General features: G+C 42.4%; 1 long non-coding RNA gene across 1 annotated transcript; it reads left to right on the top strand.

The window, feature by feature from the left end:
• Positions 1 to 25310: 25310 nt before the first annotated feature.
• On the top strand, positions 25311 to 27484 carry LOC125922658 (uncharacterized). The gene is made up of 2 exons (XR_007457728.1): positions 25311 to 25751; positions 27174 to 27484. It is a non-coding gene; the product is annotated as an uncharacterized LOC125922658 (long non-coding RNA).
• Positions 27485 to 72089: the final 44605 nt, after the last annotated feature.

Raw genomic sequence — 72089 nt, 5'->3', positions numbered from 1 at the left:
GAGGAGACAGAGGACATGGTTGGGCTTTTAGATGTAAAAAGGTCAAAGTGAGAAATCCCTAGATATGTTTAAAGGGGAAAAAATAAAGAAAGCTACAGAAGCCAATTTCTAAAGCGTGGTGAGCAGGAAGGAGAGTAATATGAGAAAAGTCGGACAGGTAGGCAGGGGCCAGATCATGTAAGGACTTAAAGACTGAGGTACAGAATGCAAATTGGTGCAGCCGCTCTGGAAAGCAGTGTGGAGGTTCCTCAGAAAATTAAAAATAGACCTACCCTATGACCCAGCAGTAGCACTGCTAGGAATTTATCCAAGGGATACAGGAGTACTGATGCATAGGGGCACTTGTACCCCAATGTTTATAGCAGCACTCTCAACAATAGCCAAATTATGGAAAGAGCCTAAATGTCCATCAACTGATGAATGGATAAAGAAATTGTGGTTTATATACACAATGGAATACTACGTGGCAATGAGAAAGAATGAAATATGGCCTTTTGTAGCAACGTGGATGGAACTGGAGAGTGTGATGCTAAGTGAAATAAGCCATACAGAGAAAGACAGATACCATATGGTTTCACTCTTATGTGGATCCTGAGAAACATAACAGAAACCCATGGGGGAGGGGAAGGAAAAAAAAAAAAAAGAGGTTAGAGTGGGAGAGAGCCAAAGCATAAGAGACTGAAAAACTGAGAACAAACTGAGGGTTGATGGGGGGTGGGAGGGAGGGTAGGGTGGGTGATGGGTATTGAGGAGGGCACCTTTTGGGATGAGCACTAGGTGTTGTATGGAAACCAATTTGACAGTAAATTTCATATATTAAATAAATAAATAAATAAATAAATAAATAAATAAATACTGAGGTACTTTCCCCCTAAATGCGATGGGAAGCCATTGTAAGGCTTAAGTGGGTAATGGCATGGCCTACACTGTTCTGAAAGGATTATTCTGGCAGCTCTGAAGGTCATAGTTGTATATACACATTGGCTGGAGTAGGGACAAGGGACAGGTCAGGAAGCATGGAAGCAGGGAGAGATGGCTGAGGTCGAACAGGAAGAGATTTTGGTGGTTTGGATTTAGGGTGTGGAGGTAGATAGGCATGGGTAGATTTGATTTATCTTTTGTAAATAGAGTTGACGGGACTTGTTGACGTAACGGACGAAGGAACTGAAAGAAAAGAAAAACAATCGAGGATAATTCCAAGTGTGTAGTTTGAAGAATGGTAGATACTGGTATCATTTACAGAGCCGGAGAAGACCAGGGAGAATAGAGGTTTAGGAGACTAAGAGGAATCAAAGAATTCTGGTGGACATGATACATTTGAGATCTCTTTAGCCAATGCAAATGAAGATGTGAAGTTAGTGGTTGGATATGTAAGAGAAGAAGATAAATCTGGGGCTTGGGAGAACAGAAATGGTATCTGGGGGCTGGTTGATGATCATTTAAGAAGAAAGAGAAGATAAAGAAGAGGAGAAGGGCCTTGGACAGAGACCTGGAACACACAAACATTTTTGGTCCCAGGTGGCAGAAAACAAGTTAAAACAGCTTGAGCAAATAAGGAAAAAAGGGAATTTATCAGAAAGATTCCAGAGATATTTTAAGCAATGGGAAATAAGAACTGGAAAGGAGCTTCCATGGATTCCAGACATCTCTTTTTTTCCCAGCTGATTCTTTGCTGGGCCCATTTGCTTTATTCTTTTCATCCCAAGGACAGCTCTTTAGGCTTCTCTCTGTGCATGGCCACCACATAGCTTTTACATTCAAATCTTCATTCAAGAGAACAATCTGGATTTATCGGTGGATTCTTTTTTTTTTTTAATTTTTTTTTTAACGTTTATTTATTTTTGAGACAGAGAGAGACAGAGCGTGAACAGGGGAGGGGCAGAGAGAGAGGAAGACACAGAATCTGAAACAGGCTCCAGGCTGTGAGCTGTCAGCACAGAGCCTGACTTGGGGCTCGAACTCACAGACCGTGAGATCATGACCTGAGCCGAAGTCGGCCGCTTAACCGACTGAGCCACCCAGGCACCCCTGGATTCTTATATCAAGTCCAAATTTACCAGACAGGATCTGATTGGCCCAACTTTGCTCACATGGGCACCATACTCCAATCAACTATGCCCAGGAGGGTCATGTGATAGAAACATGACTGCTAGGAGCTTAATCCTTTGGGTGAAGGCCACTTTTCACAGAAAGGAGGTTCCTGTCATTTGGGTATTTACTTCATCACCACCTGGGCCATACCTTCTTGCTTATTTCAACTTTGTACATGTGTCACTTGCAGTTCCAGTAGCTTCCCTCATACTCTGTGCTGATTCGTGCTTCTTATCATTACTTTAAGCTGTTGCCTCTGACAGAAATGCCAAGGCCTATCTTTCTTTGTCTGTTTGTCTTAGTCTGCTGAGGCTACCATAACAAAATGGCATAGACTGGGTGGCTTAAACTACAGAACTGTATCTCTCACAGTTCTAGAGGCTGGAAAATCCAAGGTCAGGGTGCTGGCATAGTTGGTTTCTGGTGAAGACTCTCTTCCTGGTTTTCAGACAGCCTCCTTCTCACTGAATCCTCATATTGTGGGGACAGAGAGTGAGAAAGCTCCGGTGTCTCTTCCTATAAGGGCACTAATCCCACTGTAAGGGCCCCACCCTCATGACCTCATGTAATCCTAACGATCCCAAATCCCCATCCACAAATATCATCACACTGGGGGTTAGGGTTTCAACATATGAATTTGGGGTGGGGGACATAATTCAGTCCATAGCACTGCCTAACTTTTCCCCGTTCAGATTCCCTGATACTTCCTCTAGGAAATCTTACTAGATTCTCCATGAGGCCAAGGGCTCAGCTACTGTTCTTTCAGATTGAAAGTGCCTGGGACACGTATGGATCTGAACATTTACATTATTATGTTCAAGCCCCTTGTTTACAACCTGCCTCTCCTCAGGCAGGATCTGTGTTGGATTTGTTACTAAGTTTCAAGCTTCTGGCACACAGTAGGCTTTTATATGGCTGGTAGAGCTTGAGAAAAAACTAGTTGAGGAGACAAGACAAAACCAATGGATAGATGATAATACAGTCTGACCAGTGCAATGGTAGGTTCAAGGTGCACAGAGGAAAGATTATTAATTCCAGCATCCGGGGAGGGGAAGATAATTTTGCAGGGGCTGTGACTTCAGAGCTGGAATTTGGAGGGTGTTTAGGAATTGGTCCGTAAGACATTGGTGTGAGTGTATGTGTGTGTGTGTGGGGGAGGGGATGCTGTGATGAGGATAGGAGAGCCATTTTAGTACTTCGTGTGGTATTAAAACCTAAAGAGGGATATGTCACTATCCCCGCCATTGAGAGGTGCATTTTAATTAGGTAGGTGGGAGTGAACTGAATCAAAAAGCAGGGCTGCTAGATCTAAGTGCGGAATTCTTTTCTATTTGCTGATAAGAGAGCCAGCCGGTAATGCCGCCAATGATTTGTAACAGAGAAACAAATGCATCTGTAAAACGTTCAGTGAGAGGACTCCCTCGGCCTCTTCCCCCTGCCTGTGTGAGAAGGCCTAGGAAGGCCTGGGCAGAGAAAGGGAGGATCGGCCAGAGAAGGGAGGACTAAAAAGAGAAGAATCTATGGACAGGAAATGCCTGTTCTTGTATTTTTTTTGACCATTGTGTGCCATCTGGTAATAGTACTTTATTTATAAAATACTGGTGGTGATAACATCCCTGACCAACATTGTTATAACTGGGCTTATGATTGATTTATACCACAGGCCATGTAGAGCACATCATACCTATTGTGGCACATAATCTTCAGAATACCTAACCGTATGTGGTGGGAATATCCTCATTTTCCACCTGAGGAAAATGAGGCACCGCTAAGGACAAAGGAATTGTAATTCTATTCACCACTGGGGCTGGGTGGCTTCTGCTTATCTTTCAGGGTCTCTGCTCTCAAGTGATTCCTCAGAGGGGCCTACTGTCACCACTTAGTAGTCTTAAGTCATTGCCTTCAGGGCTCTCTCAGAGCAACCTTTGCGCTAGGGCTTTGTATTAGTTCTCTATTGTTGTGTAACAAAGTGCCAGCAAACTTGCTTAGGGCAACACACATTTATTATCTCGTAGTTTCTGTAGGTCAGAGCCAGTTGCCCAACGGAGCCTACTATTTAGTAGGTGCTCAGTAAACGTGTGCTGAAGGAATGAAGGGTTTGTTCAGGGTCACACTGCTAGTCAGCAAGGCATCCTATCTTTCCACTATAGCCATTCCTGCCCCAGAGCATAAAAGGAAGAAGATGAAATATTGTGTAGGAAGGAACCATTTTGCTGCTTGATCAAAGTCATTGGAGACTCTGTGCTTACCAAGATTGTTAAGTTAAAATGTGAACTACTTGGCAGAACTTTGTTACCTGGAGTGTGGGGTGTTGACTTTGATATCCACTAACTGATGACTTTTCTTCAGCTTCATTTTCTGTTTGTCACCATCATAATTGAAAGAGCTCAAACAGTCCCTTCTAGGATTCGGAAAAAAAAATGGAGGGAAAATGCTATTGTTTTCATCCTCACATAAACTTTTAGCCTTGAAAGATATGAAAGCCAGTTAGAATTTGATAAAGAAATACCTACCATGGTCTAGTGGAAAATGTCAGATGGAGTAGACTTGACCGCTAGTTCTAACCATAGCTCTGTGAACTTAGGAAAAGTTCTTAACCTCTCTGGACCTTAATGTGCTCATTTAAAATTCATCCTACAAGGCAGGGTTGTCATGAGTTTTAAGGGAGGTTATGTGGGTGAAGTTGCTGATGTTTTCTAGGCTCTAAAAAAATGTTTACCTTCCTTTCTCATTGTAGACTGTGGAAGAGTAAAATAACTTTAAAATAATGAGACCGTGAGATGTGCAGAGAGAGCAGGAGCTATTAACTGCCACTTCCCAGTCCTGGGTTAAGGAGAAACGTGCCCTCCAGTTCTGCTTTAGGCATGGAGAGGAAAGGATGACCTGAGAAATATCTACCCTCCAAACACGGGGAGTGGGTTACCACTGAGAGGACAGCAGTCCTCCGTTTAGCCAAATTGTCATCGTTATTCTCTGAGGCATTCTGGAAGCAAGTAGGAAGATCACTCTGTAGCAGAGACCACGGGACCACAGCAGGCTGAACGAGGATGCCCCACTTTTTCTACTTCTTCTCTGTTGAACAGCTTGGAGGAGGGTGCCTGCCTGGCAGGATCAAGGTTGAAAGATGAGCTTCTGTTTTGTTCTCTTTGTTTTCTCTTTCTGTTTCAAGCAGGTAATTGAGACTTCACTTTCTCTTGCTCCCAGGGAAAAGTGCTTTGAAGTTGACTGAAGGAAGCATGTTATTTCGGCTTTGGCTTTCAGTGATCTCACCAGGGAGAGAAGTGAGTGCCTTTGGGAGCAGGGAGGCCGAAACTCTAAGAGGAGAGGAGGAGTTGGCCCAGGACTAGGAAGGGACAGGCGTTGGTGATTTTTGTAAACAGGGAGGACCCATGTCTTCACAGTCCCTGGAGGTGGCAGGACCCCAGAGGAGGGAGACCATGAGGGACACAAAGGTTAGATTTGAGGTCCCAGAGCTTCCAGGTCCAACCAATCTCAATGACCAAACCTGGCATGAGAAGCAGATGCTCTTGGTGTTCTGCCCGCATCTCCAGACCCCATCCCTTCTGTGTGTTCCTGTGGATTTTCAACTTCGAGTATGTATACCTCTTTGCCATAGATGTTCCTCAAACGTGCCAGGGAATTAACACCTGTGGGAGGATCTCTCTTCCAGTGACTCCAGGGAGCTGAAGTATAAATGCCTCAGCTCCCTCGCCCCTTAGGATAACTTTGAAGAATGTATTTCGTGATGTTTTCCATAATTTCCCCCATGGAATCAAGCTGCCGTTGCCCAATCATCTAATTGCTGTCTTTCCTTCCCTGCCTCACCTCCTCCCTCTCATATCAGTTGTGCCTGCACCTCCCAAACAAATTGCTTGCTCTCAAGTCCTTATCTCAAAGTCAGCTTCTGGAGAACCCCAAATAAAGCATCAAGGAAGCAATAGAGGGCCCCTCCCCTCATGGAACCATGGCAAAGACATTGAACGCATCAGCAGTGACCAGTATAGATCAGAGACCAGAGGAGTCTTCCTGAATTTTCTGCTGTGACACAGATCTCAGCACCTTTAAATGTCTCAGGGGTGAGTAGAGTATAGCAGAGGGGGTAAGCGTCCCACCTGAGTCACTGCCAGGAGAAGCTGTGAAAGACCAAAATGGGTGAAGATGATAAACCTACTTATCTTACTATCTGCTTATCTTTATCTTTGTTGTCTCTGACCTATTTTACAACTTTGTAAGTGGCAGGAAACTGATGCTAGGGAAAGGACTATTGTCTATAGGAATGCAAATTAGTCCTGTCTGGTGGGATGCAATTGCTTATTGCTATATGGACAGATCTGTTTTGTGTCCATTTGCAAATTCACTTCTGCATTCCTTACCTGCCTAAATAGGTGTGGTTCTTTGAACTCCTCTAACACTTTCCAGGTTCTCTCATTCTTTAGTGAGTCATATAAAATTTTTGACACACGTTCAGGTTATATTTGTATGAAAGTCATGATTGTACCTTTTAAAAAAGTTATCCTTTAGCATGACTAAGATGAAAGCTGCCCCCAGCCTGGTGAGATGGGGGCAGAGTCAGATTTAAGGAGGCCTCTGGCAGGATGCACAGGAGCTCAGTAACATTTGGTTGTTGCCTTCAGGGAGGGAAACTCTGTGATTCAGGAGTGAGGTGGAGGGGAAATTTTTGTTCCTTTTGAATTTGGAATTATTACATATTCAAATGAGTAAAAAGTATGAAGAAAAAGCTAAATAATTAAAATTAAATTGAATGAAAATGAAAATTTAAAAATTAAATTGATAAAAAACCTTACCAAGACCTAAAAAAAGTTTAGTGTCTCCAGTGGCCCCTCTGGGTCATGAATTTGGAGTAGAGGGAGAGTGGATAAGTCTTTACTTACATTGGCTGTTAAGGTTTCTTTTGTGGAAACTTTTTGGAGGTATTACAAGTGTTGAAAGAAAGAGAGAAAAAAAAGAGAGAGAGAGAGAGAGATTAATCCACATATCTGGACAAAGATAATCTCTGCCGTTGTGCATGTGTGTAGCCGATTGGAATTCTCCACAAATTCAGGTGTGCCCCAAACAGTTATGTTGGTTTTTCTAAATCATTTTTCCATGTTCATTTTTCTAAGAAGTAACACATCAAAATGGTGCAAAATTCAAAAAGCACACAAGTTATAAAGTGAAAAGGAAGGCATTTCAATATATAACAGTTTTTTATTTTAAAAAAAATCATGCAATTTTGTTTGATTCCTATTGTGACTGTGCTTGTTTTAGAATAACCATAATGTTCATCTCCTCATGTGGCTAGAAAAGTAGCTTCTCTGGGGAGTGCCACTGTGCCCACCTTGTATTCTCACCCTCCCTGGCCCAGAGCCCCACAGATCAGGGGCTCTGTCCCTCCTCCATCTGCTGAGCATGGTCTGACCTCTTCTCTGAATGTTTACTATTTTACCTTTGCAGGGAACTAAGTGAAGTAGTGACAGTCGTGTAGGCCTTGTGAGCTGAGTGGAAAGAAAAAAAAAAGTTTTAATTTTATTGCAGTTGAACCAAATAACAATAATTTTTTTTTTTTTGGTCAAGGTTTAATAGTTGAATAGCTTATGCAGTAGTAGGTCTACATCCATGTTCTGACGATAAAAACAAATCTAATTCTAGGTTCAACTAATTACTTGTCGAATGCTTTAGAAACGTAATGTGCTTATATAAATGCTTAACAACTGTAGTGTGGTGTTATTTTGGAGTTTGTTTTCTTATGGGTAGGGATTCCAATTATCCTTTTGACTAATTGGATAAAATAAAGTAATAACATTGATTTTTATTACAGGGTGTTAAATACCAGCTGAAAATGGCATGATACTTCAACTAAAATGGTGCACATAGGTTGGAGTTTTCTCAATTCTTATTGACATGGAAAGGCAGTTGAAGTGTTTACCAGATTCTGGGGCTTGAGTTTTAACCTAGAATACTCATAATTTGCCTTTGTTTCTAAGTTTTTTATCCAAATAGCTACACCTGAAATTGTAGAGTTCTCTTTAATTGCATCTATAGTTCTTACCTCTGGGTAACAGCATCAGTTTTAAGTGTTTTTGAAAAGTAATTTATTCATCGAAACAGATAACTAAAGTTATACCTGTAGTTAGGCTTCACACATACACATATATTTATTTCGTTTAACATTTTGTGTAAGTCTTCACAGATTCAGAAATTATAACAAACCTGTGTCTAAGTCCCCATTTATTTATCTGGAAAATTGGAATATTGCTAGCTGCCTCAAAGATTAGTTGAAAGGATGAGATGACATATCTATGTAATATGCTTAGAATATTGCCTGGCAAAAAATAAGTGCTTCATGAATGTGATAATAATAATAATAATTATTAGTGGTAGCAGTATAATTTTAGTTGTACTGGTTGAAAGATCAGGGCAGTGGAAGACTTTTAGAAGAAGCTGATACGGAAGTTGAATTTTTTTTAAAGTTTATTTATTTTAGAGAGAGAATAAGAGTGAGTTGGGGAGGGCCAGAGGGAGAGGGAGAGAATCCCAAGCAGGCTCCCCACTGCCAGCTCAGAGCCTGATGCGGGGCTTGAACTCAGGAATCGTGAGATCATGACCTGAGCTGAAATCAAGAGTCAAACTCTTAAACAACTGAGCCACCCAGACACCCTGGAAGCTAAATTTTGAAGCTGGAGAAAGAAGAGAAAAGGGGTAAATGAAGAAGAAAAAAGGCACAGAAGGGCAAAAACCAGCAGCAAGTTCCAGTGGTATATGTGGGGAATTGGAAAATGGAAGGAGCAGAGGCAGGTAAGACCAAGAATGGGCTCAGCTAATGCATTTGAAACTTATTCTAAAAATAAAAATTTATCCCAAAAACCAAGCCATTAGCAATAAATGAGATAATCAGGTATTCATTAGCAGTTATCCTAAAGAAGTAATAAAGCAGGTGCCCAAAGATATGCTTTCAAGAATGATTAAATAAAGTACTACTGATATATCAAAAATTTAGAAACCACCTAAACATTCAGCAATGGAGAATATTTATTAAATAGTTTGTGCCAGGGGCACCTGGGTGGCTCAGTTGGTTAAGCCTCTGACTCTTGGTTTCTGCTCAGGTCATGATCTCACAGGTTTGTGAGTTACAGCCTCGCATTGGCTCTGGGCTGGCAGCATGGAGTTTGCTTGGGATTCTCTCTCTCCTTCTCTCTCTCCCTCTGCCCCTCCCCTACTCGTGCTGTCTCTGTCTCTCTCAAATAAATAAATAAACTTAAAAAAAGCTGTGCCAACGTCACAACGATGTTTATGTGCTTTTATCTGTTAGCCTGGCAAGTTGTGCATATCCTGTAGAGTAAAAAAACCAAACAGGCTTTAAAATAGCTATGGTATTGTTTTATAAAAATACACATGTATAGAAGTGTTGGTATGCTGGGAAGAATCTGGAAGGATATACAAGGGAATGTTAACAGTAGTTATCGCTACGTTGTGGAATTCTGGGTGATTTAGAGGTTTCATGATTTTAATTTTTCTTATCTATTTTTCCCAGTCATTTTATAATGAATACGAATTAATGACTTGATTGAAATAGCAAAAGGGAAGGAAAGTGGTTATATTGTGTCGTACTAATGTTGTTCATAAATTAAGGGCAGAACTCTTTTGTGCAAGAGAGAACAATTTCATAAGTGGTGCTGGAGAAAGCAGATTGCAGGGAGTGGGAGGCGAGGAAACGCAGAGTCAGCATAACTGCCTGGAACTGAAGAAATGAAAGGAAACTCCATAGCATCTAGAGGAAGTTGTGGTTAAGGGAGGATTTTGAGAAAGTGAGGCAGAGCCCTGACCTGCGTACATTTATTCCCAGAACCCACTCGCTTCTCTCGTACATTTATTTATTATTCCCAGAACCCACTCGCTTTCCTTCCTTCCTTCCTTCCTTCCTTCCTTCCTTTTTCTTTCTTTCTTTCTTTCTTTCTTTCTTTCTTTCTTTCTTTCTTTCTCTTTCCTTCTTTCTTTCTAGTTTATTTATGTTGAGAGAGAGAGTGAGAACACGAGCAGGGGAGGGGTAGAGAAAGAGGGAGAGAGGGAGAGAATCCCAAGCAGGCTCTGAGCTGTCAGCATGGAGCCCCACATGGGGCTTGAACCCACAAACCGCGAGATCATGACATGAGCTGAAATCAAGTCGGATGCCCAACCGACTGAGCCACCCAGGTGCCCCATCGCCGTTTCCCTTTCTTGACAAATCTCCTTATCGAGACAGCACTCCTCAGGTGGTCTGCCACAGATTTTGCACTTTCTGGGAGACTGTCAAATTTTGGTCAAAGTGTCAATCCGTATTTTTGCTATAACTGCATATATCATGGGAAGGTCTATCAGGTAGGAGTGGCGGTGACATTTCCCCCCTAAACAAATCCCAGTCGTGTTACCTCTGAATTTTTTATATTGACTGCAACAGCATTGCAAACACTAGCCTTGAATCGAGAGAATGGTTTCTGTTTGTGTCACTTATGAGCTTTATTTTAACATTGGGCGAATCCTGAAACTAAAAGAAACTATGGTTTCAGTTACAGGGAAACGAGTGAGTACAAGTGAAAATGTCTATCGTGAAAGGTAGTATGAGGTTTAAAAGCCACCATGTACATGAAGGTGCTTAGGAAACACCAAATCTAATAACGTTTACAGAACACTGATACATATTAATTGATGTTAGTACATGTGCTCCATGGTAAAATTCAAGTGACCTCCAGGGGCAGTGATTGTATGTGGTCCACTGGGCATTACTGTTGCTAACCAGTATCTCCCCCTACCACACTATACAATAAGATTGCATGCATATGGCTTGTGTCTATTCATGTGTTTTGAAGTTTAAGTCATTGACTTGTCGATACGGGTCACAATTTATAGATCGATTTGACATTGAGTTCCAGGAACTGATTCAATGAGAGCTCGGGAGTGAATTTTACAGTGATTTTTCAGAAACAGTGAGGATTTTTTGTATCGCTGGCATGTGGTTTTTTATGAGCTAGACTTTTTTTATGTTTACCCTTAAGAAGGGGGTGTTAGTGAATGATGATGTGTAGATTGGTTGTGACCATTGAAGGGTTAATGCTCATGCGGTGCTTCATATCCTGGAAAATGCTGTTTATTCCGTTACAACACATGGTTCCAGTCACCACCATCCCCAGGAGTGGTAAAGTGGTAGCCCTTTCTGATGCTTTGGGGTGACAGAAAGCAGGGAACGCCGTTATGACTTAGTGATTTCGGCAAGGGATATTTTGAAGTGCTCTGAAAGCAAATTTCCAGGCTCTTGTTAGAAAATTAAGAGAAAGCTATGGAAAAGGCTCATTCCACAGTGCAGCAGCGTCTTTGGATAAGAGCCTTGACTTTTCCAGTGCTTTCATGTAATAAAACTACCACTTACATAAGCACTAACTATATGGCAAACACCATTTGAAATGCTTCACGTATGTTAACCAACTTAATCTTTACAACAACCTTCTGACTTAGGACCTTTGCTTTGCCCTGTTTCAAATAATGTCACATACCAAATAGGGGACAGAGATGGGGCTTGAACCCAGTCAGTCTGGCTCTTGAGCCTGGACTTTTTATCATGATGCTGAGTTGTCTTTTAAATTTCATCTTCACAACGGCCCTTGAAATAGTCAAGATAGATTTTATTATCGTCATGTTTTTGGGTAAGAAACTCAAGTTTTGGTGATCGTAAGGGACTCAACTCAATTAAAATCAGTATTCCAGGGTCTGCACTGGACCCTGATTAATTCTTTTGGTTGTCAGGAGACAGAAGCAAGTCAAAGAGCTTTATGCACACAATTCTAGGCTATACTATTCAGTTATTACCTCTTGTTGTAATCTTCCTGTGTCAAACGTTTCTGAGTCCCAGTGCTGCTCAGTGCAAGGGTGGGGGGCTGGTGACTGGGGAGAGGAACATCAGTGGGATCTTGCTGAAGCCTATAGCTAAGGCCTTAGAGAGACTGGCCCTACAAGAGTAGGGAATATATAGCTGCTTTTAAAGGTTTTCTCTAGGGGCACCTGTGCGGCTCAGTTGGTTGAGTGTCTGCCTCTTGATTTCAGCCCACTTCATGATCCAGGATTGTGGGACTGAGCCCTGCATCAGGCTCTGCATTGACAGCACGGATCCTGATCGAGATTCTCTCTCTCTCTCTCTCTCTCTCTCTCTCTCTGTTCCCTCTCCCCCACTTTCACACACACTCTCTCTCTAAAATGAAAAAAATAAAAATAAAGTTTTTTCTTGGAATCATAAATTGTGAGTCCATGTTGGTGTCTGACTGGAACCTACATTTTGTCTTTCTGAGGATATATGCATGCAAGCCAGATTTCTAAACAAAGAGGAAATTTTCAGATTTCCTCAGGAAATTTGCAGATGTCATTTGCTTTCCTCTCTCACTGCAGATGTGAGGTCTATCTTTTAGGAGGGGACACGGGGCCCTTAGCATTCCCTGATGTCAAGGTCAATGGCACCTTTCTAGCAAGTCCTTTTGTGCCTAGGAGAAGAGAAATCACAGTGGTCTTATACCCCATTGTGGGTCTTTGGAGGATTTTCCATAACAGTCACAAGACTAGTAATTAATGGAGTCAGAACTGGTGCCCAGGGCTTTGGACCTCTCATCTGTTGTTGCTTCCAGGACCCCATAGTACCTCTATTAAACCTTTTGAAATTTATTTATTTAAAAACTTGACTGTTTCACCTTTCACATTGACTTTTTAAAAAATTTTTAAAAATATTTATTTATTTTTGAGAGAGAGAGAAAGACAGAGCATGAGCAGGGGAGGGGCAGAGAGAGAGGGAGACACAGAATCCGAAGCAGGCTCCAAGGCTCTCAGCTGTCAGCACAGAGCCCGACGCGGGGCTTCAACTCACAAACCATGAGATCATGACCTGAGCCGAAGTCGGACGTTTAACTGACTGAGCCACACAGGTGCCTGGAGGTTTTGTTTTTGTTTTTTTTTTTAAGATTTATTTATTTTTGAGAGAGAGAGCACAAGTGGGGAAAGGGCAGAGAGAGAGGGGGATAGAAAATCCCAAGCAGGCTCCAGGCTCTGCACTGACAGCAGCAAACCTGATGCGGGGCTTGAACTCATAAGCCATGATATCATGACCTGAGCCGAAGCTGGCTGCTCAACTGACTGAGCCAGCCAGGTGCCCCTTACTTTTTTTTTGTTTTTTGTTTTGTTTAAGTGGAATGACATTTTTTAAACTGACGTGCAGTACAATATTATATTAGTTTCAGGTGCACAACATAGTAATACGACATTCTATATACATTGCAAAGTGATCACCACAATAAATCTAATGATGAGAGAGAAAACTCTCTCAAAGCCTGAGATACAGGGGAAGGCATTTTAGATTTCTTTCTAAGTCAGCATGACTATACATTAACTTTGTTCAAACCAAAAGCCTCATTCCTAGCCCACCGAGCATACATTGTGCACTTGCTTTGTGAATTAGTAGCCTGAAGGAAAACCATCTTGTCCTTAAGACATCCATCATGCTCCTACTTTCCCGCATTCTTTGACATTAAAACTTGTGCTTCCTGCTTATGTGCTAATCTATAATCTTTTGAGCTTTTACAAGGTTTAAGAAAGTATATAACCCTGTAAAAACTGTTCATTCTCCGGAGCACATTTTACCCTGTGAAGTGTGTTTCCCAGGGCAGTGGTCCTAACTTGGGTTTGAATAAAACTCTCCTTCTTACTTTTAGAGATTCTAAAAGGACACAAGCCATCATCTGTCACCATATAAAGTTGTTAAATGCAATTAACCATGCTGTACATTGTATCCATGTGTTTTGTTTATTTTATAGCTGGAAGTTTATACCTTTTCATCCCCTTCCCCTAAGTCGCCCATCTTCCTACGTCTGTTTCCTCTGGCAAGCATCAGATCGTTCTTTGTATTTATTTGTTTTGTTTTGTTTGTTCATTTGTTTTGTTTTTGAGATACTATATGTAAAGTGAAATCATACAGTATTTGTCTTTCCCCACCTGACCTATTTCACCTAACATAAATACCCTCTAGGTCCGTCCATGTGGTTGCAAATGGCAAGATTTCATTTTTCTTTATGGCCGAGGAATATTCCATCGTATATATACCACCTTGAGAGAAATTGAAGCATAGCTGACACACAATATTATATTAGTTTCAGGTGCAGAACGTGGTGATTCAGGCATACAACATAGGGATACAAACAACTCTATACATGATGCTGTGCTCACCTCAAGTGTAGCTACCCTCTGTCCCCATACAATGCTATTACAGTGCCATTGACTGTATTCCCTATGCTTTACCTTTTATCCCTATGACTTGTTCATTCCATAATCTCCCTACTCCCCCTCACTCATTTTGTCCATCTCCCCATCCCCTGAGAATAATTTTAGTTTAATTGCCGACAGTTCCTCTGTGCAATAGAGTCACCTCAGCTGTTTTGTCACCCTATAGCTTCTTGGTGTGTGGATTTGCTACTCTCAATAATTCCTCCCTCCCTCCCCCCACCAAGTTTCCTTGTAAAATAAAACCTATCTCATGAGGTTACTGTGAAGACTAATGAGTTATTACCTACAAAGCATAGTAAATGCTCAGTAAATACGAGCTCTTATTGTTGTTGGGATGGGGAAGAGAACGGGTATCTTTTGAGTATCTGCTGATATGACTGGGCTGGGGGGCAATCAGCATTTGTTACACCACTGACTAGTCAGGACAGTCTTTTGAATTTGATACAACTGATGTCTTTTAATTGGAACTGAGGAATCTGAAGCTTTGTCAGGTGATAGATATTTACAGATGTCATGAAGGAAATCAAAATTTGTTACCCCCAAATATCCTTTTTGGCATAAGGATTATTTTAGGATGATTATTTTTGAGAAACAGAAGACACAAGAGAAGCTCTGAAAGCTAAGTAGCTTAGCTCTGAAAGCTAAGTAGAAAGGAGGGGCAGAGAGAGATAGAGAGAGGGAAACCTAGAATCTGAGAAGCAGGCTCCAGGCTCTGAGCTGTCAGCACAGAGCCTGATGTGGGGCTCAGACCCACAAACCGTGAGATCATGATGTGAGCCGAAGTCAGACACTTAACCAAATGAGTCACCCAGGCGCCCAGAAGGTAAGGATTTAAATCTGCCCAACAACAACCTTACCCTTGTTTGCTGTGTTTTTCTTGGTAACTTCTCATAAGTGTCTTCCCAGTTTGTGTTTAGCTACAAATGGTATTTAAGGTGGTGGCTTGGGCCATTTCAGTTACTCAGTTTTCCTGTGTCTCTCTCATGCAGACAGGAGGTATATATGTTATTATATTTCTGTTTGTATTTCTCCTGTTAATCTGGCTTTTAATTACAGAGGGGTCTCAGCCAAGAACCTAGAAGGGTAGAAGGGAAATTATTTTCCCCACCGACACAGTGTGCCTTGCCTGCTAGGGTTGTGATTTCCACTGCTCCCTGCCTTCCCTAGACGTACAAAGTTGGAAGGTGGGAACGAGAAGGGTTTTAGTAGGTATCCAGATTATGATCCAGTTTTCCAAGACTTAACTTAAAAAAACTAGTTCAAGAGTTTGAAGGCAGATATTAATTCTGAAGGCATGGAAGGCAGTATACACATTGATAGGCTATGCAATAAGAAAGACATTGTGGGATTTGGAAATGGTTTTTAAAGGCCCATTTCAGATGGAAAGTGTTTTGAATTATGACGTGTTGAGGTTTGACAACTGAGAAAAGCTGCTATTTGGGGGTGTGACGGAGGTAAAGATGGTGTGAAACAAAGCAGGAGAGCGGATGGTCTGAGGGGAGGTGGCTATAAAATCCCCTCACTTGGACTTCACTCTAGATTTTCATTTCCACACCTTCTCTCATTTCAGGGCTGCCATCATTCTTGGCTGTGAGAGCCCTGTTCTTTGTTGCGGGTCTGCAGTAACACGTGCATGTGAACTTGGTTTGCGGGAGCAGCTCTGAGCAGTGTCCTGAGAAAGTGCTGGATCCACAGAGAAGAACAGACTAGGTTCCACCTCGTCTGGCTTCTGCCAAAGCCAGCTCCTGCAGGGTCCATTTGTCCAGTGACCAGTGTCCTTCAACCCTCTTGCCCACTCTCTCCAAATTAAAAAAAATTTGTTAAATGTTTATTAACTTTTGAGAGAGAGAGAGAGAGAGAGAGAGAGAGAGAGAGAGAGGCAGAGCATGAACAGAGAGAGAGGGAGACACAGAATCCAAAGCAAGCTGCAGGCTCAAAGCTGTCAGCACAGAGCCTGATGCGGGGCTCGAACTCACAAACTTCGAGATCGTGACCTGAGTCTTAAGTGACTGAGTCACCCAAGCGCCCCTCTCCAACTTTTATTTAAAAAAATGTCATCCCCTTCCATTCACATTTTTGTCCTTCACTGTGTCATTTGGGGAAAAGTTGCAGATACTGTGACAGCTTAGACTAATATTTGGGCAGGGGTGTCCTGAGAACAGGGACATCCTACGACTCAAACAAAATATTGTCAGCATACCGGGTTTTGTTGTTGTAGTTATTAACATTTTTGCCTCCTTTTGAGAACTTATTATTTTTTGGTCCTTTCAGGATTTAAAAATCAGTAAAAATAAAACAAATGACGGTAACTAAATAGTTTAAATTATAACCAAATCTGAAGTGTTCCAAAGTAAACAAAAGAGAGCACAACATGCCTAATAAACAACAAAACAATCCCTTCATTTATGAAATGCTGTGACTTGGTGCTGAGAGAGATGATCTGGAAATTCAGATGGCTTTGGTGTGGTTAGAGCTCAGGTGCATTTGCTGTCAGAGGAAGGGTGAGCCCAGGGGGCTGTGGGTGGGGGGGTCAAGGGGACCCTTGGATGTCCTGCCAGGCAGTTCAGATTTTATCCCCAAGGCAATGGTGAAAGGAACGTTTTAAACAGGTCATGACATGTTTAGATACAAACTTTGGGAAGACGGTTTCCTATCTCGGACGGACGGATTGACAGGCTGTGGGAAGGGGCAGGAGGGATGGGCAGGCAAGAGGTTTCAGAAATAGCAGCAGGGAAGAGAACAGGGCCCTGGACCAGGCGCGGGGACTGGCTAGGAAGGACGTTACTGTTGTGAATCAGAGGAAACCAACCATCTGCTTCATGCCCTCTGACCTTCTGGAAAATTACTGAATTGTGTCAAAATTGCAAAAATAAACCCTGGAGTTCTTAACAGTGCCTTTCCTGCATCATGGGGAGAACTGTTAATGTTGCTTCTTGGAGTGTACTTTATTTTCACATAGACACATTCCTAAGGATAAAAAGCTCCTGCCGTGATCCAGGAATGTGGAATTCTTCATTTGGTTTGACTTCACTGTATTATTTAAATCTAATTTTTAGGGGGAAGGGGGTTTGGGGACTGGCTGAGTTCAGAAGTAGGAATATTACCTATCTGTGTACAATTAGCAAATAAATTATGGTGAGATTAGATACTGACTTTTGCAAACCACATATGACAAAAGGTACCTTTATGGAGGTCAGCACACCTTCAGATTTGTTCCAAAAACTCTTGAGTTTTGATTGAATTAGCAAATATGAAAATGCTTCAAAGACCAACGGCATCCTTAAAGATAACATGTATGATTTTGAACCTGAAAATGTGTTATAGGTAGACAGGCAAAGATCCTCCTTTAATTAATGCCGCTGTAAATTAGCAATTACCTCCATTATTATTGTATTGATTGTGCATAGAAAATGTGGGAAATGTGTTTGCTCATTACACGTGCACAGATTCTGTGTTCTGGAGTCTGTACTGTGTGGGGCCCATACTGTAGACAGTGGCAAAGTCAGGGTCCTGACGGGGTGACCTTGACACTTGGGAGAGGCGTGTAGCTGAGAGAAGAAAGCTGGAATGGAAGACTGGGGTAAGAGCTGTCACCGGTGCAGGGATTCCTGAGGTCACAGAGTCCACTGCTCTCCACGGCGGGGAGTGGGATGTAACACAGTAGAAGGGAAGTGGGAGAAACAGGGCAGTCAAGAAAACAAATGTGCTTATTTCTACCATCATGGATGGTAGACCCAGCTGGGGAAGGGGGTGCTGAGAAATTAAAGCAGATTAGACATGTGGAAATTTCCAAAATCAAAGCAGGCACTTTTTTTTTTTTTTTTTGCTCAAGCATATAGGCATCATACATTTGTTCATATTCCATTTCACAGTAATCCCTTGTATTAGTTTCCTAGAACTGCTGTAACTAATTACCACAAATGCGGCAGCTTAACACAACAGAAGTTAATTCTCTCGCAATTCTGGAAGCTGTTAAGTCCAAAATCAATGCATTGGCTCTGCTCCCTCTGAAGGGTCTGAGGGAGAATCCCTCCTTGTCTCTTCCTACCTTTTGGGAGTTCCCAGCCATCTTTGGTATTCCTTGGCTTTTAGACACATCGCTTTAATCTCTGCTCTGGCATCGTATGGCCTCTCCTGCCTGCCTATCTCTGTATGTCCTCTCCTCTTCTTATAAAGACACCACTGGATTTAGGATTTTTACCCAAATCCAGGATGATCTCATCCAGAGATCCTTTCATTACATCTGCAAAGATCCCGTTTCCAAATAAAGTCACATTCATGGAGATAAGGGTGAGCACTTGGACATATTTTTTGGGTCCCCTATTTAACCCACTAAGGTGCGAAGAGTGAGAATAACTGGCCTTTCTAGAACATGAATCTAATCCTATCTCTTGTGTTTGTGCTCCACCCCATGGCCTCTGCCCTCTCTCTACTCCCACTTCCCAGTGTTTCTTCTGATACAGCTTGTGATCCAGACACCCCTGACCTCACCCTGTCCTGGGAGAGAGGCCTGTCCCTTTGCATATATATGCCTGTTGCCCATTCCACTGCTGCTGCCAAGGCTCTCCATTCATCTCTAGGACCAGTTCAACCGTCCCCTCCTGCAGGAAGCTGTGCTCTGTCGATGCCATTGTCATCATCTGTGTGCTAGTCACCCCATAGGATGTGTCATCATCACATCTACAGCGTGCTATTGCAACGGTCTATTAATGGTCCATCTCACCCACTGGACACTGGGACACCAGAGGGCCTGACTCCCTTTCCCTCACCTCATCATCCCGGGCCAAACGCCTGACTGAGGATGATGGCTCAGTGAGCAATAAATGAATAAAGAGTGAATACTCACTGTCTAAACAGCAGCCTTTACAATCCCAACTTTACAATATACTACATGAGAATGTCCCAGTCTAAACCACTCTGGGAGAGACCTCTACTCTCCTGGCATTGTGTTTTTGATGTTAATTTTCCTGTAGCTAGCATCTAGAGCTCTGTTGTCCCTTTCAGGAGCCATGAGTCATGTGCGGCTATTGAGTCCTTGAAATGTGGTCTGAAATAAAGCTAGTGCTCTCAGTGTAAAATACACTGTTTTTTGTTTGTTTGAAGACTAGTACTACAGAGAGAATATATAACATCTTACAAATACTGTTTATATTGGGTTCACATTCAAATGATAATATTTTGGTACATTGGGTTAAATAAAATGTATTATTAAAATTAATTTCATCTGTTTTTTTGCATTTTTAAAATATGGCTGCTAGAAAATTTATTATTTTTTAATGTTTTTATTTATTTTTGATAGAGAGAGACAGTGTGAGTGGGGGAGGGGTGGAAAGAGAGACACAGAATCTGAAGCAGGCTCCAGGCTCTGAGCTGTCAGCACAGAGCCCAACGGAGGGCTCAAACTTGTGAACTTTGAGATCATGATCTGAGCCGAAGTCAGACGCTCAATGGACTGAGCCACCCAGGGGTCCCAAGAAAATTTAAAATTATATATGTATCTTGGTTTCTATTCTGTTGAACATCACCGGTATTCAGCCTGCTCTGGTAAGAGCAAAGATTTAAATTGTTACAGTAACATTTTTTTAAACTTGATATAAATGTTTTTGTACATTATAAAGCAGTTTGAAAGTATAACAATTGAAAATAGGAATCTTCAGAGGTGCCTGGGTGGCTCAGTTGATTGAATGTCTGACTCTTGATTTTAGCTCAGGTCATAATCCCAGGGTTGTGAGATCAAGCAGGGATGGAGCCTGTTTGGGATTCTCTCTCTCTCTCTCTCTCTCTCTCTCCCTCTGTCCTTTCCCCCTGCTTGTGCTCTCTGTCTCTTTCTCTCTCTAAAAAAAAAAAAAAAAAAAAAAAAAAGAAACCTTTAGTGGTGTCATCTCTGTGATAAGTAGATAACACATTTTGGGGATGTTTTCTTCTGTTTTCCTTCTGTATATAAAATAAAACTGAAACTCTACTACGTACCTTCTTGAGCACCAAGCTTTGTTCACTTACAATTATGTGTAAGTATTTTACCATGTTGTTAAATATTGTTAGAAAAAAATGATTTTGATGGGCGCAGAGTATTCTGGTATGGGTTCAGGATGCCACACATCTCCCCTCTTCTCTGAGTTTCTGACTGGTGAAATATACACATAGGGATCAATAGCCAATCATGAATGAAGAACCGTTTTATTAAAGGATTCCCATGGAAGCTCCCAAGCACCCATCTGAGTGTGAATCTTGAGACCTGTATGGTGTGTGTGTGTGTGTGTGTGTGTGTGTGTGTGTGAGAGAGAGAGAGAGAGAGAGAGAGAGAGAGAGAGAGAGAGAGAGAAAGCCAAATGAATGACCTTCCCCAAACTTCCACGTATGAGAGGATGAAGTACCTTTCCCTGTGGTCTACAATGCAGTAGAGAAGCATAATATTCTACTCCCAACAATCCCAGATAATATTAGTTCAAGCTGAACTGTGCAAATTGTCTGAAGTCAATTTGAAATTTTTTTAATGTTTGTTATATTTGAGAGAGAGATAGAGAGGGTGACAGAGTGCGATCAGGGGAGGGACAGAGAGAGAGGGAGACACAGAATGTGAAGCAGGTTCCAGGCTCTGAGCTGTCAGCACAGAGCCTGACATGAGACTCGAACTCATGAGCCGGGAGATCATGACCTGAGCCTAAGTCAGACGTTTAACCAACTGAGCCACCCAGGCGCCCCATGTCCAAAGTCGGTTTGGCTGATCAGAGTTATGTTGTTTTGGTGGATATTGGTTGCCTCTAAGGATCATAGGTAAGTAAGGGTCATGGTCCCCTCCCCCATGACCTTGCTACCTACCAGGGGATAGGTTACCATGAAGTTTCTATGAATTCTGCCTGTGCAAACATTTATCAGAAGCAGTCAGAGGTCTGATCTTGTACTCTTGGTGAAGCTCTGGTTCTCTATTCTGATACTCTTAAAAGCACCTTGCAAGAAGTGTTTACTGCAGGCAGTATTGGGTTTACTGCAGGCAGATGGAGCAGGATTCTAACTAAAGGTAGAATTAGCCAGCTTTCCAATTGGTTCAGGGAACAGAACTCTCTGTCAAGTCGTGCAAAATAGTATTGCCAAGAGACCAAGCCACAATATCCCGCTGAAGTAGACTGTTGGGCTCCTCACAGTTTTATTCTCCATTAATGCCGTAGTAGAGATACCTATGTGGTATTTTAGCCAATCTGCATGTTTGAACACTGTTTATTTCAACAGTGAGAAATTATTTCTGAAATATTCCTTATGTTAAATGGATGACCTCGGTATTTTAGATGAAGAATTTGGTATTTGAAGTGATTGTCATGGAGTTTCTGGAGTTGGGACTTCTAATTAGGATCTTTCAAATGTTAATTAACACTCCTGGGGTGCGTATTTCTGATAAGGGTTCTTCAGATGTTAACTAACCTACCCTGTGGGGTAGATTGAAACTAATTTAGACACATACACACACACACACACTCACATGCCCCCATTACACTTCCTATACTGTTGCACTTTAAAGTAAATTATAGACATTATAACATGAAAAGTCTGAAAATTTTGGAGGATTGTACAATCCTGAACACACTTTTTAAAGCCTTTAAAATTGAAAAATTGGTCTAGAAACATCATAAGGACAGGTTTATTAACGAGTTTCTTGGTTCCAAACTGGATTTGTTGTCAAAATAAAATAAGTTGAGCTGGAATAGGTTGATGTATGAACTATTTTTTCTAGTATTTCTTTCCCTAGCTCATTTTAGTTTTAGTTTTGTTTTGTTTTAAGTGTCAGATATTTGTGTGTGTGTGTGTGCGCGTGGGGAGGGGGGCTAAGTTACTCAAAAAATTACACTAAAAGCACAAAACACAACAGAAACATCCCACAAAGAAAAGATGAATTAATAGTGGTAGGAATATGAAAAATAAAGCCTGTAGGTTCTCTTTCCAGATGAATTCACTTTGCTGTTTATAGCTGCCATTGTTCAGACTCTATGTGTCTTTTTGAAGACACACAAGGAGAGCTCACTGCTGTGTGTTTCTGCTAACACAGCTCGATCCAGGATTCCCGGGGTTAGAGTGGGCATATTCTTTTATGAACTGAGTAATTAGCCCATCTGGTTATATCCTCAGAAAGGTGCTGGGACTGGAGAATTAACCTCAATACTTACTTCACACGGCTGTTACAGGAGGTAAGAGATAATGTTATGAGAGTGCTTTGTAAACTCTAAAGGGGTATTTATTTACCATTATTATGATGGCAATAACTTCACAAACCCTTTCTCTACACAATCTGGCGTCTGGTGAGCATTTTATTAACAGGTGATATGTATCTGTAGATCATATATTTAAGGTTTGTGTTTCAGTCAATCAATAAATAAGGTTTATGTTTCAATCGGTCAATCAAGCAATCACTTAATCAATAAGTATTGAACACCCGTTAGCAGCTGTGGACTCGGTACAAGCACCAGCTATGGCTTTTGCCCTCTTGCCCTCCAAACCATTCGTATGATTGGGAACAAGGCACGTGCTGACACATTTAGAGAACAAGGCAGCATATGCTTAGGCGTCAATTTGCTACTTGGTTTAAGAAAGGAGAGAAAGTAAATTCTGGAGGCCAGACTAGTGGGCGACATATTGCAAGGGGTTCATTTTCATTTTAAATATTTTTAGGAAAGCTGGAAGATGCTCTATTCTATTTTGCCTTCCTGTTCCTTGGGAGTTGGAAGTGGACATCTGGGATATATTTGGGGCTAGTTCCATTTTCATTTTCTTGGATTTTCTCTGAAACTTTTCCATGGGCCTGAGAGCCATGGGGGGGGGGGGAAGTGTGTGTTGTGTCCTTGATTTATGTCTGCTCTCTTGCTTCCTCCAGCAAGCCCCTCGGCTCATCTGACTCCCTGCTCAAACAGCGATTCCTCAGAACTGAACGTCCTGCCTTAATCTGTTACAATCAGCTTCAAACCATTTTCCTCTCTTGTTTGGTGCTTGATGAGTTTTGTGGAGACGGAGTGACAGCTTTTGTTGAAATCCTGTTGAAATCCCTATTTATGTCCAGAAAAAAGTGCTCTGTGACTTGCAGAAAGGTTGGAAAATGTTCTGAATGGATGTTCACAGGGCATCATGGATGATCTGGGAAGGGGGATGGGTGTGAGTATGAGTGTGTGTGTGTGTGTGAGTGTGTGTGTTACAATGTGGTGTTGGGAAAGCAGAAGTGAGTGTGAAGTTCTGTCTACTCTTCGGGTTCTCATTGTATCCTGTCTCAGCTTTCTTAAATCTGGTGTACATATGATGTGCTCCCAGGACCTCAGACTCTGAGGTATTTACTGATGAAACTCAATAAAGATAAACCATTATGGCCACTAGTGATTTTAAAGCTTTTGCTATTCTTTTTTAAACATTTTTAAAAATGTTTATTTATTTTTGAGAGAGAGAAAGAGAGAGAGAACGGGGGAGGGACAGAGAGAGAGGGAGACACAGAATCCCTAGCACGCTCCAAGCTCTGGGCTGTCAGCACAGAGCCCAATGCAGCACTCAAACCATGAGATCATGACCTGAGCCAAAGTCAGATGCTTAACTGACTGAGCCACCCAGGTGCCCCATAAAGCTTTTGTTATTCTTTTGTTATTCAACAACGACACACATGAGAAGTTAGCAGCACGCTACCTACAGCCTATCGGTAGGAGTCTCCTTTTTGGCAGGGACATTGAAATAGAAAAAGTCCCTTCACATCCCTCTTCTGGTCTCTCTCTAATCCACACTGCTTGCCAGGGGAGGGAGGGAATGTTACTGGGAAGTGGGAGGCAGCTGGCATTGCCTAGTGTGCACGCGTCTGCCTTTCGAAGTATCCTGCAGCTAGCTCTCTTTCTGGCAGTTCTTGGCCAATGCTAACATTCACTGGTAATACACGAGCCCTGGAGATGCTGGGCTTTTCCAGACGTCTTGACACGAACGTGCATCCTTGATATTGCCCCAGGCCTTTGCCATTGCCATCACAGTTCTGAAGAATAACCATCTCAGGTAGCTGCCCACACACTCCTAGCATGGCTTTATCAGACCTGATAATCTTCTCGTTCATATGCTTATTTATTATCTGTCCATCTCCTGGAGTGTAGGGACCTTGTTTCTTGTATTCTGCTCTAATAGGGCCTGGCACAGAGCGGACACTCAATAAATACCAGTGGAATCAATTCCAAATTTACATGGATCCTGCCTTTCAACCAGGAGGAAGGAATAAAGCATTCCAAGAGGAACAGGGAATGTGGGTTTCACTGGGTTGCTCTAGTTAATGGTAAGGAATTGAGAACATGCACTAGCATGTTGACAAATGTGACTCTGAGGGGCCCCTTGAAGGGTTAACCGTTGGCTGGGTCATGAATGTGGATCCCAGATGGACAAGCAGAAGACAGGGCAGAGGTGAGGCGGGTGGAGAGGAAGACACCAAAATAGAGGAGCAAGGTGGGGACAGAGCGGAAGTAAGGAGGGTGAGCCTCAGAAAATGCAGCAGCGTTTTAGGCTACAGGCTCAATATCTTGAAAGAATATATTTTATTTTCAGATTAAACATTAATGCAACATCACTGTAAAACTAAAGCAAAATGTAAGTAGAAGAGAAATCAACATTAATCTTACCATTTAGTCATCGTCATAACCACTGTGAACATTCTGGTGGGTGAACATTTCTTTCTATCTTTTTTCTTCATATACTCACACTTCTCTTATTTTGATTTTAAATATTTGGTCACATAATGTGCACCTGTTTTGCACTCTGCTTTTTTTTCACTTAATGCCATTTAAAATGCTTTTTTTTTCCTCATTTGGTGTCATTAAAAATGCTTTGAAAACATCAGTTTTCTATGGTTACATGGTCATCCAATCTTCTGGTTACATCATAAACCCTACTGTTGCATAAGTTGCTTCTGTTTTGTTTTTTGTTTTTTGTAGTTGAACATAAGCTAGTGACAATTATCTTTACGTACACATTGCTGCCTGAACTGTTTCATGATTTCCTTCAGGTGGACTGCTAGAAGGAGAATTTCTGGACCGAAGAGTAGAAATCTTTCCCAGACCTTGAAGCATGTGGCCACATGGCTTCCGTGAAGAGCTGGAACAGTGTACATAGAGCATTTTAAAGCCGAGACCCTTCCTGGAGCAGAGCAGGATTTACCAGCTCTAGAGAGAATCACTTCTGATAAGATTTGGATCAGACTTTCATGTTCTGTAAATCAGACTGATTTTAGGCTTCTCCCACACTCTGTGTGACTTCACCTCTATTCTTCTGCAGTAATTTTAGGAGCAGCACTGGGGGAGATTCCAGACCGTCTCCATGGTGCTCAGAGCAGATAGAAAAGGGGATTCTGTCTACACATGGGACAGAGACGCCAAGAGGTGGGCAGTGTCCTTCTGGGGGGTCCAGCTTCCTGATGGCAGGAGGAGGCCAAGTGAGACACCTCAAGGGAAAAGTGTCATGGTGGAAGAGTAGAAATTTGCCCTGGAGCGAACCCTTAGAAATTCTAGTTTTTGTTTTAAGGAGAATGGGATTTCCTGGTGTTCGTTACAACAGTACCCATGTTCTCTTTGATTTACTTTCTCATAGACATTTTTGTCTGTTTTATGTATCGGGGGTTCATTTTGTTTGAAAGTGGGCTCTTCTAAGAGCTCTTTCCAATATCAACATTTTCTGATTCTACAGGCAGACATTATTACCCCATTTAATGGACAGGTGAATTGAAACATGTATAAAGTGATGCAGGGAGTTGCTTTTGCGATGTGGTGGCTAACTGATCTTGGGCAAGTCAGTTAGTCTCCCTGAGCTTTGGTTTTCTCGTTTCTAAAATGGGAATGATAATGCCCACTCGACAGTGTTTATGCAAGTGAGAGCCAAACTCAAGGCCCAGCCTTTGGGAATAAGCATCTAACCTGCATTTGCCAAATGCTGACATCCTTCTTTTCTCCCATGCTGGCCCCACCACGATTCACTTTAACGCATCCTCTTCGGTGGAGGCATAGAAGAGGAAAGAAGAAGTGTGTACTTTAAGGGAACCTTCGGATCTGTTAGAACATGCAGCCTCATTATAGTGATTCTTCTGTAAGAACAATGTTTCTTTTATGGTTTGGGGAAAGATTTTCTTCTTCCATCATGGAACTAAAATCTGGTTGTGTAGAATCTCTTGGAGCCATTGCTTGTACTGCTCCTTTGCTTGACCCTAACATGCTGTGTGATTTTGGGGTTCCATCTTCACCTCTCTGGATCTGGGATTTCTGTAAAATGAGATGGTCAGGCGAGGGAGGTGACATTAATGGTCCTTCCAGCTCTGCAGTTTAAAAAATTTTTTAAATGTTTACTTATTTTTGAGAGAGAGACAGACAGAGCATGAACAGGGTGGCGGGGAGGGCAGAAAGAGAGAGAGAGGGAGACGCAGAATTCGAAGCAGGCTCCAGGCTCCGAGCTGTCAGCACAGAGCCCAAGGCTTGAACCCACGAACTGTGAGATCGTGATCTGAGCTAAAGTCAGACGTTTAACCAACTGACCACCCAGGCGCCCCATTTAAACAAATTTTTTTTTCAATCCAGCTCTGCAGTTTTTAAACGCTACAAAGATTTGGGAATAAAAAAACCTTGAAGAATGTTTCTTTTCTGTAGGGAAAAGGATCCAACAAAACCCCCCAAAACTGCCATTTTAAATTGGCCACTTGGGGTCGCCAGCGATCCAAAAGACTGGCTAGGGAAGGAAGGCCCAAACTGTGTGGAGCTTCAGCTAACGGATTCTGGGGGTGGTTTACAAAATTTTCTTTTTGTCTCTCCCTTTAGCTCCAAAATTCACCTGAAGACTTGATTGCATCATTAATACTGAGTGGACCGCAAGCGCGTGCCAGAGACAGTGTTCCCAGCTGGGCCACAGCATCCCGCCCCAAAGGAAAAGACAAAGAAAAAGAAGAAACAGTAATTCTGGAGCTCTGCTGCCTCTGCGTTTGGACTCTAATTCAAGCTGCTACATATCGTGGCTTTGCAATTCCCAGACTTGAAAAGTTAGTTCCACAAAGTGAAACTGCATGGCATAAAACATGCCTTAGGTGATGGAATAAACCTTTGGCTCAAAAATTCTGGGGCACAGAAATATTCTCACTGAAGAACTTATGAGTGTCTCTGTTGGCAGTTCTCTTGGTGGGCTTTGCTGATGGTCGAGGTGGGGGAAGAGCAGGCTTGGAGGTCCCTGTAGAAATCAGGGAGGGACCACTGAGCAAGAAATAAATGAAATAAAACAAGAATCTAAACAGCTCAGTGTTTGCCCACACCCGGAACAGGGTCCTGGCAGCAGGCTCAGCACAGGCCAGACCCCTCTGTGGAAAGTTGGCTGAACCTTGCCCTCTGGGAGCAAGGAAAAGCGTCTCTCCTGCCAGGAATGCTGTATAAACATCCTTTTCCTACAGGATCCTGTGGCTTGGGGGTCCAGCGGAACGCCGGGAAAGTATCCTAATGGAGACAGATTTCGAACTCCTGCTGTCTTTTTTCAGATCATAAATTACTGTTAATTCTGTTTATACTCTCCCCCTCTCTTCTCTTAATAGTTTTAGAAAAGTAATTGACGACAAAGTGGAGCCCGCAAAGGGTTTAAGGGAGCCTTGCTCCCCTGGCTGAGAAGCAGCCAAGTATTTCCTCATCCTGCACTTTGCTGCAACAAAAGTTAAATATTTATGGACCACAGGTGCCCTTCCTTGCCTCCTGCATACCCTCTAGTGGCTTAGCTGTTCAGGAGCAGGGCGAGGGCTTTCGGTGCTACTTCACAGGGAAGGGTAAGGTTTGCTTGCTTGCTTTCCTCTCCTCTTCCAAATCCAGGAGGGGTGTGTAAGCCCTGTGTGGGCTTTGGGGGTTGGGGAGGAAGTCGCTCAGAAGAAGACCCCGGGATCTGGTAGTTTCTCCTTGCTCAGGCATCATCTTGCTTCATAGTGCACAGCCCCTGGGGGCATTTGCTGCAGTCAGTTCCAGCGTAGGTGCCCCAGCTCAGAATTGGTGGGGTTTGGGTTTAAATCCTACTGAGCTGTTGACTTAATCTCTTAGAGTCTCAGTGTCCCCGTTTGTATTTCCCAAGAGGGTGGTGAGGAAAGTTAGATAATGTGTGAAAAGTGACTGCGACCTGGTAAGACCCAGTCCGTGCCGGTTCTTTCTTCCCTCTTGACTCTGCTGTCCAAGATGGTAGCCATCAGCTGCGTGTGGCTCTCGAGTGTTTGAAATATGGTTACTTGCAAATGGTAAGTGCTGTAAACGTAAAATACACATCAGATTTCCAAGACTTTTTCTAATAAAAAATAATTAAAAATATCTTGTTAATAATTTCTTATACGGATTACATGTTGAAATAATACATTAAATAAATGCTAACTAAATACTCTGTAAAGTTAATTTCACCTGCTTCTTTTTATTTTTAAAAGATGTGGCTGTTAGAAAATTAAAAGTTACACATGTGGCTTGTATTCGTGGCTCATATTATATTTCCATCAGACTGCCCTGACCTCGTTCCTAATCCCCCCATCTCTCTGTTCATATTCTTTCCTTTGTTCAAGGCCTTGCTCAAGCTTTATTGTTCTCATGAGGTTCGTTGTCTTTTTGGTTCGTCTCTTCCTTCTCTGAAATCTCCTGGAGGTTTTGTCATTGGAGAAAGTCATGTAACCTAGGTTTGTAGGGTGACTTGAGCAGGAAAAGCATGTGAAGTGTTTAGCCCAGTGCCTGGCACATTGTAAACACGTGGATACTATGATTGATATTTTTCTTGTTAGTATCACTGGTGTCTGGCCCCCTAGTTCAGCACTGGTTATATGTTATCTTGGATGCTTCTTAATTATTTTCTTATGTGTTTAGTCTTGTGTGTTTATATCCTCTAAGATATAGTGTCTTAGAGGATAGAGACCACATCTTCTATTTCTCCTGGGTCTGTCCGTAACCTATAGGACAGTGCTGGACACAATGTCCTCCTCATGACCATTCAGGGACAGAGGCAGAGCCTGCTGATCGACTGACCTGGCATCTTCTTTCTTTTATTCTTTCTGGAATGTCTTCTCTACCTCTCCTTCAATGAGCTCTTTTTTTTTTTTTTAATTTAATGTTTATTTGTTTTTGAGTGAGAGAGAGAGAGCAGGGGAGGGGCAAAGAGAGGGAGACAGAGGATCTGAAGTGGGCTCTGCATTGACAGCAGGGAGCCTGATGCCAGGCTTGAACACATGAACAATGAGATCATGACCTGAACTGAACTTGGACACTTAACTGACTGAGCTACCCAGGTGCCCCTTCATTGAGCTAACTTACATCCTGAAAAGTGATAATAATGGTCAACACATGTGCTCATCCTGTTCTAAATAGTTGACATATACTAACTGATTTAACTCTCACAACTATCTTGTAAGGTATTGTCATTACTCTCATTTTACAGATGAGGAAACTGAGGGCACAGAGAGATTAAGTAACTCATCCAAGTCACACAGTTAATAAGTGGTGGGGGTGGGATTCAAACCCAGGCAGTTTGGTCCCAGAAATCTTGATGCTCTGAATCATCAGGGTCAATGTCACCTTCATCAGAAGCCCTTCCAAAGCCCTTTTCTGCAGTCTTCTATGTATTATCCCTTTACCTCCTCCATTATACAGTGGCCCCAGGTAAATATCTTTGTCATTGCCCTTGTAACCATGATTGGAATCCCTGGCTTACTTGTTGGTTCTCCTCACTGGCCTGAAATCTCCCTGAGGGTCTCGGTGTCTGATGCCTAGCAAGCCCTCCATGAGTGTCCCAAGGAAGACGAATGGGGCTTCAGGTTGCAGGTGACAGATTTCTCCAAGGATCCAAAGAGGTGGGACTAAAAGAAGATTTTCCTTTTCTATGCTATCATCCTGTTAATTATGTCATACCATTTATGACAATCTATAACCGTCTTGTTGGCTTTTCTTTACCTGATTAAAAAAACCCTTTCCTCTTCCCAAGAATGAAGGTGAGGAGCTTTTGTGTCTTATTCTCTGTTCTACTCCACTGCCTGCCATTGAATGTATATTCACTAAATATTTGTTGAGTGAATGAATGAATGAATGTATTGAGTGCCTACTAAGTGTTCCAGGCACTGTATATATGTCATGGTTCTTACCTTCACAGGGTTTCTAAGTTTATGGTGTGATGGTGGTGATAGGGAACACAGGGCAAGGACAATGGCAATATAGAGGTAGGGAAAGGATAGGATGTTTGGAGAAGAAAAGGAAAGAGACTCAGTGTGTGGGATGGGGGCGAGTCCAGAACGGGTTTTTGCAGGAAGAAACTCAAAGCACAAAGCTGAAGGAGAGTCAAGAGAGGAGTGATGGGGGAGATGGAGGGGACTCTAGGCAGAGGGAAGGAGGTGTGGAACAGGCAAGGTGATCTGGTGATTTGTGAGCCCACTGGGTGCAGAGTGGAAGGAAGATCTCTGAGAAATGTGCCAGGACACTTGTTGTCTGAGCTCTGCCATTGCTGTACCTTCTCTTCACAAATTCCCGTCTCCGCCCTCCAGCTACTCTTGTCCTCCTTTTCTTCCTTGTTTCTTTCTGGCTCAAATAGTACGTAAAGTCCTTTCATCTACCAGCATTTTGTCCCTTGGTTGGGAGACTGCCACACTCCCAGCGAATTATGCGATCATAGCTCTTTATGTTTATCTCATGATCTGTGCCTTTGTATCTATTTCTGGAGGAGTCGTCATCTTGGACCCTCATGGTAACTGTCTGAGTTCTCTCGGTTCTCAGTCTAGACCAAAACCTATCAATTATCAGTCCCTTACCTTCATCTTACCACGTGTATTTCCTCTTCTTTGCTCATCCCTACACAGGTGCTTGATCTGCCAATGAATTTCCATCTCTCTCTCTATGTCATTCATTTAAGAACCCCCCCCCGCCCAGGCCAAAAGTATCCCATCTGATGAATACTTAAAGGGCAGTAGGATGTAATATTTATACTCAGATCTGTACTGAGAGGCCAAGGGTATTTGGTCTTAGATTTTATACTTTGTGTTTCCTTTGTTGTTGGGACCATCTATTCTGTCTTTGGACAGCTTGAATTATTTGGAAATTTCTTCTCAGGGAGTTTTGATGTGCCTACGCACGGAGTCCATCCATTGGTTCTGGCTCTACAGTTAGGTTCCATGGGGGCCGAATAGCAGAGTAGCTAAGGGCGTCTGAACATTGGCTGTGCTGCGCACATTGCTGGCTTTGGGACCCTGTGCAGGTTACCTCACTGTCTGTGCCTGTGTTTCTCCTCTGCAAAATGGGGCTAATGATAGTGTGAGAACTTCCTAAATGTTAGCTGTTATTATATTTTTACTCTTTGTGGTTAGAGTGAGCAAGAGAAGAGTGGGCTTCCAGTGGCCCCATGAAGTGTAATTTGAACTCACACTTTATGAAATGCCACTTTTGACTCATCTCTCAGAAAAAGGAAAGATACGCTTTTAAGTCAAATGCACACTCCTCCAACTCATTTCTCTAAAGAGATTTGATAGTGTCATTCTGATAGTAAAACTTTAATTTATGTGGCATAGTTTCTTTAAGAAGTTACAACTTTTCTCACACTGTTGAAAGTTCTAAGAAATAAGTGGTAATAGTTGTATTTTTTGCAGAGAGGAAGGGATACCAGCCTAGAGCATTATGCCCTGGGCATATCCAGATATAGTCCAGGCTTCCATCTGGATAATGGCCCTGACTGGGAACTGGCCCCTCACCTGTGAGCCATCACTGACACCCAACTGTGAGACCAATGCCACATCCACCCGTATCAAAGTGGTATTCTTTGGGAAGAACAAAGTGGACAGGCAGAGGAAGTGGGATCTTTGCCACCAGGAGAATTTGGGGGGGGTTGTAATACCCAAGTCACACAACTCTTCCCCTCCCCCAAGTACCATCATTGGGATCCCTTGGAAAGACAGTGGTCAAGCTGGGCTGGGGCACTCAGAAATAGGGAGGTTCTCCTGGAGGGGAAGCCTAGGGGCACCCTGGAGCCTAAGAGACAGGGTCCCACAGCTCCCTAGACTCCTCAACGTATGAACTGGGGCACAGCATAAACATTTTATTGAGATCTGAACCCAGTGCTTTTGTGCCTAACCATTTTGGAACTCAAAGGGGAAACAAATAAAAAGAAGGAAATGAGCGAGAAAAAGGATGGAATTTGCCTCTGTTTCCCAGCAGGACAGACATCTCAAAGCACCCAAATTGAAACAAATGAGTTAATTACATGTCCTTTAAACTATGTTTATTTACACTTGCTGCCTTCCGAATTTGGGCATTGCAGTCTCCTAAGACTCCTTTGTTCTGGAAGGAATCTGAATTCAAGAGGACAGCTGATTTGTGGGGCTTTAGCCAGAGGAAGTTAGGCTGGGCAAGCAAACCTGGGTGCTGCTGCACTATTTGTTAAAAAATTATATTCTGATTCCTGTTTCTATTTGGCTGTTGGGCAAAACAAATGCATAATTAAGAACTTCACCTTTGACTGTTTAGCTCTCCTTAATTTTTTCTTTTAACACCAATAGGAAATTTCCATTTTCATATAGTAGCATCAAGATACCCTGCTCTATTGAATCAACCAGTAGGTTTTGAAAATAAGCATAACAAGCCATATAAAAAATAAGAAAATCCACTTTTAGGGTTTTAGATTCATGCCGTTTAATTGTTCGTCTATTTCCATGATAAGGTGAGACTGGTCCTGTGTCACCGGAGGGACTGTATCCTGCTGTTTTTTCCCATCCTCATTTACAATGATTATGTTATCAGGCTAGCCAGGCAAAAGGGTGGAGCGACTATAATTTCAAAGCAGGATTAGGTTGAAATAACGAGGTCACCAAGTTGTGGTTACCAAGGCAACGTCACATCTAAGAATATGGGATGCTTCTAGGAGATGAGGCAAAGCCTGGAGCCTTTTTTCCCCCCTCTGCACAAAAATCGCTCACTTCCTAGATAAAAAATCCTTATTAATTGCTTTTAAACACATTTATTCTTTATTTTTAGGAATCAATTTTTAAAAAAATAAGCTTGATTTCAAAGTTTGTATTTTTTATTTTTATTTAAGTGATAATGAATCTCACAATAGTCGATTGGACCATTGTTTTCCCCTCCCTTTGGGAACTCGTATTTACTTTCTTCTTTCAGTTTTTTTCCTTTCTCTGCATGACCCCTGCCCCCCCCCCCCCCGCCTCCCTCTTTCCCTTTCTCTTTTAATATTGCAGGGAAAAGACATGGAACAAAATGAAAAAATTGAAAGTTAGGTGTTCTGGTCAGATTTTGAGATTACAAAATTGTAATAGGTGCTGAAAACTGTAACCTACAGTCAGAATATTCATGCCTCCCTCCTTCAGAAAAATGCTGAGCTCAAGTGAGAAAACCTTGGTCTTCATTGTCTCCTAAAATTTCAATCCACCTTTAAAATTGTGGACTATGGAGGTAAAGCAACTAAGAGGGAGAAGATCCAGCAGTCAGTGCTTCTGATCAATATCAGCTATCAGTCCGAACAATTCCCACCAATTAACCTCTTTTTCCTCCGAATTCATTTCTGTCCTCTGAGTTTTTAGATAATGGCTTCAAGTTTCTTCATCTTATAAAAAGTAGCCTTATTTTAATATGGGTTCGTGTTTGTGAAGCATGGATTTTACTTAGGTCTTTTCTTAAAAGAACATTTCTGACCCAGCGTGAATCACGGGACACCGTGCCGTGTGATTGGAACCATCAGATTCCTTCGCGTTACAACATGACTGCTCTTCAGGACATGTTGGCTGTTCACCTTTTGCCCTGGCTTTGCATAAGGAATATGAAGTGTGCTTGCAAACAGAACCTTGTTAGTGGGCAATAGTTTCTTCCTCCTGGAAACCCATGTCAAAGGATTCTGATTCTCATCATTTTGTTTTCAGTTTTGAGCCTGGGGTGATGGAAAGCTTCTGGATTCCAGAGTCTGCAGGATATGGGTTTGAAGATCTGCTGCGTGATCGTGGACAGGTAAAGTCGCCGCTCTGAATTTCTTCACATGGCTCTATGAGGACTGAATGAGATATCATGGAAACAGCACTTAGCTCAATGTCTGACATTCAAAATAAACCTCACATTTCCAAAATAATAAAGATGCATATGAAATTAATCTGTCTTCCCAGTCTTGCCCCCTCCCTGTCCCCTAAATACCTTCAGGATAGTTTTCCTAAAATTCAAATCAGATTATATCATTTCCTTGCTGCACTGGGTTGGATAGTGTCCTCCCCAAATTCATGTCCACATGGAGTCTGTGAACGTGGCCTTATTTGGAAATAGAGTCTTGGCAGTTGTGATCAAGTTAAGATAAAGTCAATCTGGATCAAGGTGGACCCTAAATTTAATATGAACAGTGTCCTTATCAGAAGAGTGACATTGGGACACAGGGACACAGGGATACAGACACACAGAGACACAAAGAGGAGAATGCCATGGGACGACAGAAGCAGAGATTGGAGTGATGCGTCTATAAGCTGAGAAACACCAAAGGCTGCTGGCAACCACCTGACATTAGGAAGAGGTCTGGAAGTGTCCTTCTTTGGAGCATGCAGAGGGAGCATGGCCCTGTGGACACACGGGGTTCAGACTTTTGGCCTCCAGTACTATGAGAGAGTACATTTCCAGAACTATGAGAGAATTGTTTTCTTAAGCCACTTGACTTGTGGTCATTGGTTACAGCAGCCCTGGGAAACTAACACACCCACTTCAAACCTTGCGGTGGTTCTCATCATCTGAGTGAGGTCCGAGGTCCCACGACCTGCTCCCTGATGGTCTCTGCAGCCTTACTGCTCCTGTCCTTTCTTCTGATGTCTCATCTGCTCTAGATGTCTTTCAGTCTCTCAATGCAGCGCTCTCCTGTGCCCCAGAGCCATGTCCTCCTAGAGACCATCCGCCCATCTCTTCTTAGAACAGCCTTTCTCTTCCCGGTCACCTAGTTAACTCCCACATATCTTAAAGGTATCGCCTTAAACATCCTTCCTTAGGGGTCTTCCCAGATGCCTAGACTGGTGGAAGCCCTTTCAAGTGCTCCCCCAGCACTCATCCTCATTTCTCCAGTTATTTTGATGGCAGACCATAAGCTCAGTGAGGTCAGGACCTGTCTCTGTTCTTGCTCACCGCTGGGTGTCTGCATCCTGGGATGGGGCCTGGGAGAGCACAGGCCCAATCAGCACAGATGGAATGATTCAGTGAATGAATGACTGAGTACATGATTGTTTGGCATGCGGTTAAAATCTTGGTAAGATCTGGTGAGAGGTAGAAATGCTGCTGATCAGAGACAAATTAGCAGCTAATCTACAATTTGGATTGATTACCATTGATCCAAATTTATAGGATTTTGATTGTTTTCATGAAATATAGGCCCAAAGTTCCTCCTCCCCTCCATCTGATTGTCTACTTTTAACTAAAAACTAATACATGTTCATGGTAAAAAATGAAAACATTTCAATGAAACATAAGCTTTTCTTCCATCTCAAAACCACATCCTACCTGCTTTCCCTAGAAACAGCAATTATTAAGAGTTTCTTATTATTATGAATAATCTAGTAGAAATAATCCAAACATATAAAACACACAGTATGCACAATGTTCTGCTGTTTATTCACTTAAAATATGTCTTACAATGAATTTTGTGTTGGCACATATAGTTATATCTCATTCCTTTTTTTATTGGTTGCAATTTATTTAACTGTCCTCCTAATGTTGAAGATTTACATGGTTTCCTGATTTTTGATATTACAGATTATACAATAAACCTTCTTGTACACGAATCTTGGTGAGGTTATAACGGTAGGGTATATTTCTAAAGGTGGCATTGTTGTGCCCTAAGCCAACCACAAATACATTAGGCCAAGGAATCAATTGGAGAAAGAGAATAATTTTGATTTAAAAAACCCTTTAAAGTTTTGATAAGATATAGATAGAAGACGAAATGGCTATTGAGAAGGTTATTCCAGGTTAATTTTTTTTTTCTTAAAGATGCATTTTCTTTTTCTAATTTAGGTCAACAGAGTCCAAAAAAAAATGATTCCTTGAACAATTCTGAAATTATTGTTCTGATTTTTTTTGTGTGTTGTCAACCATATGGCTAATTACCATATAGGCTATATTTTTAATAACATATAGTAAAAAGGAAAATCAAAGTAGGTTGAAAAAAGGAGTATGGGCTAAAAATAATTGTACATTTTAAAAAACTAAACACAAACAAAATCTTACTTGAATGTCAGAAAGATTTAGGTAATCATTGTGAATTTATTATGCTAGTTACGAGTAGGTATGTTAAGATCCTTTAAAAAACAAGTTTTTAACAGAATTGGAAATTTCACACAACCAAGATTCTTGTAAAATACACAACATGATTTTGAAGACTTGAGATATTTATAAGTCAGGGAATGGGGGGACTTATGATCTAAAAAATCAAGACATATTGCAGTCTTCTTAGAAATACAGGGGGAAAAAGTCCATATAAAAATAGCTAGTTTTAAGCACCAGAAGTGCTAGGAATTTAATTCCACAGTCATTTATTAAGGACTTATGGTGTGTGTAGTTTCAAAGAATAGAAGGGAGATGACTTTTACCCAGAAGGAACTGGAATTTGTAATCCAAGACAACCATTTCTAAGAATGCTGCTGCTTCATTCTTTAGAATTTTCTACTGAAAAAAAGTGGGAACATAAATTGCTAGAAATAATTTCACCTTAAATGTGTGTTTAACCTTTTATCCAGTCATTCCGGTTTTGGAAATGTATTCTAAAAGAGACAATCATCTCTATCTCTATCTATCTATCAACTATCTATCTATCTATCTATCTATCGAGAGAATGCCAAAGGTTTGTTTTCAGAGGTTTTTTTTTTTTTTTCAACCCAGATGTGAGCAGCCTTCTTGACCTTGCCCTTTGGAGAGCAGGGTGAAATTGGGAGATGTTCTGACTGTCTGCCTCCTGCTTCCTGCTTCTTTCACACAGCTTCTTTTATTACATGTCAATCCAGACATGAAATCCAAGCCCTTTGTTAGTTCTGGGGAAAAATCCTCAACAAAAACATTGTTTAAAAGTTAAGATTCATGGGGACAGGTAGACTGCAAACTATGTTCTGTTCTCTGGGGTTTGTTTGGCCACCTTATGATCAGGGACCCTCTCATGGCCTGTCCCCAGTCAGTACCCACCATTAAATCATGGCTCTCCTCTTTTCTCACTTTTACTTTTTTCCTCTAGAACAACAAGAAAATTCATCTCCCTGTTTTAGAAGAGCAGTTAATTCCCCTTCTTTGAAGTTTTGGGGACCAGTTGCCATATACTTCCTAAAATATCAATCTAACCCAAACTTTAAAAAAATTGTTTATTTTTTGGGGGATATAATTGGCACCCAATATTATGTTACTTTTAGACATACAACATAATGATTCAATATTTTGTGAAATGATCACCATAGTAAGTCTAGTTAACATCCATCACCATACACAGTTACATACCCCCAAACTCTTAATCAAGGATTTTCCCTGAAGAAAGCTTCCCCCTAAGAGAAATTTCAGATGGTTGAATAATATTTTATTTCATTTTTACACCTTCCTCTCTATCTTTACTGTAATAGTAAACATTTGAAAACAATCTAAATGAAAAAAATAAGAGAATGGCTGGATGAATTATAATCATGACCTATACTGACTTTTATACTGTCCTAAAATTATGTTTACAAAGGTATTGCTCATTCATTCATTTATTCATTCATTCATTCACTAAGTATTTACTGAGGGCCTGTTATGACTTGGGAGCTGTGCTAGGCATTGGGGATATAGTGAGGTAAACAGAGGACACAAAATCTCTGTTACAATCTAACAGGAGGGACAGATATGAAACAAATATTTTCACATTCGCTAATGAAGTACATTTGTGGCAAGTGCTATAAAACAGCGGCACTGGGTCCTGGGAAATTGCAAAAGGGGAAACAGAACTGATTTGGAAGAGGTAAATTTTGGAGGTCATATGTGAAGACCTGTTAACTAGGCAGGTGGAGAGGGAGTGATGGTGGGAGAGTTCCAAGCAGAGGGAACAACATATGTAAAGGTCCTGGAGTGGAAGGAAACAGGCTGAGTTTGAAGAACAGGAAGGGTTAATGAGGCTGAAGTATAGAGAACAAAGCCAGGATGATGTGAAATGCACCTGGAATGAATGCTGGGGTCAGAACATGTAGAACCTTAGGGGCTGTGTTAACAAATTTGGAATTTCGCCTTAAAAATAAGGGGAAGTCATTGAACACTTCAAGCAGAAGGATGACATGAGATTTGGGTTTTTAAAGATACTGACTGCAGTGTAGAATGGATTGTTAGAGGCCGGGAGTAAATAAAAAGGGACCCATTAAGGAGTTATTGAAGGTGTTCTGCTAGGAGATGATGGTGGTTTAAGCCAAAGGGGATTTTCCCTCTTAGGATACTTTTGGCAATGCATGGGGACATTTTCGTCTGAAATTAACTATGGTGGTTTTCTTTCGATTAACGTTAGCATGGTATATCTTTCTGTACCCCTTTGCTTTTAACCTGTCTATGTCTTTATACTTAAAGTGGATTTCTTTTTTTTTTTTTTTTTTCAACATTTTTTATTTATTTTTGGGACAGAGAGAGACAGAGCATGAACGGGGGAGGGGCAGAGAGAGAGGGAGACACAGAATCGGAAACAGGCTCCAGGCTCCGAGCCATCAGCCCAGAGCCTGACGCGGGGCTCGAACTCACGGACCGCGAGATCGTGACCTGGCTGAAGTCGGACGCTTAACCGACTGCGCCACCCAGGCGCCCCTTAAAGTGGATTTCTTATAAACAACAGGTAGCTGGGTTTTTAAATCCACTCGTGTAATCTCTGCCGTTCAATCGGTGTATTTAGACCATTCATATTTAAAGTGAATATCGATGTAGATGGGTTGATATCCACCATGTTTGACACTGGTTTTTCTTTGTTACACTTGTTCTAGAAATAGAAGTTCCAAGAGCACATAGTTTATGTTTTTCACTCTCTCTGCAGACTTGTCAAACTTCCTAAACATTTCAGGAATTAAGTAAGTCGTAAGGACCCACTACTGACAATATTTACTAACCAGACTGATATTTACCACTCTCTATTGGGCATTGGTGTTTGACTTACCTTTGACATCTCAAACTCAGTCTGTGCAAACCTGATTCCTCTTGATTAATGATGTCAATTTCCATCCAACCATTCAAGATTAAAATCTTGACATCATCCATTTCTCCTCTCCTTCTTTATTTCTCCTATTTAATTGGACAATGTGTCCTACAATTCTAAATGAGAAATGTCTTTCTGATTTGCTTCTGTTTCTTCCTGCTGTTAATACTTCAAATCAGGCCAGCATCATCTCCTACTTAGAAAATTACAAAAGCTTCAATAAGTGTTTTCCCCTTTCTTGCATCCTCTACATAGCCCCCAGCAATGCAATCTCATTTTATTACTCTCCTTATTTAAAATTTCCATTGGCTTTCCACTTCATCCCCAGGATAGCTCCATACTCTTTACCATGGTAAATAAGATTTTGGGAACCTGTCTTCTACTTTTCTGGTTTCATCTTCTATTTGTGCTCCCATACTGCTTGCTGTTCAGAGATATGGAGTGCACATTCTGCACTTGAATGTCTCAGTGCCTTTGTGATGCTGTTTCTTTATGCTAGAATGCTCTTTCCTTGCTTCTCCAATGACCAGTTCCTGCTTGTCATTTACAACCCAAGTTGAATGACACCTTTTCATGAAGACTTCCATGACTTCTGTATAGAGGTTTGGATCCCTTTTTCATGTCACATAGCACTTTTCATTTATCTGAGAGGAACACTCAGTATACCTAATTACTTGCTTCCAGATCTTCCTTCCCCATTAAGCTGTGTGCTGTCTTCTTATTCTTTTAGGGAGGCACTTATTCTAGTGCCTTTATATAGATCTTACATACAATTCTTTATTGTCCTTATTGGTGAGGGGTGAATACATTCTTTTGGTTTGATATTATTGATGAGAAGAAAGAAAGATGCTCACTCTTGTGGATTTCTCTTAAGGCTTTCTAGTTGCTGGGCATATTTCAGAGCCATGGACAAAGACAGTTCAGTTCTTCAATGCTTTCCTCTGTTCTCAGAAGCAGAATCAGACTTGTGTCCCCTACCAACAAGCACAAGACTGAGAAAGGCTTGACTAGAGTGTTCCAGATAGCTACACCCCCAGAATGACAGAAGCTTCAGGCGGCAGTCAGAAATCTTTGATGTGCAGTTTCCATGCACCTGTTGTAACTTTCTTTGGTACAAGAAGTAAGGTGGTCACAAAGGAAATTATATATTCTGGGCTTCTTCCTTCCTCCATAGTTTTTTAATTCCTTCTAAAGTTAGGGTTTCCTGCAGTTATTTGATCATCCACCCCTTAGTAAAAAAGTCTATTTTACATATTAATATATCTCAACGTTTGACAAGTGTTGACTATGCATGGCTTGGATAATTCAGACGTGGAATGATATCTCAATTGAAAAATAAACACACACACACACACACACACACAGGCTAGAAGATTATTTCACTTAGATGAGCCTAGTTTAGAATTTCTTGGGCTATTAAGTGAGAACAGTTCATCACCTAGACTAATGGCTGAACTTCTGTGTTGGTTCATGATGATTTTCCTTTCAAATCAGTTTACACATGAATATAACACCGACAATCCAATTTGATCTTGTATCCAAATTCCATTGCTCAAATCAGAAGTGTAGTCATGGCCCAAGACTCCAGCCTACCTCCCCAGTTGGGGATTTACTAGGAGATGTTGGTGTTGCCTCTTCTGTATACATTACTGTCTGTTGCTTCTCTAATCAAATTGATTTTTCCTCAGGATGAATCTTTCCCTGGTACTTACTCAGGATCTTGTTGATGGAACATGGAGGAAAAATACATTATGCATTTCACGTGGAAAAAAGCTCTAACCAGGTGAAGTTTCATTAAAAAATATACAACTGTTTTTGATAGAATTTTAAGATAGAAAAGGTGTTGTCCTTTGCGATTGAGCCTCCAAAAGCATTCAGTCGGCTCTGGTGGTTATCTCTCCTAAAGGCAGCCGAGTCCTCTGTCCTTCTTCCCCTTCTTCCATTTCCTCCTTGCTTGTCCAGATTTTCCAGGGTCTGTGTCTCAGCTCAGCTCCAGAAGCAAGGTGGATCGAGTGGAGGATATAAACCTAGGGACAAACACACTCAGCAAAGTGTCAGCAAGAAATACAGTATCAATAGCTGTTAAAAATATACCAGTAATATGCTATATAAATATATATTCTTTATAGTTATGTCTATAGTAGGAAAACAAAGTCTTATTTAGTAAGAAGATATTTTATCAGTTTCTCTAGACCTAATTTAAAAAAAACAACCAGCAGTGTAGCTGAGGGAAATGTAAAATTTTTACATTAATGGCTAGTCTCTGGGTACTTTAAATAATTCCAAAGATAAGTGTAGACCCTTTCTTTATGAACTTTTGTGACATGACATTATTATGTTACTGCAGAATAGATTAAAAACAGCACCTAATTTCTGTTCAGCCACAATTAGAGGTGAGGTTCCAACCTGGTTCATTAATCTTTCAGATAAGAAATAAACTTGTTTTTCCTAAACTGTTAGGAGATTGATACTCTCGCTTTGGTGGCGTTTTGTTTACTTGGCATGTAAACTGTCTGGGCTTGTGGGCACTGTACTTGATTTGTCACCTCAGGATAAGATAATTTGGGATCTTTCACATTTCCAAATCATGTCGTGCCTAAGCAGTTGAACCAGCTGACAAATGAGATGTGCCTGCAGTGCGGCTCCGGGGGTCGGGGGTGGGGGCACTGGGTGGGGGGCTGACGAGTGTGAGCGGCATGTTGGTTTATTAACAGACACATTTGATTCCAGAGGTTAATGTTTTTGTGCACAAGACAGATTACACAGTGCACGATCTGCATCCCAAAGAGAGATAAAGAGCTGCAGCCCATGGGTTGGGCCACCATCCCTTTGGTCCCTGAGCTGTTGTAGCTGCAAGGTTCCTTCGTGAGAAGGGGCCTAGTCATGGTTCTCGGAAGGCCAGGCTCCTGGTTTCCTGCAGTTGATTCTTTCTAACTGTTGTGATTTTTTTCCCATTTCTCTGTTGTTTATGCAAGTTCAACTTTTTTTTTTTTTCTCTGCTAGGAGTTTGGGAGCACTGGTGGCCTGTGCTACCTGTTGCGTGTTCACTAACCCAGCACTAAGTCATGTCATTGTGTCAGTTAATGAGCAATTGTACGTCAGACAATAATAGTAAGAATAACTGCCATTCGTTGAGTGATCGTCTTGTGCCAGGCACTGTTCCAAAGCTTCTCATGAATTAACTTATATCATCCTCACCTCAGGGTGAGGAGAGGACTGGTACTCTTGCCATTTTATAGAGGAGGAAATGGAAGCCCAGAGTCACTTGCCCAAGGTCATTACTAGAGACGGAACCTCAACAGGTGTCCTTTCAACTCAAACAAAGGCAGCTGCAGAGCGGCATGGGGTGTTGGCATCACTTTGAGTTGTGGTGATGTGGCGCTCACCCAGGTAGGGATAACCTCATTCAGGGATCACTTGGATTTCTTTGTTTGTCTTACTGGGCCCTAGAGTCTGGCATTCAACATGATCACCTGTTGAGAGAGCCTCATTTGACCGTACAAGAAATGGTTCCCCGACCCAGAGCAGAAAGGAGTGTGCTCTGAATCGAGGTTTTCACACCAGTGGTTGAGTTCTTCATCTCTTTCTCCGCAATGGCTCCAAACATCCTTACTTGCTGAATTCTATAGCTCTGGGTTCCTCTGATAGCTACTACGTAGGTCCATGTGGTGAGACAGCAATGAGATCCCTTCCCTGCCCCTTCCCCTCCTGCCCTTCTCCTCCTCCCCTTTCTTCTCCTTCAGGATGCTTTCTGTTAAAGGACAAGTCACTTCTGAATTAGGTTCTTGGACCGAATTTCCACATGTGTACATGTGTAGGGGGTCTTTCCATACAACACCAAGCACTTCTTGGATGCCAGCTGGTGTCCTACAATGCAACTCAATTATCTACCCAGAGACAGCATCAGATTCCACAGGTTAAGGGTTCAGTCCTACAAGACTGCCCCCAGCCCCCTGCCAACTTCAGATGCCAATTGCAAGCCCAGGTTCTTACCTGTGCTTCTGACCGACTGCTACAATTTGGAGTTTCCTATGACCTCCTTTTTTGGACTTCAGACACTAGTTGCAAGCCCAAGTTGTTACCTGTACTTCTGCCGACTGGCTATAAATCAGAGGTTCCTATGACCCACTCCTCAGGTTCAGTTAATTTGCCAGAGTGGCTCACAGAACTCAAAGAAACATTTTACTTACTAAATCACTGGTTTATTATAGAAGGATGTAATGCAGGAATAGCTAGATGGAAAGGATGCATAAGGCAGGGTACGGGGCAAGGAGTTCCCATGACCTCTCTGAGTATGCCACTCTTTGCACATCTCCATGTGTTCACCAACCTGGAAGTTCTCTGAATCTGTCCTCTTGGGTTTTTATGGAGGCTCTACTACATACTCATGGGTGATTAAATCAATGGCCATTGGCGATTGATTCAAAGTCTGGGTCTTCTCCAACAGAGGTGAGGTGTGAGGGATGGGGAGGTGGGACTGAAAGTTAACCCTCTAGTCACATGGTTGGCTCCCTTGGCAACCAGGGTGGGGTCCAAAAGTCATCTTATTAACACAACAAGAGACACCTTTATCACTCTCCACACTGAGGAAATTCCAAGGGTTTTGGAACTGTGAGTCTATGAAACTGTAGACAAAGACTAAATATATATGACAAATGTGTTTTGGTCATCTGAATGACCACATGTATATTTTTCTTTTAAATCACAATGTCGCAACCTCTGAGCAGTGTCTTATGGATTTTGCCCTTCACTTGGTCCATGCTTTTTGCTGTGAAGCCAGGAGTCCACCAATGCTTTTTCTGAGGGAAGATGGCTGCCAACTTGATTACAATCTGAGAAAGATTGCCACCTGCCCCCAAGTTGCTGAATCTATGATATTCTCTGTTATAAAGAAACATCTCCCTGTCCTTATTTGTTTCTTTTCCTCCCTCAAGTTATCTTCAGCAACCCTAAAGTTTTGCTATTAACCATTTTCTGTCTGCACTGTGTGGGTGACTCCATAGGAGAGCAAAGCTACTACAATTTCTCAATTCTGAAGTGCATGTCCCCCCCCCCCCATTTTAATATCTCTGAAATTGAGTGGTATCTTCCAATCAATGGCACACAAGCTTTAAATGGTAGCATTTTCCCCCTTAGAGATACATAAACTAGTATTGTATAATTGATGGACACTTAGATTCAATGAAATGCAATATTATGTATTAGGAGACCAGGGGAAAAATCTCTTTTCTAATAAGTATTTGTCAAATACCTGCTAGATGCCAGGCTTTTGCCAAATGTTGGGGATACATACATGAAGAAGGCATAGCTCCTATGCCAAAGGAGAGCATAACCTCCAATTTGATGAAAGTTTAAGAAGTGAGGGCTGGGATGCATTCATACAACCAAAAGGGCTTGTGAAGTCTAAAACAATTGATCGGTATAAGGTATTATTATGATTTCCTGAGTTTTATAATATTAAAAATGTCTTCAGAATTACAGTCAGGACTATCACTCTTGAAGGCTGTCAGTGCGCTTCCTTGAAGGAACATTTTTCTGACAGGAATCTGACAGAAGTCAATGTGTCCTCAGAGCTTTTAGTCTTAGAGTTTCTCTCAGCCTAACGAGGAATCCTTTATCTTAATTAGGTTTAAATATATCTTCTTTTGACCCTAATCAACCTCTAGTGGAGAGCTGTGAATTTCTTAGACTATTTTTTGGTCCTCTTTTGATTGGTTTTTCTTAGCAACTTCTTTCAAAAATGCATAAGTGGTAGGGTAGAGGAGAGAGAGAAAAACAAACTTGCATGGAATGTGCTTTGCATTAGCCATTCTCCTCAGTGTCCTAAATTCTTGCTACTCTCAAGTGTGGTCCAGGGACCAGCGGCTTCAGCATTGCCTGGGAGCTTTGTCGAAATGCTGCATCTCAGGCCCTGCCCTGGACTTACCGAGTCAGACCTGCATTGGAACAAGAATCCCAAGGAAATTCACATACACATTTAAGTTTGAAAATCACAACCCTACATCATTATTATGTTTAATTTGAAGAGCTACCTGATGATGGAGATTTTGCTATTCCAGTTTTGGGCTGAGGAAACAGATGCTTGGAAAGGTTAAGTGACTTATTTAACATACAAGGTTGAAAAGTAGAGGAGGCAGGATTCATATTCTAGTTTTTTCGGACCCACATTATGTCTTTCTACACTGATTCTTCTGTGTCCCCTAGTGTCGATGAACAGCAAATGATATATTATTATCTTTACCTTTTTATAAGTTTTGTACACCCCCAGACATAACAAAGAACTTATTAAACTCAAATAGTAAAGATAAGCATTTATATCCTGATGATTGCCTTCAAGCACCATATCTCATGTGCTCAAAGGTCCAGAGGGCTCAGGATTATTCCAGAAACTGGACCGGGATGAAGCATGTCAGTTAGGTGGACAAGACCTAATTATGACCGTGATTGTCAAAACAGCTCTGTTTAGAGCTTTGAACTTCATGTTCTGTCCTTCCAATTGTGGGAGGTGATAAGGAGGATGGAAAGGCCTGAATGGGAAGGGGGAGGAGGCCAGGAAGAGAGACATTCCCATGCTGGCTGGCCAGCTGGTGAGTGCACTGGAGAGAATTGTGATGGAGAGAAGGGAAAATTTAGTATTATGACAATATTATTTATTATTAATCTAAAGTCTTAATTCTAATTTCACCTATTGTCCCCCAAATTATTCATGTGGAATTTTTAAAGATTCCAATCAAGATCTATACAATTCATGCATTACATTAGGTTTCTGTGACTCTTTATCTGCATTCACGTGCAACATTTCCTCAGCCTTTTTCTGCTTCTCTGGGCATTGATATGTTTGAAGAGCACAGGTTCCTTATTTGGTGGAACACACATCAATTTTGGTTTGTCTGATGTTACCTCATGATTTGATTTAGGATATGCATTTTTGGCAGGAACGCCATAGCAGTGATTCTGGGTCCTTCTCAATGCAGCAGTTTCTTTTCAAATACTGACCTTCATGAAGAGGAGTGAGGCCGCCTTAGAGAAAGTCTGATTCTAAGGAAGATTCAGATGATCCTGGAGCATGTTGTTGCCCAGAAAACAAGGAAATGCTTACAAGGTTTCAGGATCCAGCTCTGAAAGCTACCTCTGGTCAAACATGGGACAAGGTGATCATTAAAAGTCAAGGATAGTGATCAACTGGTCATCTGTTGAATGACATCAATATCAATTATCAATGGGAGAACGCTTACAGTAAAATCCCCATAAATATATAGAGAAAGGAACAAGGAAGAAATTACATATCCCAACTTTTAGATATAGAAGAAGGAAATAAATGCCAACTAATAAAAATGTAGAAGTTAGAAAACCACCATTTTGCAACCATGAGTATGATCACTGTTTCAGACAAGGCTCATCCACATGGATGCGAAATCATCCACATGGATGATAAAAAGTTTAATGAGGAACAGGTATTTACATAATCTCAAAGTATCTCCCCACGTTGTTTATTGTAACCAAATATGTTTTTTATTAAAAATGACTTTAAGACTAAAATGTGCTAGCTAAAAATGAATATTTCAAGACTGCCATGCCAGACTCAGACTCATCAAATCAGAATGTCTGCTGGGATTAGATCCTGAGAATCAGTTTTTTTTTTTTTTTTTAAGTGGGCTTCACATACAACACAGAGCCCAGCCTGGGGCCTGAACTCAGGACCCTGAGATCAGGACCTGCGCTGAGATCAAGAGTTGGACATGTAACTAACTGAACCACCCAGGCACCCTAGAGAACCAGCTTTTTAATAAGCCCATTTAAATGTTGTCACCACTGACTAAGGACTTCCAATCTCTGCGTTGATGGAAATTCTACTCTTTTCCTCTTACTCCATCCTGGTGGCTTGAAGGGTGATGACAGGTAGCAGAATCACCCATTTCATTTCCTTTTTTTTAAAAAAAAATTTTTTTTTCAACGTTTTTTATTTATTTTTGGGACAGAGAGAGAGACAGAGCATGAACGGGGGAGGGGCAGAGAGAGAGGGAGACACAGAATCAGAAACAGGCTCCAGGCTCCGAGCCATCAGCCCAGAGCCTGACGCGGGGCTCGAACTCACGGACCGCGAGATCGTGACCTGGCTGAAGTCGGACGCTTAACCGACTGCGCCACCCAGGCGCCCCCCATTTCATTTCCTTTTGATTCTGATTTTGATCTGATCATTTCAGACCAGAGTGAAACGTTCTTTATTGACTCGGAGCCCTTGTGTCCACTGCAAAGCATCGTCTTCCTTTTTTTGCCAATCCAGCAACAAAGAATTCACATTACTAAACATACAGTGCTCTTTTTTGTTATCCATGTGGTTTGAATTAAGTTTTAACTAATTTCCTTTATCTTGTCATAATTATTATGATCTTCCAAGTCATGTCACATTAATATGTGAAAACAGCTCCCTGGCATGTCTGGCCAAGGAACAAAGCCATTATGACCTGTCTTACTAAATTAAAATGGGGAGACCAATCAACTTGCATTTTGTTGCTTTGCTTTCTTTGATAATTTATGTTAAAGGTAAGCGAAGGTTCAAAGGAGACAACACATTGCAGCCTATCGTCCCCATCACATATACAGCAAATAAAAGTATTGCAGACTTTAAAAATGTACATACATCACCAGAGAAATGAAAAACAAGACAGCATATATCAAGGAAGCTACTGGTAGTGATCAAATTGATCTGTTGCAACCCAAACTTTCAGGTTTATAGAAGTCTCTGTAATGACCATATTTTCGCTAATATAAAGTTGGCAACATATCATTAGACAATGGATTTTATTTTTCTGATTCATGAATTTGTTTAAAAGGAAGGTTTGCAAAGGTAAATGCATGCAATCCCATTTATCCGAATGCTATTTATTGAAAAGAATGAAATGGAAACTCATCTGGGAAAATCTGGGAATAGAGTCACTGCAGGTGGAAACTACATTTTGGGTAAAACAAGACAAGGTAGGTTGGAGAGGATAGTACCTGTTCCCGCTGCTGGTGCAAACAGATGCTGACTACTCTGGGTGTGTTTAATGCAAGCACTTTTGAAGGCTCTTGCTGTGCAAACTCTCAAGTTACTGCACAGGACAGGACTGCTAAGCCTCATTAAATCTTTTTGCTGATAGATATTTTGGCACTTACTCACCAAGTGGCCTGTGTGTGTGCAGTTTAAGAGATCCTTATTTTTTTAAATACAATTCTCATTGATTAATCTTTATATAGCTATCATTTCTTGAGCACCTGCCATAGGCCATGTACCATGCTGAGTCCTATTCCCCACACTAATTTAATTCAAATAGCAGGCCTGGAAGGTAAGCATTACTGTCCCTATACACGTCTAAGGCGCTGAGCTCCCCAAGGTTAAGTAACTTGCTCAGCTTGTCAGTTAATAGAACCAGATTTGAACCCAGGAATCTGACTTCCAAACCCATAGTGTCTGGCTGGCCCTCTCTAGTGCACTTATGAGATGCTTGCAGGAATGATGAGTTCTGGTCATGCTCTCAACCTATCTGTTCTGGGTTCCTGCTAGTTTGCCTTTTTGCTCTGTGAGCAGGACTTTATTTTCTGGTCCCTGGACTAGGTCAGCCATGGTTCTTCCCTGTTATGTTCCCATGGCCCATTTATTTTCTTTATCATAACAAAGAAACATCACAGCTTTTTCTACTACACATTTAATGTTTCTATTCGCCACTAGATCGTAAGCTCCATGAGGGCAGGAACCGAGTCTCTGTTGGTCACAACTATATCTAGCATATCTCATGGCACATGATGGGTGCCCAGAGAATATTGAAAATACAAGTGAGTGAGTGTTGTACTAAAATCATCACAGCAGAGTCTTTTCTCCTTCAGACCTGAGATTGCTCCCTTATATTCGTTACACCTTTTCCTTCTCTTTTACCTTTTTGTCTCATCAGAATATGTAGCAAGTGGAGCAGCCAAGGCCCAGATGTGGGTCTTTCTTATTTCCTTCACCTTATACCACATTTAAAAGTGGAAAGGAGGCTTCTGGCTGCGGGTCCTATCAAACCACCAGCCGATTCTTCTTTTGTTTCTTATTTGCTATCCCTAACACTAATTTTTAACTGGCTGAAGCATCAGAGCCAGAAAGCGCCACCCTTGAATGTCTTGCTTGCTCAGCTGAAAGCAGCAGCTGTTCCAATAAGCAATTTGAGGTTCGGCACCTGAGATTGGCTCCCTCTTTTAAGCAAGACTGCAAGCTCAACAGAATGTAGGAAAGCATGAAAAAGTTTCCTAGCCTGTTTCTCTTAATGTAGCAAGGAAAGCAGCACAGGTTGAGGAAGGATATTTGCATTCTGGACAAGGAGAACTGGCTCCAACATGTACAATTTCAGCTGAACTTCTTTTGATGGGGTCCTGGGAATCACGAATGATTTGTTCATCAAGGGTTATGAAGAAATGACTGTCTGAAAGATGGTTTTGTTATTATCCCTATTGTGTGTCCTAAGTGGTGTACTGGTAAACGTGGCTTTCCCTTCAGCAAAGCCCTGACGTGTGGTGTTTGCCAATTTCTATAGTGTAAATAGTCCCTTTGTGGCTATTTCTTTTTTTTTTTTTTAAGTGAAATATGGTTATTTATTTATTTATTTATTTCAATATATGAAATTTATTGTCAAATTGGTTTCCATACAACACCCAGTGCTCATCCCAAAAGGTTCCCTCCTCAATACCCATCACCCACCCCTCCCTCCCACCCCCCATCAACCCTCAGTTTGTTCTCAGTTTTTAACAGTCTCCTATGCTTTGGCTCTCTCCTTTGTGGCTATTTCAAACTAGTAACATGATGTCATTAAATGTATAATAGAGAGGTACTGTACATGACCTGTTCGCATATAGTGCTCTAAGTAGATCTAGCACACCCCTGTCTGTCTTAATCCCATTAGCTCCTACTTGGAAACAGAATGGTGGTTTAGGGCCTGAGCCCACCATGGGAGACAATGATGGGTGGTGAGGCAAAGGGCCAAGCTGGTGCTTGAAGCTGACAGACAAGGCCCATGAGCTAGAGAGGACACAGGCAAACATCCCATCTGGTGGGCAGGGGTGAAGGTGTAGAGAGAGTCAAGGTGAGGGTATCGAACCCAAAAGTTTAGCACCAGAGGCTGATAGATTTAGAGTGGAAGCATCGATGACATCAATGACATCTGGTTGACCTTGATTATGTTGCTGAAAGTCTCCACGCTTCAGTTTCTTTAGCTATAAAATAGGGATATATAATAATAGTTCTCATCTTAAAGAGTTTTTGCTGGATGACGGATTATTATAATAGATGTAAAGTGCTTAGCATGGTGCCTGGTGCAGAACAAGGGCTCAATTCATAGTCGCTACTACAGGTAGGTGGGCATGCATGTGAGCAGGTGGGGCTTCCAGAGAAATGGAACATGAGGAGGAACCTTTAAGGAACCTTAAACACGAGGAGGTGTTTGCTGCTTATCTTCATGGGCTGGCGGTAGGTCTGCGTGGGTTAGCTGTCCTATAGGGTCAGGCCGGAGGTGGGTTGCTCAGCCTAACTGTTGGTGAGACAAAGAATCAAAACCCTCTTGAAATTTTTTTTTTTACTGTTTATTTTTGAGAGCGAGAGAGACAGAACACAAGTGGGGGAAGGGCAGAGAGAAAGGGAGACACAGAATTTGAAGAAAGCTCGAGGCTCTGAGCTGTCAGCACAAAGCCCAATGCAGAGACTGAGCTCACAAACTGTGAGATCATGACCTGAGCTGAAGTTGGATAGAGTTGGAGCCAAAGTCTGACTGAGCCATCCACACTCCCCAAAAGCCTCTTTGATAATTGGTGGTGTGTGTGTGTGTGTGTGTGTGTGTGTGTTTTAATTAATTTATTTTTTTGTGCCTGTTTTCTAAACCGTTGAAAGAAAAATCTCATTCTTCTCTTTGTGGCAGGTTGTACAAAAAATCCTTACATTGAATTTTGGCTCACAAAGAACCCAAGAGTGCATTCTCACATTGGAATCCTGTCAAAGAAGAGATCGGGAGCTCTATGTATAGAGAGGCAGAAGAGGTGAGAGAATTATTGTTCCTGGAACACATGCTTCCCAGTGGGTAAGAAGGAAATATGTGGACATAAATGGATGGAACGTGTTACATAGCCCTCACCGCACATGCCAGTTCCTTATGAGAATGCTGTCCTCTCTGTTCTGCTGTTGTTGCTGTTTTTGTTGCTAAATTCCAGTAGATTGCCACATGAAGTACCCATGGCCATCAGTCTTTCTGATTTTCCAAAGTCTGTAAACTTGAGAAAATCAACCACTGGGAATGTATTGTGCTTTTTCTAAGAAGTGCATCATGCCCTTCTAACAGGACTGGACTTTGACTTCTGCTCTCATTCTTTCTCCAAACAGCAGCACAAGTGATCTTAACATGTACATTGGAACGCTTTGGGAGTTGAACCAAACTCTATGGTGGACTACCTCGAACAGTCTGATTCCAACATCAACTTCAGGCTCCGCCCTGCTTCTGCTGTCTTAGTTCAGCTGCTTCCTCTTTTCTGCCTTTTGCACATGACCTTCCCTTGGCCTGGGTTGATCTCTCCCCCTCTTTCCAGAGATGGCTCCTTCTCTCACTACCCGTTGCTTCCTCAGCCTTCCCAGGTGGCAATTTCTAAAGCAGATTTCATCCCTGTTTGTCTCTCTCTCAGTTTCTTTTTTTGCTTCTCTAACTGGCATTGGAACAAGCTATATTTGGTAAGATAAGATGAGGAAATAACTTTATTTTTCACCTACCACAGCTTCAAACCTGCTTGGGAAGGATTTGCCAAGGATGATATTACAAGCAAATCCCATGGCTTTTATGGTGAATTTTGAGTATTAAGATCATCTTGTTTTTAGATATGAAATAGTCCAGTCCAATTTAATGTCAAAACTTCAGTTCCTTGTCCAGTTTAAGGTGTCTTCCATTCTTTGAGGCTGAAGTTTGACTTAAGGCCCTGTTGACCAGTGTCCCAGTGTACAGAGGCCAGAAGAAAAAGTGGTCAGGGTCTTAATCTTCCATTTTTCACCTTTTTCTACTCCACACTGGACTCCCACTACCATTTTCAGAGTCAGACAGAGAGAGGAATGACAGGCACAAGAAGATCTTTTTAGGTAGCTGGTACCATTTGTAGTTCTTCCTTGATGGTCAAGGGTCTGATGTCAAGGTGGATAAGCAGCTGTTGTTTCTTTCTTGGGACAAGACTCCACTGGTGACCTCCCTCCTGCCATTCTTACCCCAGAGGATGTTCTCCCGTTCCCCTCTCAGGAATTCCCATCCCTTCAGTCCCTTCTCAGCGATTTACCTCACACCACCTCTGTCTGCTGGGGTGGGCACTCCTCTGGGCCGTCCTCTCGAGACAACTTGGACCAGAAGGCTTTCCATGGTGTCCACTCTGCCCACCAGAAGCATTAGGCACCTTGCCCTGTGGCACTCCAGAAGTCCAGGCCACCCCCAAGGCAGCCAGCCTCTCTTTTGCACTTTTTCCCTGGGCACTGGGATACTTGAGAGCTCCCCCCACACTCTGTTATCATGCTCTGTTCTGGTGCCACGGCAGCTCTGGGGACCAGAGAGCTCCCTCACTACCTACCTGCAGCTCTATTCCTTAATCTCTAGGTTCCCCTCATACACCCAGTTTGGGGAAAACAAGTGGACTGTGGGTCACAGGACCAAAGACTGGTTTTAGCTTCCTCTTAGAAAATCCTGAATGGCTGGTCTATACCTTTATACCATTCATTAGAATTTGCTGGGGGAGTGGAGTGGGTTTTCTTTATCATCCATTGTTCACAGTTTGGCACTTTGGCCGAAATCCTGAGAAAACACCAAAAATTCTATCTGATATTTTATTATATTCTATGTAATTATTTTATTTATTTATTTTTGTCAGGGGCTCAGCCTAAGGAGGGAGTGCTAAACTGCCACATATAGGAACAGCTGATTAAAGCATCAAAGAACCAAAATGAAAGCAACAGTGAAGCCTTAGAGATGACATCTGCAAGAGGCTAAGCCAGAGCAGGCGCTGCCCCCCCTTAATCCACTCCCCCCATGGAATGGCGTCCTGGTGGAGGGTCGGCTGAATCGGCACTGATGGGGAGGTGGTCTGGTCCTGGAGGGAGCCCTTAACAAAAGGTTCTTGCAGTTTTATGAATGCTGGTGGAAGAAGAGGGATGCTGAGGGGGAGGGGGAGGAGTAGAAAACTCCTGGGTACTGTGTCAGAGTAGAAAAACTTGTCTTCAGGCTTTTCCCTTTTCTCCCCGCCATGAGGAAGGCGTGGCAGAAGTACCTGAAGACCTTGGATAAAGAGACCTAGGAATGAAGATGCGTAGCTAGGAAAGCAAATATACAGAGTATGGCCAGAGCAGCCAGAGTCCTTGACTATGTCTCCTTTCAGAGGCTGCCCGGTGGTGTTGGCTGTACCCAGGCAGGTGTGAGGAGGACAGCTTTCCTCCATGAGGCCTGCCAGGTAGGGCTGTTGTAATTGCCTGTGGTTGGTTCTGAAAAATCACAGACACTTTTTTAGCCAGGAGCCAGACTCCTCAATTTTATTTATATAGTTATTATCTTTTTTCTCTAGAACGATGCTGGTTTCCCTAGTGCAAAACACAGTGCCTGGCACACGGTAGGTATTGATAAGTGCCGGATGAGTAAGTGGAGGAATGAAGGGTCTGTGGCCTACAGAGAGAAGACCCCTGGTGGCCTTCTGGGAGTGACACCTGTCAAAGTCACAGTGCCTCACCGGGCAGCCCATTCTTAACCTCCAAGAGTCATTGATTATTATTAGAGGAAAGGAAGATGGCAGTGATGGGGGTCCGGGGTGGGGGGGCTTCAAAGGTGGGACATGGCTTGAGTTACTGGGTCTGTTATGGATGGGATTTGGAGAGGGGGAACTCGGAAAACGCCATTTGGCTCATAAACTTGACGTCAGACTCGCCCACACTTACTAGAGCCATCTGTCTCGATATCTCCCGCTTCCCCAGCGGAACACTTAGAGCATGCAAATATCTGCTGGCAGCACACTGCTCCCCACCAGCACCAAACAGGGAGGGAAGCGGGAGGGTGGTATTTCGGGACCCAAATCCTGAATCTCATTTAGTCCACTCCTTTTTCTGGCGTGGACATTTCATTTCCTTGGGCTGTAGATCAGTGCTTGTATATTTTTTTCCCCCTCTAAATCATTTTTACTCTCTTTCATCCTCTGTCACTGCTTCATGCTTCTACTGGATTTTAAGCTTGTGTTTATTGAATGGGGATGAGCATATATTTGGGTTTATACAAATGCACAAAGAAAGGAGATTTGCAAATGCGTGACAGTCATCATTGTGTTCTAGGAAACTTTGATTCACACAACCTATGAACTCTAGCCCTCCTGTCCTTGACTGTGGGGGTGGCTAGTGCTCCTTGTTTCTTAAGCATTTAGCCATTTGAAAAGAAATCAAGTAAAGCCACAGAATTATAGAATCCTGGCTGCAAAGAACCTTTAAAGTCTACCACATGTTAAAGGCAAAATTTATCTCTTGGGTAGAAAGGATGATGCCTTTGTAGGCCTTTCAGTTGAAGAAGGCAAGCCCCCTCCTACCCCCACCCCACCCCATCCCCACCCTAGGCAGGCACTGGATGGCTAAGGATGAGGTCAGTAGACCTGGGAACATACTTGTATAGTAAACTAAGACAGCATTTTGATTATCCAATTGCAGACAAGACAAGAAGTTGTCAGGGACCCAAGAACCTCGTGCGGGGGCGGGGAGAAGCCTGAGTGACTCTGTAGACTGCCGAACCACAGGGAGGAGCCCCAAAGTCAGGAGGCATTCTCTGTGGCAGGGAAAGGAAAATATATTTCTAGGGTTTAGTGCCTGATTTATAATTTGAAGTTGTTTTCTGCTCTATAAAATGCAGAGCAGAGTTCTGTGAGCCACAGGGTCTAGGGGGTGCAGGCGACAATTCAGGCTTTAGGGTGAAGAGACTCAGAGGCAGATGCAAATGGAGAAGAAAACCACAGTGATGCTTCATCTTTAGGAGGAAGGTGGCATTCAAAGGAGTAAGACGAACCTGATTTTGAGTTCACCTTACCTGTGAAGTCCATCTTCAAAACACCCATGCACTTGATGAGATGCTTTCTTGATTGTCATCCAAATCATTGATACAGAGCAGCAACAGGCCTGAAGAGGCTGGTGTTGCCTGGGGTTACGACATCAGAGGCAGCCTTGGGAGACCTCCAGCCATGTGCCAATCAGAACTCTTAGGGTCTTGGAAATCATCTAGCTACAAACTGCCCGAGCTGTGCCTTCACCAGGCCACACTTGTCCAGTTTCCCCAGAGGGACATTTTGATGTCTTTTTTCAGATGTATCTGGAAGCCAGAAAGTCCAGGTCTGATGAGTTTCCTCTACTTTCTCAATTAGGAACCTCATTTGAAATGAAATAGATCAATCAGATATGACCGATTTCTCATCAACATGTTACGTCCCTTTGGCTGTATTTGGTGTTCTAAATGATCACAAACCTGATATCTAATAGACTTCTCATCTGTCAGGGCTGGAAGTGAGTGCAGTGATGGATTGTCTAATCCCACAGTCTCGTTTTGTAGAATGCCCTGAACTTCGACTTGGCTAAGGTCACACGGCTGGTAAAAAGGAGGGGATTGAACTGAGTTTGTAATAAACATGTTGTTCCCCAGTTTTCTACTACCTGCTTTTTTGAGGGAGAAGATATGCATGTACTTTGCAGCTCAACTGAAATCTTTTTATTTTAGCTTTTGAAATGTGCATGTGCTGTTAAACCAATTGGAGAGTAAATTTGTCTAAGGACAGGTATTTCTACTGTTCGTACCAGAGGCTGGGGGTGCTGCTGACCATCCCAGAATGCACAGGGCTGGGCCCCAAAGCAAAGAATTATCCAGCCCCAAACTCCTCGAAGAACAGGTCTCTTATCATTTGTATCATGTTCCTTCTTTGTGAGCCTGTACTAAAGAACTTTGAAGAGAACATTCAGTTCTATGTATCTATATTCAACTGAAATTATTTAAGATTTTGCTTCCAACTGATTATAATTCTTCAGATCTACAGTGATGAAATAAGTCATTTTAGACACGCTGTTCAGGCTGAGAACTAGAAAAGCAAACAAATACTTGTAAAAAGGTCCTGGAGGAGCTCTCAGGGAGAGAGAAAGTGTGGGTCCAGGGTTTGTGAGAGGAGGGCCAGGAGAGGTAAGAGACCTGTTGAGAGCAGCTTTCTTCCTCATCCCAGAGAGGCAACAAACAGGCAGAGAAGTGAGTGGACTTTGACAGTCTCAGGGGCTGGGACTTTTGGTGGGGATCCTGTAGGGTTACATCCTAGGACAATGGCTCTCAATGGGGGCACTTTTGCTCCTTCAGGGGGCATTAGACTATGTTTGGAGACGTTTTTGGTTGTCACGACTGAAAGAATGCTACTTGCTTCTAGTGGGTAGAATCCCACAACAAAGAAAGATCTGGTCTAAAATAGTGCTGAGGTGGGGAAGCCCCAGGAAGAAGCCCTTGTTAGAAGTAAAGAAGAATTAGAAACAAACCAGTCCTCATAAAGACTGAAGACTGAGCACAGCTGGACCTCTGAGAATCTCTGGTTGGATTTTCACCTAGGTTCCTGATGGAAGCCAATATGAATCCTCCCTGGAGGAGGACAACACTACCCAGAGCTTCAAATACACACCAATAACTGAACATAAGGTGTGTGTGGGGGGTTGGGGGGGACAGGAGCCAAGGTAAAAGGGGTTTACGTTCCTGGTGTTGTCCACTGGTGACATGTTCATTTAGTTAGACTTCAACAAGTTAGGGATGTGTGCGGTAGTCTTTAGAGTAACCCCTGAAAGAACGGTGCTATGTATGCTAGAAATTTTATGTGTATGATATAGATTATAAATTATGTATACAAATTAGATATATTTAAAAGATACATTATAAATCATGTATGTAAAAATACATTTAAAAAATAAGGAAATTGAGTACTTACAATATCCAAAAAAGAGGCAGGAATTTAAAAGAAATAGAAAAAAAGTAACAATAGGTAGGATCAAGCCCAACTGTATCAGTAGTATATTAAGTAATATCTACTATTCCCAGTAGAATGTAAAGATAATCAAACGGAGTGAAGGAAATAAAAGACTGTGATGTTTTTCAAGCTTCCTGACTCTGAACAGCAAATTGTCATGGAAGAATAATATTTATAATGGCTAACATCATACAGAGTAATTTCTGTTTAAACGCTTTACATGTCATCTAACCCTTGGGGTTGGTTCTATTATTTTCATCTTTTTATAGTAGAGGAAACCGTGGCACATTTGCTCAGTGTCACATGGCCAGTATGTGGCAGAATGAGGATTTAAATCAGGCTCTCTGGACTCATGTTCTTATCAACGCTGCTAAATCAATTGAGATGTTAGTCAGGACTATCCTGTATTTTATGGCATTTCTGGGAGAGTTTCAACTGATGGTATTTTGTCCCATAAGTAATTAAATGGTATTTTTCATAACATATTCCCTTATTATTTTGTTCAGATAATATGACACCTCTCACCATCTCTATTTTTTTTTTAAACACAGTAATATTGCATGTATTTTTCTCACAAGTCTACAGGCCACCTGGGTCATCCTGCTGCTATGGGAGGGACCTAGTTGATCTTGGCTGGACTCACTCCTTGGATCTGCAGTCACAGGAAGTTTAGCCAGGGGTTGTTTGGTCTAGCATGGCGTCAGGATATGTCTTGTCTGATTCATGTAGTTCTCCAATCGAACAGACAATCCTAGATGTGTTCTTGTAGAGCAGACTGGGATTCAAGAGAGTTGAGTAGAAGCACCCAAGGCCTTGGGGCCCAGGCTCAGAATGGGCACATATTAATTTCTTTTTTTAAATGTGTATTTATTTATTTTGAGAGACAGATAGAGCATGAGTGGGTGGAGGGACAGAGAGAGAGAGAGAGAGAGAGAGAGAGAGAGAAACCCAAGCAGGCTCCACATTGTCAGCGTAGAGCCTGACACGGGGTTCAGACTCACCAACATGAGGTCATGACCTGAGCCAAAATCAGGAGTTGGACACTTAACTGACTGAGCCACCCAGGTGTCCCCATCTTCATTTCTGCTGCATTTTATTGGCCAAAGCAAGTCTCAAGGCCAGCCTAATTCAAGCATGGAGAAATAGACTTTCTCTCCTTAGAGGAGGTGCTAAAATGTCACATTGCCAGCGGCATGCTTACATGGAGGTGTGAAAAATCAGGGCCTTTAGGACAACCAATTTACTGTATCAGCATCCTGGCATAAGAGACTGGTTCTGTGACTAAATTAAAGGAACTTGGTGAACAAGGATGTGGTATCCTGGGAGGACAGCAATGCTCGCTAAGTGATAGCAGGGAAGTTGGCAGATTTTTCCTTGTATCCTGGTTCCTATGCTCTTTTTGGCCACATTTTCACAGGGGGTTCTTTGGTTGCAAACAGCAGAAATGGATTCTTCTTGCTTGAAGCAAAAAGTAAATTTGCTGAAAGGGCACGGGGTCATGCCCTTCTAGTCCTAGCATTGACTAGAAGTTTGGAGAAGGGGGTTGAGGTATAGAAGTGGCAAGAACAACAGAAAAAGTCTTATTTGGAAATTGCACTGTGATGCGTGAGTTTCAACGTTTTTCATTTTTTTCCCCCCACTTTAGTCAAGGTTCAAATTTCAGCAAGGCAGCATCTGATTGGTCTAACTTGGGTCAGATTCCCTCCTCATGGTTAGGGGCACACAGGACATTCCAAGTGACATTCCCACCAGGTATAGTCAATGGAAAAGTAATACCCAAAAGATATGGGCACAGTTATCAAAGGAAGGCAAAACAGATGTTCGGCAGCCAAAAATAGCATCCATCTACTATATCCTTTTAAAAAGAATTGCAAGTAGCTGTACTCTGATAGTTTTTCAGGAAAGAAATTTAAAAATGGAAGAGTACGTATGTAGGGACAAAAGGACTGGGAAGAATTATAAAAAGATATAAATAATTTTCTGTGAGTTGTGGGACTAGGGTTAGTTCCTCTTTTCTTTTGTTTTTTGTTCCAGTACAGTGTGTATTTATTACTTAATTTTTTTAAAGTTTATTTATTTATTTTGAGAGAGGAAAGCACACGGGAGGGGCAGAGAGAGAGGGAGAGAGAGGGAAAATCCCAGGCAGACTCCACGCTGTCATAGTGTGGAGCCTGACGTGGGGCTTAAACTCACAAAGTGTGAAATCGTGACCTGAGCTGAAATCAAAAGTCAGTCGCTTAACTGACTGAGCCACCCAAGCACTCCTTATTACTTTTTAAATAAAAAAAAAACTTTATTTTTGAAGATAAATGGAATGAAGAAGGGGAGTCCCTTTTGACGGTCTGAGGACACAATCACTAGCTACTCTATATTAATAATAGGACCATACGTTTCACTTAAAAGGCAACAACCAACTTATATTAAACTCTAAACAGAAACAAAAAGACAAAAACGAAACAAAACAAAACACCCAAAAAGCTCAACACCCAAAGAGCACCCAATTTGGAAAAGACTTTGCGTGTGGGTCGGATACAGAAGGAAGAGATTTCCCTCCATTTTCTGCCTGAGCAGTCCTTTTGCACTTTGATATTTGTTTTGCCAATAAGGTGTTTCATTATTCCTCCTACCCAAAAGCCCGTGCTGTTATGAGATGCTGTTGAAGCCTCTGGTTTGCCCAGATGCGTCTCAGTGAATGGGACCTCTGGGGAGACAGGATCCTTTCTCAGGGTTCGAAAAGAGAACAAAAAAATACAGCCTTTGCCCTGCAGGGATGTTAGAACACACTCTTTCCTAGTCAGAGGGGCACTCACCTCGGTGCTGTGTTGGGGAGAATCATCATCTAATTCCAAGCCTAAGGCTGGGTCATCAGACACACTGTCTTCTCCCGGCCCGTCTTCCAGCTTCTTGCACCAGTTTTCGTGATCCAATTTCTCTGCTCCCTCAGACAAGCTGAGAAGGAAGTTATGAGCCCTCTCCATCATTTGCCACTCTCCTAGGCCCTTCCTCCTTGGCGGTTTTCCCATTTGGGGTCTTTTTTCTCTTCTTCTCACTGTTTCTCCTCCTCTCCCCACAACCTCTGTATCTCTGGGGGGGAGTCCTGTCTGTGCCTCTGGGCCTTTCTCTTTCTATTTAGTTCTCAGAGCCCATTCTGGGATTCTATTTTAGTCCATCCATCCATCCAGCTGATCAGGGTTGAAACCAGAAGTGCAATCAGTCCAAGCCGCTGGAGGCACTGGCTGCGGTTCTGCCCCATGTTGCCTTGTTTGTGGGCTATTTTCTGTTTCCTGTCATGCTCTAGGAGAACTGCCTGTCAGAGCGGGGTTGTGCTTTTTTCTCCTCCTGCCAGTGGGCCCTGCCTCTGAAACCCAGATTAGAAAAGATGGGACATTAAAAAAAAAAAAAAAAGGATTCTGCCCGATCTTGGCATTTCCTTTTTCAATAGCAGATTTCTTATGCTTTGATAATTCCAGAGTGAGAACACAAATTGGTAAGTGGGCTGTGGGGGGAGGGTTCTAGTCAGAGATAAAGTTCTCCTTTGGGCCTCTTCCTGTGCTCTGAATCCCGTTCCTGGCTTTTTTCACTTAGTACTTATATGGTGCATGTATACACCACCTTCTACCTCCAGCCAGGGGGGTCCTGGAGGCCAGGGACTCTGTCTCCCAGGCTTTTGTGCCCAGGAGGTGATCAGCCCCAATATGGATTAAAGAAATTTTTCTCCTCCTGGAGATTTGTCTTCAAGCCCAGCCACCCATCGAATATGTCCTGATATCCTGGGTGGTTGCAACTGAGTCCAGCTGAGAAGACAATGATGGGGGGGGGGGGCAGGGAGGCAAGAAGAGGTGCAGGCTAGAAGGAGGAGAGCAATGCAGGGCCCCAGAGGTCAGGGCCTGAGTTAACGCTGCTGAAGCAGAAAGAGTACAAGAGCCCATTGGTCCTCTCATCTCAGAGGACCTGATCCATTCCTTCAAATCTCACCACATTCGGGGATAATGAAAAGGAAATAATACTGTTAATAGTAGTTCATAATTGATGCTAATACCACCATGCAGGGCCTGTTCTAAAGGCTTTACATTTACTTCTTTTTGTCCTCATCACAATCCTAAAATGTGTGTTCTGTTCTTGCCATCTCCACTGTACACAAGGCAACAGAGGCCGAGAACTTTGCCCGCGGTCACATGGTTGGCGCATGTAGGATGGAAATCGTGAGTCCGGGCAGGTGCTCCAGAGCTCAGTCTTGGTAACCATCAAACCTCTAGTGATTCCCAAGTGTTTATCTCCAGGACCGGCTTGTCTCCTGAGGGTCCAGTGACTGCAGCCTTCCTGGGATGACTGCAGACCTGGACACTTGGTCCTACCTTTGTGCTCCCCATGGTCATCTAGAACCGCCCAGGGAGGAAATTGAAGAAGGGTCTGGTGAGCCCACAGGAGGGAAAGAAGGAATGGGGAGGCCCCACACATGAGCCTATTTCTTCTCCTTCCCACCTCCCCCAACAGCACTTCATTCCAAACAACCTGGGACCCAAGGACCCTATGAATTTCCTTGTGCTTCTGTCTCCTGTGCTCTCACTTCCTCTGTTACCATGACTTGCTCCTCAATCTCAATTAGGCTCCACACTCAGCATGGAGCCCAACACGGGGCTTGAACTCACCACCCTGAGATCATGACCTCAGCCGAAATCAAGAGTCGGATGCTCAGCTGACTGAGCCACCCAGGCACCCTGCTCCTCTGTCTTCTTAATGCTATTCACGTCCTCCTCCAGCAGGGACGATCACTGCCCAAATTTCTGGTCCCTTCCTCACTTTCTGGGCCCACTGAGGCAGTGTCCTTTGGGTGTCTCCATCAACTAGAGCAGTATCTAACCCACGCTGGATAAAACACAGACTGCTGGGCCCCTGCCCAGATTCTGACTCACTGGGCCTGGAGCAGGGCCTGGGAACGTGCCTAATGCCACGTCACAGTGCCTGCGTCATTTACCTCACTTCATCTCATCACATGGGCATTTGTTATCTCAAATCATCAGCATCAGCATCATCGGAATGGTGAGTGAGGTACAATGTGGTATTTTGAGGGAGACAGAGACCTCATTCATCTAAGTTATGTTACAGTATATTGTTATAATTGTTCTATTTATTATTGGTTATTGTTATTCATCTCTTACTGTTCCTTATTATAAATTAAGCATTACCATAGGTGTGTATGCATAGGAAAAAACATAGTATGCGTAGAATTTGGTACTATTCACGATTTCAAGCATCCCTGGGGATCCTGGAACGTGTCCCCTTCAGATTAGCGGGGGACAGCTGTATGTGGTAGCATTGTTATTGTAGGGTCAGCACTGATGTCTGCAGGGGTCCTCTTGGGGGCAAGGTCTGACTTTTCTTTAGGTTACAGCCTCGAGAGCCTGTGCAGGGCCTGGCTGCTGCGAGTCCCTCCCACAAACAGAGCTTGCTCCTTGGTCTCACCCTCCCTCTTGCCCAGGCTGGGCCAGCCTCTCTCTTTCCCTCTGGATCTAGCTTCTTTAGAAGTGCATGGGGCCATCTGAGACATGAAACACCAGTGTCGTACTGGGCAGCTTCTTTCATGGACTCCCACTAACAATGCTGTTGATCCAACAGTAATCTTGGCTAGACAGGATCTGTGTCTCTCGTCCCTGCAGCTTGTGTCCTGGTGCCTTCTAGGGGGACACTTCCTGCTAGTTGCCCAAGTAATTATTACTGTCACTGTCTGTGTGCTTTTTTTCCTGCCAAACCAGTAGAAGAAGGGAGTGCAGAACTGTGAGAAAGAACTCACGGTGCATTCAAAGAAACTGCAGTTGCAGAATTGTTTCCTGACTTGCTCTTATCTGAATATTCAGGTAAATATTCCACACTTTCGAATGGAATTCAAATTTCCGAAGAAGCCTGCATGTGGTCACTGATTAAATCCCCCACCCCCACTGTAAGCTAGTGGACAAGTCCTTGGGTGTCCCCTGAGGCTCCTGCTCCCTCTTCCATGGAATAAGAACTTTAGAGTACATGAACTCTGAGGATTTGTCCTTAGAAGTCCTGAATCCTGTCATTATGGGAATTTTGGCTGTTCCTAATTAACCTTGACCTTGTTCTCTCTGTAGCCTCAGGCTAAGCCTGCCTGCAAGAGAGCTGAAAAAACCTCAGGATACATTACTGCTGGGTAAGAGGGAGAGGAGTCAGCTCTTAGGAAAATCAATTTGGATTCAGCAAATATTTGTTGAGCTTCCTACTCTTATGCCATTTCCTGTGCTAGATTTACCTGCAGATACACAGAGTCTTCAGGAAGGCCTGTCTTGCATCAAGATGGCCCTGTAAATAAGTAAATAAGTAAAGCGACCAGATAGACAACTAGACTCCATTTGTCCACGTGACCATCTGTAACCAGTTGCTTTCTTTGCTGTATTTAAATTGAATTTGCATGTTTGATTTAGTTTCTTGAGCCTTTGGTTTCCTCGCAATTTAAACATTTGCTTTTAGATTGAAGACATTTCACAAGATGGTCTCTTATTTAAGTATCTTGATATGACCTAGGGAAGAGGCCCAAATAACAGAAAATCCAGACTCTACCCGCAGAGCCTCAGCTCAAGTCCATTGTAAAGCCAGTTGTATGCAGGACTTTCTGCAGCACAGTAGGGCTCCCTGGGGAAGAAAGGAGATCCTGTAGTCTTTGGTGGATCATTGCTGGGCAGAAGGTCAATGCTCTGTAAAGTCTGTTGAATTTAGGGTCTTTCTTTTCCACCCAGAGCATCTCTTGGAGAATATAACACTGAGGGGTGAGGTGTTCCCCCACATCACTTCTCAGAGCACCAGGTTCCTCCCTCCCTCCCTCCCCATCCTATACAGCAGCCTTGCTGTCCTTCCCACTGTGGGTTTGGTGGGGCAACTGCCCTTGTTATCGGCCCTCTGTTTTGTGTGCCAAGCACCTGTTCAATGTCTCTAGCTTTTAAAACATAGACAATTAGGGCTTGAGGAAAGATCATAAACTTGGAACTCTTGATTGCGACTTTTGGATTCTGATGGTAGTCAACCATAGGAATTTAGGAGTGAATTGTTTAGTAGAATTTAACCTTGACAGCGGATAGCTGTTTGGGCTGTTATTTAATGTTATTAATATGGCCCCAATTCAACAGAGGAGCCTCTTTTCCCAACCTTATCTTATTATCACTCTCAATGTCCTCTAGGGAGGGTAAACGGAAAAGTGGGTTTATAATGAACATGATGTTTTATATTACAGTTCATGGCACATAGTAGGCACTTAACAAATGTTAGTTCTCTTGTCTAGCTAAAATGGCATTATCCTGAAATACGGTCTTTCTATAGAGTTTCTGAAACCGAGGTTCCAACCTTTGTTCATGAGTGTGGATGAAAAAGAACAGCACTATTATTTTCACTTATTGCTAACTGAAATTCGGGATGTCTTTTGGTGATGAATGTGAATAACAAACCATAGTAGTATCAGCTTTCATATTCTACTACAGTTGTGGAAGATATGATGAAATATCATTTGTGCTTATTTATTATTATTATACTATTTATTATGACTTATTTATTATTAGGCCCACCACTTACTATTTCAGGCATCAATAAGGAAGCACACATATCACTTAGTCTCGAATTTGTGTGCTTTAACATTTTGTTAGTTTTATTTCAATATAATTTGTTTCTTTTGTAAGCATATGCATTTATTTTGTATACTCAGAACTTTATTCTGAGAAGGGCTCCATAGGACTCACCAGATGGCCTTAATCTTGGCACAAAGATCAAGGACTTGTTTTCTTATGATATTCTCCTGGTCTTTATATGGCTTATATGTTTCTTGTTCCATCCCTTCCTTTTTAATGTTGCTTAGGATACTTACATACCTCCTTCTTTTTCCTGATTACCCCCACCTTCTCTTTCTTGGTAGAAATAATACATGCACTTTAAAGTTTCAGGGAATAGAGAAAAATGACCATTACCTAACTATATTCACTGTCAACATCTTGGTAAATTCTGAGAAATATTTATTTTTTTAACGTATTTGTAATTAAATGGTTAATCCCAATTTTGCAATATGCTTCATCTATTTTTTAAAAAAAACTAGTGAAATATCCTGTGTCATTTTAGTTTGTGCTTGCCCCCTATACCCCCGCCCTGTTAACAAGGTTAAGGATTATACTGTTGCTTATTTTTTCTGAGTTATAGATGACTCTTCTTTGCTTTTTGAAAGTAGGTAGGTATGCTGTCCTCGGAATGTATTTGGCCTCCTTTGGATCAATCTATTCTTGGTTTATATGTATTTTTGGATCTTGCATATTTAACACCACTTTTAGTAATGTCTTCATCATTCTAATAAGATAGACTTTGGGAGAATTATAGTGGGAAATTTAAATCCCTAACAGTTTAATTGGTGGAGTCAATAGTTTTTTAAATATGCCATCTGATGCCTTCTCTCAGATAACCAGGCTCCAGGGTTCTGATATTGTGGGAATTTATATCAGCCATTGGGGGGATATGAGGCATCTCCCTCCTGAAGCTGCACTATACAGAGCTTAGGGATAGAGGTGGAAGAGAGCATTTGAGGGGGATGGCAAATCAAAACCAGATAAACTGCTGGCATGAAAGGCCAGTCCCCAAGAAGCTAGGCCAAGAGGAGGTAGGGGTGGAAAATTCACATACTTTTGAACCCAAAGACTTTCGCTTAAATCCATTCACTCACATAGTGACCCTGAGAGAGCCAAAGATTATGAGCTCAATTTTTCCATCTGTAAAAATAGAGCAATGTTAACACCCATATTTCAGAGCTGGTTGTGTGGATCAAATGGAATAGTATACACACTAGTAATGTGTTGGTGTTATTTTATGACTATTCCTGGTTGATATACCAAAAAAATGTGACGGTATTTGGATGAGATATTACAGACTATTCAAATAACTCCCCTTTCCATGAAGACTTTCAAATCCCCCCAGTGGTTAGTTGTTCCTTGTCTTTGTCCTCAAACTACTTTGTTCATGTCACTGTAGTAGTTCTTGCCACTGTATTGTCATATCTGATCCGTGTCTTTCTCTCCCTCCACCAGACTCTGAGGACAGACATCTGTGTCATTTATTATTCTGACCTTAGCACCTAGCACAGTACCTGGCACATAAAGGTCCTCAATAAGTCCATGAGTATGGCACCTGGTGGCTCAGTCAGTTGAGCATCTGACTCTTGATTTCAGCTCAGGTCATGATCCCAGAGTCATGGGTTTGAGCCCCACATCGGACCCCACACTGAGTGTGGAATCTGCTTAAGATTCTCTCTCTCTCTCCTTCTGCTCCTCTCCCCTGCTCTCACCCTCTCTCTCTCTCTCTCTCTCTCTTTAAAAAAAAATAAGCCAATGAGTGAAGAGACATCAGTGTATAAACTGGCAGAAGAAAGAAGTTGTACACAGATGCCTATCCAGGAAAGTGGAGGACACTTAGGGAGACCGATTGCATAACAGGGCTGCACAAAGAGAGACTGGTTAGTGTTGGAGGAAGAGTTCAGGGAAGACTTCTTGGGGAAGGCAGATTTTGGGCTAAAACATGAATGTCATTTGCATATCAACTGTGCTATAACAGATAGATATATAGATATAATTTGTATATATTTTCATAAGAGCCTCAAAATGCATCTAAATTCAATGTGCATGAAATTCAACATGTGTGCCTTTGCCTGGTTAAGTGAGTCCCAAGGGAGCACTGTTAGGATTACTATATGGTATTAAGAGAAAACACACATTCTGGAAGTTCCTTGTTGCTTTACACATCCAATGATTTGAAAACCCAGCTCTACACATTTGAAAACCCATCTCTACAAAGAAACAAGCCTGAAATCTGTTAATTGGGATAATGGCTAACCTGCTGTAACAAAGATACCCTCAATACCATGACTTAAGGAAGAGGAGTTTATTGTACTCTCATGAAACATCCCTGAGGTGAATAAAAGGGTTGATGTGCTGCTCTACTTCATGTGGCCATTCATGGACCCAGTTTCCTTTCTTTCATGTTATTGGTGTGCATTCCTTAAGGCTTTGTCCTCATGTGCATGGTCCCTCTGTGATGCTGTTCATGGTAAAGGAATTAGAAACTCTCTAGGACCAGTGACTTGGCGATTGTGCAGAAGGTCCACATGTCACTGCCATTCACATCCCATTGGTCTAAACTTAGTCGTGCACTTAGCATGCATAGCTAGCTGTAAGGAGGTCTGGGAAATGTGGGCATAACCTAGAAATGCCCATGCTTAAATTTTATTCCTATGGAAGAAGGAATACATGGATTCTGGTGGATAGCCACTAGTGTTTGCCAAAGGAGGACTACAAACAAAATGATCAGCCCTTTATGAGCATATACAGGGAATTTGGGCAAACATTTAGATCAGTCTTTTATTGTAGGCCTAAGCAATACAAATATTCTAAACCATCCAGAATCCACAAGGGGGTAGGTGTTCTGATGGCTTCTCTAGTCCAATTCTAGATGGGGGATTTAGTTGGAGTCTCTTAGGACACACCCAGAACTTCTTCCTTTCCCTCTCTTCCCACACGAGCCTTTGCCCATTTTCATCCATTACTCTTTTCTTAAATCTGCCTGCTTCCAGTGTCTTACCTTAAACTTGTGTCATTCCCTGCTCCACGTGGTCCCACTGCTGGGAAGGGGCATGGGGCAGACAGAGGATTTCACATGTTGCCATTAAAAGGAAGGGAAAAGGTAGAGAAGTCCTCACCAAGGTCTGGCTTCAAGACCTTAAAGACATTTAACCTCTTACACTTTAAGGGTCGACTTCTGGTAGGTGATACTCTCAAAGAGTCTGTGAGTCTTTCTCCTCTCTGAGTTCAAGGCACAGTCTTTTCTTGTAGGCAGTAGCAGAGAGCAGGTGATGGAAAGAGGAGAGAAATGCCCACTCTACCACAATGGAAAGAGCTGATGAATGAATGAGTGAGTGAGTGGATGAATAAATGGGATTCCTGCCTTGCCTCTGATTCCTCATTGTGTAGGGATATAGCAGGATGCAAGTGAGAGGTGGTCCCCTCTCCCATGGGGGTTCAGTCTGGAGGTGAAGAGAGCCCTGAATGAGTCATTCGGAGTGTCCTGAATTTTACAAGGGGATTTGACACCCATAATTGGGTGACCTTGGTTGGCATATAAGGTAAGGACAGACTCATCCTCAAGGCGAGATTCAGACTAGGATTTAAATGGCCTGAAAGAGTTAACCAGATGAGGAATGAGTGAGTGAGTGAGCGTGGTGGAGGATGGGCAGGAAAGAAGAACATTCCAGGAACAGAGAAAAATATCATGAGAACCCTGAGGCAAGGGTGAGTGTGGCCCCTTAATGGAACCAAGAGACGTTCACTCTGGCTGGAGAGCAGGAAATGATGGGGTGAGGGCACCCTGGCTGTGTAATTCTCTCCAAGGAGTTTGAACTGATTCTGAGGGCAAGAGGAAACGACTGGAGAATTTTAAGTAGGCAAGTGATATGAATAGATTTGCACTTTAAAAGAAATCCATCTGGAATCCGAGTGGAGAATAAATTGGTGGAGGGAAGGGAGAAGGGCAAAGCAGAAGGCCATTGCCACGAACTCAGAATGAGAGGGTGACCAGGAAAGATGGTGGAGAGATTGGAGGGAGGGAGGTTCAAGAGTCTTTGGGTTCTAGCCAGAGGATGCATTGGAAACCAGGGAGAGGACAGAGGATTTGCCCCGGGGAATCTCGTTCATGGGCAGGGGAGCCCTAAGACCCTAAGCTTTAACTGCACTGTCCCTGTCAACCAGTGGCTGGTGAGAACAAGTCTTCTGACCAAGTGGCAATGGGTGGTTATTGATGAGGAAACCGAGGCTGTGAACGGCTACCTAATTAGCCTAACGTCAAATAGGCAGAAGTGGTTGATCAGGACTCAAACTCACACAGGTGGACTCACAAAGCCCACGTCCTTCTCCATTGTAGCTGCGTCTGGGGAGAAACCCCAGTGCTGCTCTGCCTCTGAGTCTGCTTTCTCTGCACACATCCTCTCTTGCACCATGAATATTAACTCCTGCCATGTGTTATACTCAACAACATTGTGGCTCCTTCTCTCTGAGTTATAGAGCACAGTACTCTCTTACAGCTTTAGTCTCCTAAGGTAGCAGAAAAAGAGTGATGGAAAGAGGAGAGATGTGACCACTTCACCAAAATTGAAACTGTGGCCATCCTGGGGTTTGGGAGTGGAGAAAGAAATTAGAAATAGAGGGAATGTAACAAAAGAGCTAAGAGTGGGAGAAATCTCACCCTGAGTCTAGAGAACCACGACCTTTCTCATTTCCTAATCTTCCCCATGATCCAACCACATGGCAGCATAGAAAGTGCAGGGCTTTGGATTCAGGCAGTCTGGGACATGAGTCTAGTTTTACTTATTAGTGGCTCTGAGGTTTTCAGCCATTTGTATCAACTTACTGAGCCTCAATTTCTTTATCTGGACAATGGGGATAATAACATTCATATTAAGGGTTCTGAGGTAGATTGAAAAAGAACATGCATGGAGAATGGCTGATCGAGGCATCTGGTGCATGGTCAGTACTGAAAACACTAAGTTCCCTCATTCCTGGGTGACCGTTTAACTTATCATCCAATGGGGACCCTTGTGAGGAAAAAAGGAGATGCTATAATAATTTCACTAGGACAATAGACAAAAACTGGAACTGTCCCAGCAAACTGGGAAATATGGGCAGCCTGTTCACATCCAACTCTGTCACCAGGAGCCATAAAATCACTGCTATACCAATTCTTCCTGGGTCCAGATTTCTGCTCTGGGGTTGCTGGAACTCTTCATTCCTTCAGATCATTCATTCATACATTCAGCAAAATAATGCTGAGTGAAAAGGAGGCAGTAGCCAACAAGATCCACTGCACCATATATCTCTTGCAGGAGCTCAGAGTTTCGTGGAGGAGCCAGGCAGTGACACCACACTATGATCATTGCAAGCTTATGTGTGATGGCAGTGTGTCTGGAGGTGGGGCATGGATGCATGGAATTCAGTCTTGGAAGAGTCCCTTGAGACTTAGTGCATTTCTTTCATTTTACAATTAAAGATACCAAGGCCCAGAGAGGTAAACTGACTTGATTAAAATCACCCAGCTAATTAGTATCCACATGGCTGACTAGAGCCCACAAGGTTTATTTTAATGCATGACACCCAGGATATTGGTGACACAACAGCTCTGGCCAGCCAGACATCCTCTCTGGGCTCTGCCCAGCATCTGTCTATCTTATCCCCCATTGGGCTCATCTCTGAACCATCTCTTCTCTGCTCACTCCCTCTCTTCCTTTTCTCTCTTCTATGTATTCAGTTAGATATTGTGGGAGATGCAGACATGAACGAATAAGGTTGTAGCCCTTTGGGAGATGAATGAATGAAAAGTAAATGAAAAAAATTGTTCATTGGAGATAAAAGTGATGTGCACTGGTAATTTAAGATGATTAATTCTGGTGGTGGGATTGGAGAAAGCTTCTTTTGAAAGGTGGCATTGACACTGAGTTGGACATTTATTAGGAACTTTTTCCATAGGTAGAGAGATGGGAAAGGCAGACTGAGACCAATGTGATCAGGAGCATGAAAATGGAAACACATTTCCTATTTATGTGATTGTTGATAGGGGCCCAGGAAGACATTAGATTTGAGGAACAATGAGGTAAATAGGTCATAAGGAGTCTGAAATGCCTTTTGAAGTTTTTTTTTGAAATGACAATAACAAGTAACACCACCACCACCACCACCAATAATAATTCAGTGACTGCCAAAGGCAGCCATGCTCGTGACTGTATTTAGATGTATACCTCATGGCAAATACTTGCGTTGGACGTTGTAGCCCCATTGTACAGATGAGGAAATATAAGCTCACAGAAGCTCCCTGTTCGTCTGAGTTCATGACAAGCAGATGAGCTATTTGAATGCAGGCCCCGTTGGAATAGGCAGAGGCCTCAGAGAAATGTGGAGTGAGGTGTGGGGATGGGCTTTGCCACCAAAGTGACCTGGGTTTGAATCTTGCTGATGCCACTTCCCAACCATGTGGCCTTGGCTGTGTCACCTTACCTCTCTCAGCCTCACCTTTCCCATCTCGTAGGCAGGCATAATTATAGTGTGCATTCCAGGAGTGATACTAAAAGTATATAGGAACTGGTTGGCATGAATGGCACTGACCCATCAGGATGGATACAATTCATATATGAGCACCAGCTCCGCCCACTTCATCAGGCTGTTGTGAAAATTAAGTGATTTTAAATCATTGGGAACAGTACTTAGCACATTGTGAGCACTCAAATCTTGGCAAGTTAGAGAGCTTAGGGTAGAAAGAGCAGAGTTTGGAAAGGAGAGGTCAGATGGGGAGACACTGTGGAGTGGATTCTGAAGGACCCGCACTGGGACATATCTCTATACAGGAATAAGAGGTTAGGAGTTAGGCTTTAACAAAGCCAAGTTTGAATTTCTGCTTCTTGCTTGGTAACTAATTTGTGATATGACTCTAGGCATATCACTTAACTGCTT

Source organism: Panthera uncia, chromosome B1, assembly GCF_023721935.1.
Source record: "Panthera uncia isolate 11264 chromosome B1, Puncia_PCG_1.0, whole genome shotgun sequence".
NCBI lineage: Eukaryota > Metazoa > Chordata > Mammalia > Carnivora > Felidae > Panthera > Panthera uncia.
The sequence above is the reverse complement of the archived record's forward strand: the minus strand, read 5'-3'. Positions and strand labels throughout refer to the sequence as shown.